The 72,089-nt window shown below is 47.6% G+C and overlaps 1 long non-coding RNA gene across 1 annotated transcript; it reads right to left on the bottom strand.

Annotated features, from left to right (window-relative positions):
• Positions 1 to 38,621: 38,621 nt before the first annotated feature.
• On the bottom strand, positions 38,622 to 47,641 carry LOC132579444 (uncharacterized). Its single transcript, XR_009555969.1, has 2 exons — positions 47,468 to 47,641; positions 38,622 to 39,472 (listed from the first exon to the last, which is right to left on the bottom strand). It is a non-coding gene; the product is annotated as an uncharacterized LOC132579444 (long non-coding RNA).
• Between the last annotated feature and the right edge of the window lie 24,448 nt (positions 47,642 to 72,089).

Below are 72,089 nucleotides of genomic sequence, written 5' to 3'. Positions count from 1 at the left end.
ACTTGGCAACCCTACTCAAAGTGGATCACATCATGGATTCTCAAGCCATCAGTGAATACAATCAGGGTGTTTTTTTTAAAGCAGGAACGCCGTTCCGGCTGGCTTGGTTTCAGGGCGTGTGAGCTAATATGCAAATGACCTAATATGCAAATAGGATTTGTCTACAAAAAGCCCTGTGTGAAACAATGGTGACATCACGGGGTGTGGCCTAATGTGCAAATGAGTTCCTGCTGGGCTTCTTCCGCAATGCTCAGGCAGCCATGGCCTTGTCGTTTTTACATTTGCTCATAATGATCTACAGCACTCTGTGCAGGATTCGGGGCAACCGCTGGGTCTTTTGATGCCACAAGCACCTGTCCGGGAGATGCTCGACAGCACAGTTGCAGTCTCATCACCAACAGGTTCTTCAGTTCTTCGCACATGAAGATAAGTGCCAGACTATAAGTGCCAGACTGAGCCATCGTGTACGCTTGATATACAATAGAGAATACTTTGAGTAGTAGTCCCCGGGGCACTTCAGTTGTCACCATGCGATGAAGCACAATGAGACATGTGAAAAGCCTTGGCAGTTGTTTTATGTCTGATTGGTGCTTTCATGAATACCAGTTGTCAGTAATTCTTCCTTTATGTTGATGGCTGAGAAAACTCCAGCCGACCCTTTAATACTTTCAAGAGGTTAACCCTTAATCTGCACAGACATCTGGTAGTCCGTTCTGAGCATCCAGAGAAATTAGGAGGATCCTGATGCCCTGGTCCTTCTCAGCTTTTGTTAATGTCTACTCCATTTAAAAATATTTTTAAAGTTATATCTAGTTAAGGACCAGAAGCTGTGCCTCTGTTTTGCGCGTATGCTAAATCTCAGCTCGGAAACTCCAGGATGGTACAGAACATTGTGACTTGGTTACTATCCAGAGCTGGGTGGAGCATGCTGGGTGGAGCCTTCTCTGTTGTGGCCCCCTCCTTCTGGAAAGGCCTGCCTGAGGAGGTCAAGAAAGCTCCCATTCTCCTGGTTTTCCATAAACTATGCAAACCTGAATTATTCAAGAGATGCTAGCAATAGCATTGCACCTTATTAAATGATTCACAAAGTTACTTAGGTAAGTTATTAGGGAATGTGTTCTATGCTGCTGTGTTTAGCTTTCTGAAACTAGGATCCTATTATATATTTTCATATAATTTAATTTGTCCTGTTGAGACATGCTTATGCTTTGCTTCTGTTTTTTTAGATTTCTGCTTGGTTCTACAACACTAATCCTATTGTATTGTTTATTGAATACCCCATCCTGTTGACTGTATTCACTCACTCTGCATAATCTGCCCTGAGTCTGAGTGAAAAAGGCAGACTATAAATTGCTGGAGTGAGTGACTAGCATGTCTGGACATTGGGAGCGGGGAGGGTCACTACATCACTCTATGGGTGTTAGCGCTGCCAAGCTCCGAGCTGGGTGAGGTTTCCTCCGCCTTAGAGGTTCCCAACCTGGTGGCCCACATTGGGCTGGAGGGGGGGATCCTCCCCCGACATCCTCCCCCGACATCACACAGTGATGCTGTGTGCTTCTAAGACACTCTAAGAGTTTCCGGGAAAACTCTATGGTTTTTCTGGATGCTTTAGCAATTTGGGAGGGGAAACTCTATGGTAAGCTCCTAGAGCGGCCAATGCGCAACATCGCCAGTGTGATGACGTCACTTGCAAGTGGCGTAATTGTGCTGTGTGCGTACGAAACCAGTCCCCCGCTAGAGGCCACAGGGGACTTGGCAACTCTAATGGGTGTATAGGTGTTATCAGGGGTGAAATTCTAGCAGGAGCTCCTTTGCATATTAGGCCAGACCCCCTGATGTAGCCAATCCTCCAAGAGCATACAAGGCTCTTTTTTGTAAACTCTTGGAGAATTGGCTAGATCAGGGGTGTGTGGTGGCCTAATAATAGGGTTGCCAAGTCCAACCCTAGAAATATCTGGGGGCTTTGGGGGTGGAGCCAGGAGACTTTGGGGGTGGAGCCAGGAGACACTGGGGTGGAGCTAGGGGGAGGGGGGAAACGGCGCCAGGGAGCGTGGTGAGCCGTCCCGTCTCGGAGCGGGCGATGCCACTGCGCCGCTTCTCTGCTCGCCGTGGCTGCTCGTCTGAGATGGGCTCAGCCTGAGCCCATCTCGGAGGAGCAGCCACGGCGAGCGGAAAAGAGGTGGCAGTGGCGCAGCGGCCTTGCCCGCTCCGCTCCACCATGGAATTGGAGGGGGGGGGTAGAGGCGGGCCGGGGGTGTGGCGAGCCGCAAGTCCGGGTTCTAGAAGGGCCCGGATTTGCGGCTCGCCATGCTCCTGGCCTGCCTCGCCCTCCCCTGCGCTGCTGCTGCCTCTTGGCTGCTCCTCTGAGATGGGCTCAGCCTGGGCCCATCTCGGAGGAGCAGCTGCGGTGGGCGGGAAGGGGGCAGCAGCAGCACGGCGGCCTCACCCGCTCTGGGATGGGGTGGCTTGCCATGCTCCCCAGCGCCGTTTCCACCCCCTCCCCCCGCTTCCGTTTTTTTGGGGAGCGGGGGAAGAGGGTGGAAATCCTGGGGTCCCCCGTCAGGGCGGGAGGGTTGGGAAGCCTACCTAATAAGCAAAGGAGCTCCTGCTAGAATTCCACCTCGGGTGTTATCTCCTTGACTAGGATGCCTCTCTTTGTCTTAACCTGGGAGCTGCTCTCTCTTCTCTCTCGCTTTGTCCTCTCACTTTCTACACATGGCCTTCTATGGAGACACATGACTTTGCAGGTCTCTCCTATAGATACAGTGGCCTCATACTCTCATACACATGACGCTGTACAATTGTGTTAGGGCCATTTGTGATAGGGAAAGTACTTTTCAGATTAGGGTTCTCTCTCTTTTTGACTGCAACCTGAATTTGAACTTGATCTACCTGAATAAATGTAAGCTTACCTTTTTTGCAATATACTTCCTGGGAAAGTTATTTATTGCCCTCAGTTTCACACTTCTATGACTGGGTAGAACTCTGCTATATTAACCAAATAATATGAAATTAGGTAAATATGTAACTTAGAACAAATATCACACCCATTCTGCTGTCACTCCATTGACCAGTTACAGGCTCAGTTCAACATATTAGTTGTCACCTACAAATCCCTTAATGCTTCTCCCACTACAGTCTGACATGGCAACTTTGTTCATCCGAGAGAAGCAATACAAAAGATTGGCAGCTGCCACACTTGTGCTCCCCAGCAGTGGCTCTCACCTTGCTGTACAACTTGCCTGAGGAGGTCAGAAAGGCACCCACACTTCTATCATTCCATTGAAAGTGCAATGCAGAAATGTTCACAAAGGGCATTTTTATAAAGGGATCAAAACTACAGTATAACGGAACAGTACAGGAGTGCATTTTTTGAAGAAGGGTTGCCAGTTGCACATTGCTGTGGAGTCTTGTGAGCAAAAATTCTACTTTGTGAGCTACTAGCATTGAAGTCGTGAGCTGCTGCATCAATTAGTGTGCTCTGGGGCCATTTTTCCTGAGCTAAGTCAAAAACGTGTGAACTAGAGGCTAAAAAATTGTGAGCTAACTTACACTAACTCAGCTTAGAGGTAATCCTGATTGGGAAATACCTATAGATTTGGGAGGTAGAGCCTGAGGAAGGCGAGTTTGGGGAGGGAATTCATTGGTGTATAATGCCATGGAGCCCCCCTTCCAAAGTGGCCATTTCCTCCAGGCAGGGGTTGTTTTGTAGCAGGAATTCCTTTGCATATTAGGCCACACCTACCTGATGTAGCCAATCCCCAAAAAACTTACAGGGCTCTTAGTACAGGGCCTACTGTAAGCTCCAGGAGGATTGCCTAAATCAGGAGGGTGTGGCCTAATATGCAAAGGAGTTCCTGCTACAAAAAAAGCCCTGCCTCCAAGGGAACTGACAGGGTTCACCTAGAGATAGGGTTGCCAGGACAGATCGACCCGGTGGCGGGGGAGTGGGAGGGACTTTCCGGGAGGTAGGGGATGCGCAACATGCATGCGACATAATGATATCATGTAGAAATGATGTCATCCCAGTGATGCTCTGGTGTTTGGGACAAAACTCTGCCAGACTGTTGCCACCGATGTGATGACATCACTTCTGTATGATGGTATTAGATTGTGTTTGGGGGCTGGACTTCCCCTGCTGGCCAGGTAGCTAGTGGCAAAGAGGCCCAAATATCGGGGGATCCCCCACCCACAATGGAGGAATGGCATCCCTACCTGGAGATCAGTTGCAATTGCGGGAGAACTAAAGCCACCAACTGGTAGTTGGCAACCCTATTTTAGAACAGAATAGTATTGCAGCCCATTGCAATGTTTATTGTACATATCTTCTTGCTTTCACTACACTGTCTTGTACCTTTTCCTCCCCATTGTTTATTAGATGTTTATTGTACCTTTTCCTTCCTATTGTTTATTAGACAATTTTCTGTTGGCAGTGATGCCTACTTTCTATATTCCTAGTCAGGGCTTTTTTTGTAACAGGAACTCCTTTGCATATTAGGCCACACCCTCATGGTGTAGCCAATCCTCCAAGACAGGGGTGGCCAGCGGTAGCTCTCCAGATGTTTTTGCCTACAACTCCCATCAGACCCAGCCATTGGCCATGCTGGGAGTTGTAGGCAAAAACATCTGGAGAGCTACTGTTGGCCACCCCTGCTCCAAGAGCTTACAGGGCTCTTCTTACAGGGCCTACTGTAAGCTCCAAGAGGATTTGTTTATTTTTTATTTATTTATTTACTTGAGATTTATATGATTCCCACTCCGCAAGCGGACTCTGGGCAGCTAACAGTCATGATAAAAACCACTTAAATTACAATATAAAAGAATAAAAACATATATAAACAATTTAAAACTATATATTAGGTGCTATAGAAAAGATTTTATAACATAGGCAGTTTATCAATATCTCATTTCTCTGTTACTCTATTAGCGGTCTTACAGATATATAGTTCAGTGACATTGAGGTGTGTGGCCTAATATGCAAAGGAGTTCTTGCTACAAAAAAAGCCCTGTTCCTAGTCCTATTACATTTTTACTGGATGTCTTGTGCTATCTGATTGAATTGTTTTCTATATTCTGTAATCCACCTTCAGTCGCAGTGAGAAATGAAGTATAAATGAAGTAAATTGATAAATACATTTTCTGCCACTTTACACAAACCTAATTCCCAGGCATTAAGGGAACATGGCTGTGTAGAGAGAGGGAAAATAAAGGAATATGGCTAAAGCATCTTTATTCTGCTAATGTCTATCAGTTTCCAATATAACTGCTATGGCTTCCACTGAACTCTGAGAACCATAGTTCTCTAAAGGGATCCTAAATGGAATTCTGAGCATTATCCCCAAACTAGAATGGAATAGGGATTAGCATTCACTAATGAAGATTGTACAGATCCAGGTTCAAATCCTCCATTTCCCCATGAATGTCACTGCAAGAGCCTAATCTATTCAGTCTGTCTCAATCAGGGCATGTTTTTGAGCAGGAACGCGCAGGAACGCAGTTCTGGGTGGCTTGGCATCAAGGGGTGTGACCTAATAGGCAAATGAGTTCCTGCTGGACTTTTTCTACAAAAAAGCCCTGTGTGAAACAATGGTGATGTCAGAGGGTGTGGCCTAATATGGAAATGAGTTCCTGTTGGGCTTTTTCTGCAAAATAGCCCTGGTCTCAATCTAACTGAAGAGGCTTGTAGTGCTCATAAAATGGTCAATTCCAGGGCTTTTTGGTAGAAAAAGCCTAGCAGGAACTCATTTGCATATTGGGCCACACTTCTGACATCACTGTTGTTACACACAGGGCTTTTTTTAAAAGAAAAGGTCCAGCAGGAACTCATTTGCTTATTAGGCCACACACCTTGATGCCAAGCCAGCTGGAACTGTGTTCTTGTGCATTCCTGCTAAAAAAAGGCATGGGTTGCGGATAGACTTCCAGGGGAAGATGCCTGAGGAGGCCCAGCAGCTTCAAATAATTCCTCGCAGCCATCAGCAGTGCCCATTTAAATTCATCTGGAGTTTACATTTCAATATTATGGGATCTGGAAGATTCATTAAAGGACAGACACAAGGGTAAAGATGAAGTGATACGTAACTCGGTATTTCCTTTGTTTGATCCAGACGTCACTGTCTTTGGCTGAGGGACAGCAAGGCAGCTGCCAGGCTCGAGTCCTGGATGGGTCCCAAAAGAGCTCATCAGAAATCAAGATGAGTTCTCCTCGCTGGATCTATGAGGTGTGAGCTCATTCCAGATTCTGCCTCTCGTGGAGGACCTCATTGAGAACAAATCAGAAAGCAAATGATGAAACTGCCACAGTTGGCTGTTCAAAATCTGCAAGTCTGGACTTTCGAGCAGGTTTGTAATATGCCATTACATCAGTTCTAAAGAGATATTCCAGAACGGGAGAAACGGGAGCAGAAAAGTCTCCCTGATCATACTTAAAAATTGAGACCAGTTTCCCACCAGCCTTATGCTGCTTTCACACTCCTCTTCTCAGCAGGGTTTTCCTTGGATCTCACACTATCTGCCCCGGGGCTGCAACTCGCTTTGCCTTTTTCGCACAGCAAACAGAAACTGGGTTTTAGAGGATCTTGTTTGCTGCGCGAAAGAGGAGGAGCGAGTTGCAGCTAGGGTGGCCAGACCGTCCTGGTCTCCCGGGACATTCCCGGTTCTGGCCACCCAATCCTGGCTCCCGGGCTGCCTATACCGGGACCATTAAAGGTCCCGGTTTAGGCAGCCCCGGAGCCGGTGGGCCGTGGGCGCCGGCGGGGAAGGCGGCGAGGGAGGGAGGGAACGTCCCTGCGCCTGCGCAGGGCCCCTGCGCAGGCGCAGGGACGCTCCCTCCCTCCCTCGCCGCCTTCCCCGCCTGCGCGCGGGGCCCGGCGGCAGTGGTGGAGGCCTCTCCGTGGCCTCCGCTGGTCGCTGGAAGCCCTCCAGAGACCAGCGGAGGCCGCGGGGAGGCCGCGGGGCACCCGGCGCTGGTCCCGGAAGGCCTTCCAGAGCCTCTGGAAGGCCTTCCGGGACCAGCGCCGGCCAGCGAAGGCTTCCCCGCGGCCTCCGCTGGTCCCTGGAGGCCCTCCAGAGTCTCTGGAGGGCCTCCAGGGACCAGCGGAGGCCGCGGGGAGGCCGCGGGGCACCCGGCGCTGGTCCCGGAAGGCCTTCCAGAGCCTCTGGAAGGCCTTCCGGGACCAGCGCCGGCCAGCGAAGGCTTCCCCGCGGCCTCCGCTGGTCCCTGGAGGCCCTCCAGAGTCTCTGGAGGGCCTCCAGGGACCAGCGGAGGCCGCGGGGAGGCCGCGGGGCACCCGGCGCTGGTCCCGGAAGGCCTTCCAGAGCCTCTGGAAGGCCTTCCGGGACCAGCGCCGGCCAGCGAAGGCTTCCCCGCGGCCTCCGCTGGTCCCTGGAGGCCCTCCAGAGTCTCTGGAGGGCCTCCAGGGACCAGCGGAGGCCGCGGGGAGGCTGCGGGGCACCCGGCGCTGGTCCCGGAAGGCCTTCCAGAGCCTCTGGAAGGCCTTTCGGGACCAGCGCCGGCCAGCGAAGGCTTCCCCGCGGCCTCCGCTGGTCCCTGGAGGCCCTCCAGAGACTCTGGAGGGCCTCCAGGGACCAGCGGAGGCCACGGGGAGGCCGCGGGGCACCCGGCGCTGGTCCCGGAAGGCCTTCCAGAGCCTCTGGAAGGCCTTCCGGGACCAGCGCCGGCCAGCGAAGGCTTCCCCGCGGCCTCCGCTGGTCCCTGGAGGCCCTCCAGAGACTCTGGAGGGCCTCCAGGGACCAGCGGAGGCCGCGGGGAGGCCGCGGGGCACCCGGCGCTGGTCCCGGAAGGCCTTCCAGAGCCTCTGGAAGGCCTTCCGGGACCAGCGCCGGCCAGCAAAGGCCTCCCCGCGGCCTCCGCTGGTCCCTGGAGGGCCTCCAGGGACCAGTGGAGGCCACGGGGAAGCCGCAGAGCAGCCGGCGCTGGTCCCTGGAGGCCTCCAGAGGCCAGCGCCGGCAGCTCCCTCCCTCCCTCGCCGCGAGGCCGCCGCCGCAGGACTCCCCGCCGCCGCCGCTGGATGCCGCCCTGGAATCAGGTAAGGGGGCCGAAAGCGGGGGGGGGCGGCCTTCCTTTCTTCCCTCCCTCCTCCCTCCCTCCCTTCCTTCCTTCCTTCCCTCCCTTCCTTCCTTCCTTCCCTCCCTCCCTCCTCCCTTCCTTCTTTTCTTCCTTCCCTCCCTTCCTTCCCTCACTCCCTTCCCTTCCTTCCTTCCCTCCCTCCTCCCTTCCTTCCTTTCTTCCTTCCTTCCTTCCCTCCCTCCCTCCCCCCTTCCTTCCTTCCCTCCCTCCCTCTTCCTTCCTTCCTTCCTTCCTTCCTTCCTTCCTTCCTTCCTTCCTTCCTTCCTTCCTTCCTTCCTTCCTTCCTTCCTCCCTCCCTCCCCTTCCCTTCCCTTCCCTTCCCTTCCCTTCCCTTCCCTTCCCTCCTTATGTTCTTATGTGACACAGAGTGTTGGACTGGAGGGGCCACTGGCCTGATCCAACAGGGCTTCTCTTATGTTCTTATGTGACACAGAGTGTTGGACTGGAGGGGCCACTGGCCTGATCTAACAGGGCTTCTCTTATGTTCTTATGTGACCAGAGTGGTGGAGTGGATGAGCCATTGGTCTGATGCAACAGGGCTTCTCTTATATTTTTATGTGGCACAGAGTGTTGGACTGGAGGGGCCACTGGCCTGATCCAACAGGGCTTCTCTTATGTTCTTATGTGACACAGAGTGTTGGACTGGAGGGGCCACTGGCCTGATCTAACAGGGCTTCTCTTATGTTCTTATGTGACCAGAGTGGTGGAGTGGATGAGCCATTGGTCTGATGCAACAGGGCTTCTCTTATATTTTTATGTGGCACAGAGTGTTGGACTGGAGGGGCCATTGGTCTGATGCAACAGGGCTTCTCTTATATTTTTATGTGGCACAGAGTGTTGGACTGGAGGGGCCACTGGCCTGATGCAACAGGGCTTCTCTTATATTCTTATGTTACACAGAGTGTTGGACTGGAGGGGCCACTGGCCTGATGCAACAGGGCGTCTCTTATGTTCTTATGTGACGCAGAGTGTTGGACTGGATGGGCCACTGGCCTGATCCAACAGGGCTTCTCTTATGTTCTTATGTGACAATACTGACTTTGGTGGACCCAAGCACTGATTCAGTGTAAGGGAGCTTTGTGTTTGTGACTGGAGTAGATAATACTGACTTTGGTGGACCCAAGCACTGATTCAGTGTAAGGGAACTTTGTGTTTGTGTCTTCTGGTGCAATTTTGTTCTCAGATCCTGTATTTACTTCATCAGTATATGGGATAAGGCACTTTCTCAACTGTGCTGCATAATGCAGCCTATTTATTTTGTCCTGTTGGCTCTGTTGGCTCTGTCTGCGCCACCTTCATCACTTTCGGGGTGTGGATCCCCCAGTGGGGTGGTCTCGTGACTCCCTCCGCCGGCTGTTTCTGATAGCCCTGCGCCCCCTCTTTCATTTGATATGTGTCCCATGCGGATGCCACCCTCCCCCCGGGAGATGCCGCAAAATGAGCCCCCTTGAGGCTTATGGCGGCAGGGCTCGGGGGAAGCGAGCTAGACTGCTGTTCTTTTGAGGGGTTATAGAGTGTTTCGAGCCCGTCCCTGTGGCATCGGTCCCATCGTTGTGGGGCCCAGGGGGCCGGCGCAGCGGCACGCTGAAGCAGCCTGTCGGTCACTTCCGGGTTCCTGTCCTGCATCTCGACCTGTGTTATTAGTGACAGGCTGCTTCGGCGTGCCGCTGCGCCGGCCCCCTGGGCCCCACAACGATGGGACCGATGCCACAGGGACGGGCTCGAAACACTCTATAGCCCCTCAAAAGAACAGCAGTCTAGCTCGCTTCCCTACCTCCCCCCCCCCAATGTGTCCCTGGCTGGCCTTCAGACATTATGGTCACCCTAGTTGCAGCCCCACGGCAGATAGTGTGAAATCTGACAGAAGCCCCACTGAGATGAGCATGAGAGCGGCATAAGGCTAGTGGGAAATCTGTCTGAGTCATTCTCTAAGTGACAGGGAAGTTTTACTGCAAATTTGTGATTCAGCCATGCTACCAGGCTGCAACTGCTCCAGGTCCTGGCAGATGACAGTAAAGATCTGTAGCTGAGGGCCGACTTTTAAACTGATTCCTCTAGCTGCCCCTTTAATAGTAGTATGAATGGCAACAAATGCCAGGTGGTGTTATTTACCTCCACACCATGAAAAGTTACAGCTGTTGCCCTGACTGGGCTAGTCCAGGCAAGCCGTCAGATCCTGGAAGCAGGGTTGACTCTGGTTTGAGAGGGATTAACCAATCAGTCTGCATACCCATTATATCAAGTTGGCAATGTATTTTATATTATTATATGCTCCCTTTGTGTAACTCTGCAGTATGGTAAATAGTCCCCCAAGATCACACAGAGAAATCCAAAACAGACTCAAGGAAGATCACAGAACTCTGTCGATCTACAAAAAGTAAAGAGTGTGTGGTGTGTGTGTGTGTGTGTGTGTATGCACAGCACCATGATTTGGATTGTGGCCTTGTGGGGAAAGGCAGGCTGATACTACACTAACCTTGCTCCACGCCAGGCTTCCGTTTCTCTCTGGAGCAAGCTAGCGATTTCACACCATCTGCTTTGTGCCGCCATTTTGTGCGGGGAAAACCCACAATTTGCCACACCACAGCATAAGGTTAACACTGCAGCATGGCAAATCGTGGGTTTTCCCCACGCAAAATGGCGGCATGGAGCAGCTGGTGCGAAATCACTAGCTTGCTCCAGAGAGAAACGGAAGCCTGGCACAGAGCAAGGTTACTGCAGAATCAGCCACAATTTAACCGTTCAAGCCCTGTTCAGTTCTGCTATTCAAAACCAGGCTTCCTATGAAAAGAAAGGGATAGGTTTTAAAGGACACGTCTTTTTGTCCCTTTAAAACTAACACATATTTGAAGGCTAGTTCATCCATCAGACAAGATGGTAGATGCTTCAGGTGGTAGATTCTGCAGGGGCATCATTGCAAAGGCAACCAAAATGACAGCTCAGCTCTCACAAAAGGAAGAAGTTTTGCAAGAGTTCAGGAAGTCCTATAAGGAATGCAATGAACAGCTTACTAGAATGGTTCTACAGAGACTTGGGTGAGCATTGAGGATAGGGTTGCCAGACCCCCCTAGTGGAGGCAGGGGTTCCCCACTGCCCATCAGCTATCCAGTGGGGAGGAACTTAACCTGAAAAACAGGGAGAATCATCTGACATGCAGCAACATGTCTACGACACTGCCCACATGACCTGGAAGTAACATCATCACATCTGGGATGATTGGGCAATTCTCTAGTATTGGGCAAAAACTCTATGGCAGAAGCCAAATTTACCACAGAGTTATTGCCCAACTACCAGAATGTCACCCTGACATCCAGACGTGATGATGTCACTTCCAGATCATGTGGGCAATGATTGCTATACATTGGCTTGGTCTCCCTGCTGCTCATAGTAAGACCTCCCCCTTCCCCTTGCCAGAGGGACATGGCAACTCTCATTGAGGAGCATCAGCTTTTCTGGCTCTCTAAATGAAGGCTGGATTGTGACAGCGATATAGGAGAAAAAGCAAGACAGAGAGTAGTTCCAATGTCCTGGTATGACCTGGAGACTGCACAGAATTACAACTGATCTCCAGACTAGAGAGATCAGCTCCCTTAAGGAGACAGCTGCTTTGGGGGTGGAGTATGGCATTATACTCCACGGAGTTCCCTCCTTTCCCCAAGCCGCACCCTCCCCAAGCTCCAACACCAAATCTGCAGGAATTTCCTATTCCAGAGTTGGCAATAGGGTTGCTAATCCCCAGATGTGGGCAGGGGGTTCCCCAGTTTGAAGGCCCTCCCTCCCTGCTCCAGGGTCATCAGAAAGTGTGGGGAGGGAGGGAAATGTCTGCTGGGCACTCCACTATTCCTGATGGAGATTGATTCCCATAGGGCACAATGGAGAATTGATCTGTGGTTATCTGAGGCTCCTGGAGGGCCTGTTTTTTGAGGTAGAGCAACCAAATTTGCTGCATGGCATCCAGTGCCTCTCCTCAAAACACTGTCCAAGTTTCAAAAAGATTGAACCAGGAGTCCAATTCTATGAGCCCCCAAAGAAGAGGCCCCTATCCATAATTTCCAGCAGAGGGAAGGCATTTAAAAAGTGTGTGGTCCAGGCCTCAGATTCAGTGGGAGCTCACAGGAGCACAGTTCTGGAACCTTTCTGAGAGTTCCATCTCCTCCTTCTGAGAGTTCCACTTCCTTGTCCATTGAATAGTAGGTGCAGCTGCATAACAATCCCTGGATGAGCTCTATCACCTATTTTTCTACAAAACAACCCCTGGTGTGGTCCCTTTAAATGTGATGGCCAGAACTCCCTTTGGAGTTCAATTATGCTTGTCACGACCTTGCTCCAGGCTCCACCCCCAAACTCTTCTGGCTCCATCCCCACACTCTCCTGGCTCCGCCCCCAAAGTCCCCAGATACTTCTTGAATTGGACCTGGCACCCCCGAACTCTCCTGGCTTCACCCCCAAACTCTCCTGGCTCCACCCCCAAACTCTCCTGGCTCCGCCCCCAAACTCTCCTGGCTCCACCCCCAAACTCTCCTGGCTCCGCCCCCAAAGTCCCCAGATACTTCTTGAATTGGACCTGGCACCTATTTTTCTACAAAACAACCCCTGGTGTGGTCCCTTTAAATGTGATGGCCAGAACTCCCTTTGGAGTTCAATTATGCTTGTCACAACCTTGCTCCAGGCTTCACCCCCAAACTCTTCTGGCTCCATCCCCACACTCTCCTGGCTCCGCCCCCGAACTCTCCTGGCTTCACCCCCAAACTCTCCTGGCTCCACCCCCAAACTCTCCTGGCTCCGCCCCCCAAACTCTCCTGGCTCCACCCCCAAACTCTCCTGGCTCCACCCCCCCAAACTCTCCTGCTCCACCCCCAAACTCTCCTGGCTCCGCCCCCAAAGTCCCCAGATACTTCTTGAATTGGACCTGGCAACTCTAGGGCAGATGGGCAAGGGGACCGTCTCAGGTGGCAGAACACCTTGAACTGCCCCTGAAGATCTGTGACCTTTGTCATGGCTTTGGGGCCCTGAGACCACAGTAGAGGCAGGGCTTGAGCTTGCTTTCCCCCAGGCCCAGTCCTTTGACAGCTGGAACAAACTGCCACTTATGCTTTCATCCTTGAACATCCACATGCAATCATCACTTTTTGCAAGGCCTGGCTCTCCTGGACCTATCATAACAAACTCAATTGCAGATATTTTATTTTGTGTGTGTGTGCGGTGGTGGTTGGTTTTTTTTCCAATCTTGCCCAGAACATTTGGAAATTATTACAGTCCACTTGCTCTGTAATTATAAAAACCTGAAATTACTTCGAAGCTTTGGCTACGCAAGAGGAATGCTGCAATTACTTCAACCAAGCCATTTGCAACCTAATTATCTGCGGGTGTCATATGCTTCTATTTCTGCATAAATGGGATCCGTTTAAGGGCGAGACATGACCAAATGTATACCTCCGGGCTTCGCTATTAATATGCTGGCCTCTAAAACAATCTTCAATAAACTAAGAAAACAATAATCATACGTTACACGCTGCTTTAAGAGTTACTTTCTAGAAAACCTCTGTTGAGCCTGCTCAAAGGGGAAGCTGCGGGTGGCTGCAGATGGGGGGTGCACTTTGTCCACAGCCAATCTAAACCCTGCCTTCAAAATGGCAGAGATAAGCTCTGCATCCTCTTTCCCTTTAGCCCTTTACTGGGCTCCCCCCTCCCCCTCTTTCTTCAGAGCCAGTTTGCTGTAGTAATAGGGTTGCCAAATCCAATTCAAGAAATATCTAGGGACTTTGGGGGTGAAGACAGGAGACTTTGGGGGTGGAGCCAGGAGACATTGGGGGCGGGGCCAGGAGCAAGGGTGTGACAAGCATAATTTTTTTTTCCAATTTTAAATAAATTTATTAATATTAATATAACAATAACAATCCAACACATACAACTATTACAATATCTATAACTTTAGCCATCCCGTTATGATTACAATATTATGTAGAGAGACTTAATAGAATACAAAGTCTATATATTTTTCTGGCAATTGACATGAAACATTTTGTTGTTCTTGTACAAACTTAAAGAAATGATACCATTTTTCCACAAACGTGTTATTGTCTTTTCCGCTTTCTAAAACTTCTGATTGCCGAATTGTGTTTGCTATCTTATCCATTGCTATTATGTCCCAGACCTTCAGGAACCATTGTCTTTTTGTAGGCATTACCTTTGACTTCCAGTGATGCGCTATTAAAATAATTGAACTCCAAAGGGAGTTCTGGCCATCACTTTTAAAGGGACTGCACACTTTTTAAAATGCCTTTCTTCCATAGAAAATAATGAAGGATAGGGGCACCTTCTTTTGGGGCTCATAGAATTGGACCCCCTGGTCCAATCCTTTTGAAACTTGGGAGGTATTTTGGGGAGAGGCACTAGATGCTATACAGAAAATTTGGCACCTCTACCTCAAAAAACAGCCTTCCCAGAGCCCCTGACACCCGCGGATCAATTCCCCATCATTCCCTATGGGAATCGTTCCTGGAGGTGCATAATGGCTGTGGGGGTGGAGCTTCCCCTGCTGGCCAGCCGGCTGGGGGAGGGGGGAAGCCTGTAAAACCAGGGGATCCCCCGCTGGGACCTGGGGATTGGGAAGCCTATGTGGTAATTAAGTGTGCGGACTCTTATCTGGGAGAACCGGGTTTGATTCCCCACTCCTGCACTTGCGGCTGCTGGAATGGCCTTGGGTCAGCCATAGCTCTGGCAGAGGTTGTCGTTGAAAGGGCAGCTGCTGTAAGAGCTCTCTCAGCCCCACCCACCTCACAGGGTGTCTGTTGTGGGGGAGGAAGATAAAGGAGATTGTGAGCCACTCTGAGACTCTGTGATTCGGAGTGGAAGGCGGGATATAAATCCAATATCTTCATTCTTTCTCTCTCTCACTCACTCACTCACTCACACATACATGCTTGGGTGCCTGGAAGCCATGGTGGCTTCTGGCAACCCCTAGTGGACCTAGGATGTTTCAGAGAGGTGGCTTGGATATTACCTATTTCTCCATCTCAGGCTTGGTATTCCTTGGAGGTCTCTTCCAAGCAAGGCTTTTTTTGTAGCAGGAACTACTTTGCATATTAGGCCACACACCCCTGATGTAGCCAATCCTTCTGGAGCTTATAGGCCCTGTACTAAGAACCCTGTAAGCTCTTGGAAGATTGGCTACATCAGGGGTGTGTGGCCTAATATGCAAAGGAGTTCCTGCTACAAAAAAAGCCCTGCTTCCAAATACTTGCCAGGGTCAGCCCTGCTGAGTTTCCAGGATCTGATGAGATCAAGCTTGCCAGCAGAGCCAAAGTCGAGCACTGCACCATACCCTGACTGTGAAGGTGAAAGGGAAACTTGCTGGGCTTTGTAGGGGGAGGGAATTATTGTAGTTACATTGGCACTTCTGTCCAGATGAGGCAGAGAGAAAGGAGGAGAAGTGGGGACAGCAGCAAGAAGCACAGTGAGGTGGGGTGGGGGGAACATGCAGGTGCGATCCCTACCTCCTTCTTGCTACTACTTGCTGCCTCCACTTGCTACCTCCACTGTTCGTACTTTCCTGTGGAAGCAGCCTGAGAACCAAACTACAAGTTACGGCAGCCACAGGTCCATCCTACGGCTGCTGGTGCTGTTTTAGAACCATTTGTAGTTCTTTAAAAATTGCTTCAAGGACTCAATCTGAATTGGGCAAACAGTGCAGCAGCCCCAGGAACTCTCATGCTCCCCCCCATGCCTTTTCAGGTGTTCAAACCACCACGGGGAGGGGGAACAACAGATAAGCAGTGGTCTTGTGCAAAGCAGAGAACAGAATAAGGCCTTTGGCTGCTTCAAGCAATTGCCATGCTATAAACTGGCTTGGACTGGTCTGAGAGGGTTCCTATGAAATTACTGGAGAAAAGTGATGATACTATTGTTGTTGCTGTTGTTAACAATAATTCCAGGGTGTAGTTGGTTCCTTGCAACTATCACTAAGTAATGCCTGCTCATACTGCATGTTTGTGAGATTATTACAACACCATAAATAGGAATGATACCGAATTTTGCAGACATGCTGCTTTGAGGTCACCCATTCCTGAGCATTCAGTGGGTGACCTCAAGGTAGCTGTTTTACTGCAAAGGAACTTCAAGGACAGAATGGAGAGAGAAATTGCTGAATTACAAATTATCATGAAACTTGGAACAAACACCTCCCCAGGACTGAACAGGGATATTGGTTTTTTATCTCATTACAGATGCTAAACCAACTCTCACTGAGTATAGCTGTGCATCCACAGTGTTACAATGTATTTTTCTTTTAGAACAGTGTATCAGAATAATGTTTTTTGTGTGTGTTGACAAGCTCAAATGAGGGATGTGGGCTGTTTGTCTCATTACATATACTAACCCACCTTCCACTATACTTTAATGCACCCTGTTTTTCTAATGGCTAACTTATATTATTTCTCTTTTAGAACAGTGTATCAGAATATTTGGTTTTTTTGTTTTTGTTTTTTTGTATTGACATACTCAAATGGGAGATATTGGCTGTTTGACTTACTGTATATACCAACCCATCCTCCACTGTATTTTAATGTCTTCCTTTTTTTCTAATGGCAAACTATAATGGTTGTTATAATCTCTTGAGAAACCATGCCCTCTATTTACACTAACAAAGCCAGAATGTTACCTAGATTTATGGCACTTTGCACCTAGATTTATGGCACTTTGCAGTCTGCTTTTTTATCACCCTCCAGTGTTTTTTCAGCCCTGTTTTGTCCTAACACTAACAAACGCAGATCCCTATTTGTGATTCTTTTAATCTGCTAAAAACATTCCCATGATTCTACACTGCCCACTTAAGAATTGCTGCTTCCATTCCCATTTGTCTGATGAAGTCTGCTTAAGAGCAAGTGAAAGCTTACATTCTGAATAAACCTTAGTTGGTCTTAAAGGTGCACTTGCCTACTGCTTTGTTCTATGGCTGGACAGCATTACTGATGTAACTAACATGAATTTGAGCGGACTTCGGAAGATGGTGAAAGACAGGAGGGCATGCTGTGACTTGGTCCTTGGGGTCACAAAGAGTTGGACTCGACTGTGTGACTGAACAACAACAACATTGCCGTAACCAACTCTGTTCCTTTTGAACCAAAGGCCCACTGCGAACAACCTTTCAGCAAAGCTGCTTCCCTGTTACATTTGAATTCTTTGTGTTTCCCAAGAGAGAGACTTAGAAAACGGGTGTGCTGCATTTCTTTGACAATATACACCACTTGAGAAAGAATAAAAGTTAGTAATTGCTCCCTGGATGATACTGTTCTTTTTTAACTTAATTAAAACCCTTTCGTTAAGTCCCCCCACCACCACCTCTTCCTCCCCCACCACTTCCTTCTCCTCTCCCATCTTTTCTCTGCTCCCTGTAAAAGAACATGTTCCTTTCAGAGTGAGAAGATTAAACACACTTTCATGTTATCCAGAACAAATTAAAAATTAAACAAAGCCATTTAGTTGCTTTTGAAATATGCCTTTTGTGTTTCCACACTTTCTGTTGCTTGTCATTTGAATTGGAAAGCAAACAGATGTCCCAGTGTGCTTGAAGGCACATTGTGGAAAGACTGTTAAAAATAGCTTCAAAATAATCCTCGAATCTAAACAATATTGTCGCAGGTAGCGAAGGAATGGAACAGAAGAACAATCTGTCCGCCAGCTTCCGATTGTTCCCCCCCCACACACTCCCCTCCCTGCAAGCACAATGTTGTTATGCAAAGTCAGAGATTACAACTAGTTTGCACAACTGTTTATCTTGGGTGGCTCATTTCAGAACGCCTGTTAGCGCTGACTTTGAACCAGAAATGGATAAGAGCATCACAGCAAATACAAACTAAGCTGCTAAGGATTAGGAACGGCGTACAGATAACACCGCAATGGAACAGGATGCAGACTTGATGTTACCTGGCAGGTATTTTACCACTCTACTTGGTTTTGGCAAGTAATCTGTGTCTGAATAACCCTATTCAGCCCAACCAGAGTTAGCAGAAAGGGCAACATGCAAAGGCCAAGGGCCAGCAAAGGGCCCTGTGACCTCAAGGAACAAGAACACCACAGAGACTGCAGAGGACTTAGGACATTTCATGCAGAAGAAGAAGAAGAAGAAGAAGAAGAAGAAGAAGAAGAAGAAGAAGAAGAAGAAGAAGAAGAAGAAGAAGAAGAAGAAGAAGAAGAAGAAGAAGAAGAAGAAGAAGAAGAAGAAGAAGCAGCAGCAGCAGCAGCAGCAGCAGCAGCAGCAGCTATTGGATTTATATCTCACCCTCCACTCCGAAACTCAGAGTGGCTCACAGTCTCCTTTATCTTCCTCCCTCACAACAGACACCCTGTGAGGTGGGTGGGGCTGAGAGGGCTCTCACAGCAGCTGCTCTTTCAAGGACAACCTCTGCCAGAGCTATGGCTGACCCAAGGCCATTCCAGCAGGTGCAAGCAGAGGGGTGGAGAATCAAACCTGGTTCTCCCAGATAAGAGTCTGCACACTTAACCACTACACCAAACTGGCTCTCAAGACATGCAAAGAGGAGGGTAGAGGTCTTTATTAGTTCCAACTGAGAGCCAGTGTGGAGTAGTGGTTAGAGCAGGGCTTTTTTGTAGCAGGAACTCCTTTGCATATTAGGCTACACACCCCTGATGTGGCCAATCCTCCAAGAGCTTACAGTAGGCCTTGTACTAAGAGCCCAGTAAGCTCTTGGAAGATTGGCTACATCAGGGGTGTGTGGCCTAATATGCAAATGAGTTCCCACTACAAAAAAAGCCCTGGGTTAGAGTGTTGGACTAAGTGTCCAGACCCCAGCCAGGGCCCAGTCTCAGCCTCCTCCTCGAGAGCAACCAGAGACCTCCTACAGGAGGATGCCAAGGTGAGGCACACAAAGGAGGAGGCCAACGACAACCCAGCAGGGTGGACAGCTCCTCCACCGGAGCACTTGAGGCGCCCTCAACATGATCCCAATCCAACCAACAGCTGGATTCTTGGGTCCATTTGTGTGGAGAGTCACGGGGGGGGGGGGGGAGTGGGGAGGAGCTGGAGTGTAGAAATTTTGGGAGGAGAGAAGCCGGGGACGAGGAGGTACGAGACAGGGAAGTCTGAAAGCGGCCTGACATGAAGGCAGAAACGGCAACTCAGAGAAAGAGGGGAGGTACCCTCCACCACCCTCAAAGGTTCAAACCCCTCTAGCTGGAGCAAGGGAAGAAGGGTCGAGAGCAACCCCCTTCCTCCCCACAGTCTGAGTCCTTAACAAGCCTCGTCTAAAAGACTTCCTCCAGCCCTGTAACTGGCCCCCTCTTCTGGTGATCCGGTCCAGTCCTCCAGTTCAGACAACTAGGCTGGACAAGGATCTGGAATACCCAGGTTCAAATTCCTGTGTTCTGGCATGGAAAGTGTGTAGGGTGCTACTACGATACCAGCTCTAATCTAATGCTAGTAAAAGGTAAAGGTAGTCCCCTGTGCAAGCACCAGTCGTTTTTGTCTCTGGGGTGACGTTGTTTTCACAACGTTTTCACGGCAGACTTTTTACGGGGTGGTTTGCCATTGCCTTCCCTAGTAATCTACACCTTTTCCCCCAGCAAGCTGGGTACTCATTTTACCGACCTCAGAAGGATGGAAGGCTGAGTCAACCTGGAGCTGGCTACCTGAACCAGCTTCCGCTGGGATTGAACTCAGGTCGTGAGCAGAGGGCTCCAACTGCAGTACTGCAGCTTTACCAATCTGCGCCAGAGGGCTCTAATGCTATTATAGTGTAAGACTCTTCCTGATTGGAGCAGCCCCACTTGGTAATGTGCTTGCTTCAATGCCTGAAGTTATGCTTTCCTGCCACAGGGAGTGCTGTGGATTCCACCTCTCCATCTGCTTGAGACAGCAGAACTGAGGCTAGACTTGTTTCCACACAGACACGCAGACTTCCGAAACTTCTCTGGTGTTCTTGCATGGATTCCCAAGCCTGCTTTCATATGACCATTCCAGGAAGATCATACCCAAAGCTGGTTTGGGATCTCTGGAACAAGTGGATTTCCACATCTCACTGCTAGAGTTACCAGTCCCCAACTGGGCAGAGGAATCCAAAGCACAAGGCTTCTGTGAAAACCAGCCTCAATAAGAACAAACAATCCAGAAAATTATATCAACAGTAAATACAATATATTATAAATTTCAAAACAATGAATTCAATCAGTCTCTTATACAAATAGAAGGAACATATTCACCAGGCAACCAGTTCCATTTCTTCCAGCGACTCAATGCCAACTCATATCAGAAAAGTCCAAATGAAGTAGCAATTTATGAATGATGTCGACTGAGTCCAATATCTCTTGACAGGTGCACCCAGCAATCTAGAATAGCGACAAGGTCGTACTGGTGCCCTTGTTTCACATTAGCTCCTTCAAGCTTCTCACAAATAATTTCAAGTACAGGATAAGAACGCCAACACTGAATAACACTTCAACGTGATGAAGTTGAAGTGTTATTCAGTGTTAGAAAGCTGTGAAGGTCCCAAGCCAATCAAGTGTTATGACTGGAAATCCCACAGGAACCCAACACATAAGATCTTATCTTTCTTAGAATCATAGAGTTGGAAGTGACCTCCAGGGTCATCTAGGTCAACCCCCTGCACAATGCAGGAAACTCACAAATATCTCCCCCCACACCTCCCAGTTACCCCTACTCAGAAGATGGCAAAAAAAAAACCAAAACAAACAAACTCCAGAATCCCTGGCCAAACTGACCTGGAGAAAACGGCATCCATTCCTGACCCCAACATGGTGATCAGAATTTCCCTAGGCATTTAAGAAAGGGCCATGAGAACTAAGCACTGATGCAGCCCTTCCTGCCCTCCTTCTCATGATCTGCCTAAATTCACAGAATCAGCATTGCTGTCAGATAGCTATATAACATAGCCCCTGTTTGAAACCACCAAAGAAGGAAAACCCACCACCTCCCAGGGAAGCCTGTTGGAAGAAAAGCGGGATGCAAACAATGCAGTCAGATTTTGAGTTCCCTAAAATTAGAAATGCCATTTTTAAAAAAAAATTCCCCACCCACTATTTTTTTTGCAGTCCAGCCTCATCAGGATTTCCAAGGAACTTAAAAGCTAGCTCAGTATTTTTTGACAGCCCTAAAAAAATAAAATACAGTTATTGCAGTGCTGTTCCTCCTGGGGAGGGGGGGTGACTTCCTTATTATGGTTTCTTCTCTTTCCACTCTCCCTTTCAACAGTTTTTCTCTCTCGCTATGTCAACTCCCTTCCTCACCCCACCCCACACACTGGGAGCTGAAAGTCCCAGTAGGCAAGAGTGAGCAATCAGGCAATAGTTAGCAGCTATAAATTCATCATGGATGGATGGTAAATAGATTTGATTAATATTTATCATTTGTGGGCTATAAATAAATGATGCCATAATGTGAGATGCAGTTCAGTCCCTTAAGGCTCTGATACTTGAAATCAGTAAGATTTGTAGAAGAGAGGGGGTGAGAGAGCCAAATCCACAACCCTTATTAGATGGGTCGTCTGTATTTCCAGTGGGAGCTTCAAATAGGGTTGCCAATCCCCAGGTGGGGGCAGGGGATCCCCTGGTTTGGAGGCCCTCCCCCCACTTCAGGGTCATCAGAAAATGGGGGGAGGGGAGGGAAATGTCTTCTGGGAACTCTATTAATCCCTATGGAGACTTATTCCCATAGGAATACCCCCCCAAATGTCAAAAGGATTGTACCAGAGGGTCCAATTCTATGAGCCCCAAAAGAAGGTGCCCCTATCCTTCATTATTTCCTATGGAAGGATGGCATTTTAAAAAGTGTGCAGTCCCTTTAAAAGTAATGGCCAGAACTCCCTTTGGAGTTCAGTTATGCTTGTCACACCCTTCTCCAGGCTCCACCCCCAATATCCCCTGGCTCCACCCCCAAAGTCAACTGGCTGCACCCCCAAAGTCCCCAGATATTTCTTGAATTGGACTTGGCAACCCTAGCTTCAAATAAATTAGTGGAGGGGGAAAATCAGTGATTTCCTCACTGCCAACAAAAATGTCTATAACCCTCCTGTAAAATCCAGGTATGTGTATTTCATTGAGTATGATTTTTTACTACCAGCGAAATGTAACTTGAACCAAAATAGCTTTGTACACACTTATAACCAGGGCTTCTTTTTTGGAACAGGAACTCCTTTGCATATTAGGCTACAACCCACTGATGCAGCCAATCCTCCAAGAGCTTAAAGTGCTCTTCTTACAGGGGTGTAGCCTAATAGGCAAAGAAGTTCCTGCTACAAAAAAGGGCCTGCTTATAACGATCATGTCTTTGATAAGCCTTCCTTAGTTTACTTCTTAATCCCCATAAGCTTCCCATCATGTTCACAGCTGCAGAGGCTAAAGGGGAACTTTTCAAGGATAACTATTTTGAAAAATCCACCAGGAGGAATCTAAGGTGAGCAGAACGGAATAAGTTAAATGGGCAACATTTGTACCAAGGACACTGGGGAGGGGCATGATTTGCCACCCTAGTTGCAGGGGTTTTTAATTAAGAAATTTCCCCATTTTTTAAAAAAAAGTTGTTTGAATGAAAATAGCACACACTTTAAAAAACTGTTCTTAGTCAAACTCTTAGATGGGAACCAATCTGACCTGGAGATCTCTTGAAATTACTCCTCATCACCAGACTACAGAGACCAGTTCCCCTGGAGAAAAACGGTAGCTTTGCAGGGTGGACTTTATCACATTACATCTCAAAAGAGGTCCTTCCTCTTCCCAAACTAGGCTCCACCACCAAATCTCTAGAAGGAAGGAAGGAAGGAAGGAAGGAAGGAAGGAAGGAAGGAAGGAAGGAAGGAAGGAAGGAAGGAAGGAAGGAAGGAAGGAAGGAAGGAAGGGAGGGAGGGAGGGAGAGAGGGAGGGAGGAAGGGAGGGAGGGAGGAAGGGAGGAAAGAAAGAAAGAAAGAAAGAAAGAAAAGAAAGAAAGAAAGAAAGAAAGAAAGAAAGAAAGAAAGAAAGAAAGAAAGAAAGAAAGAAAGAAAGAAAGAAAGAAAGAAAGAAAGAAAGAAAGATTTTGCAACCCATTTATTATTTGTTTGTCATTCAGTGCTTAGCGTTGTTGATTATGCTCTTGGGTATTTCCCTCCCACACACCCACTTTTGCCTTCTCAGGAAAATAATAAGTAACCACTTTACTCCTTTGACTGAATTCCCAGAACAAAGCATCAGGATATAAAGATCTCAGCAGTGTTCTTTTTCCCAGTTGCTTGCTCTGAGAAAGAAAGAAAAAAATCCTATCAGCAGTCTCCAAGATGGAAGCGCTGATCGAAATCGCCAAAGCTCAGCAAGTTCCTGCAAGCAATACCCACAACAGTTGTTCCTCACCACATATTTATTTTGGACACAACATTTCTCATCAAAAGACTTTTGCCTCTCTCCTTGACAGGAACAAAGTGTTAATGAAACAGTGCCAAACTGCGCTACCCTAGGCAATGCACATCAGAGGAAAGCCAAAACTTTTCCTTAGCTCATGGAATCACAAGAGCCCTCCTATCTGGGGTGGGGGTCCCTGAACCTTCAGCTATCCTTACAAGCATAAAGTGCAACAGGCTTCACTGCAGTGCCAGATTAAACCCTGTGGAGGCCCCTAGGCAGTCAAAATCTTGGGGGGGGGGGGGCCTTGCAAATTATCTCAGAGATGGAGCACCCGCCCTGCCCCCCATGGCCTCCGCTGCAGCCTGCAGGCACCTTCTCAAAAGCCCCTTTGACAACACTGCAGGGGAGAGGCAGAAGAGGCAAACTTGGTGACAGCAGCAGCTGCACTCGGCAAGCTGGGCAAAGAGCGGCTCAGTTGCTGGCTGTGCGTGCAGGCTCCGAGGGCTGCAAGCAGGGGAGAAACCATAGGGGAAAGCTGGCCTGGGGCCCTTAAAGGCGTGGGGGCCCCTAGGCCAGTGCCTCCTTTGCCTAATTATTAATCCGGCCCTGCTTCACTGCAGGGATTTCATTACAGCTGCATGTATCCAGCCACACAGTTTTGCATTTTTGGTTGTGGAAGGGGGGATGGTGATTATTGTGTTCTAAATGCAGGGCATCCAAATGAAAGGGCAGCATGGTTTCAAAGAGGAGCACAGTGTATTAAGTCCAGTTTTCCCCCTGTCAGGCTCTACAGTGAATACGACTTCTTTTCTCCCTGTTCCTTTACTGCACAAAGTCCTGGAATGGACTAAAGAAGTCTGAAACACTGGTCCGTCCAGATCAAAGGAACAGAGCTGACAAAACACTGCAATGATTTCCACTGATTCCCCTGTCCCATGACAGACCCCCACTTTTCTCCCTGTGCTGTTACTGAGGGTCTGTGGACCACCCAGCAACACAATTTGAGGGCACACTGTGAGCTGGAATAGGAGGGGAAAGTCCCAGCCCACGTTCTCCACAGAAAGTTGGACACACACCAATGTATTTTACATCATCCCTTTCCCCTTAAAGACGGCTGCAGGCTAAAGCTTGCGTTTGTTCTTCAGAACAGCATTGTGGTAGGCACACGTGCCAGTTTTCTTTTTGCTATCTCAGTGATCAGTGTGAGATAACACTGAACAATGCGATCCCTCCAGGGCTTTTTTTGTAGCAGAAGCTCCCTTGCATTTTAGGCTGCACACCCCTGATGTAGCCAATCCTCCAAGAGCTTACAGGGCTCTTAGTGTAGGGCCTACTGTAAGTTCCAGGAGGATTGGTTACATCAGGGAGGTGTGGCCTAATATGCAAAGGAGGTCCTGCTACCAAAAAAGCCCTGGATCCTTCATTGGAAATAGGTGTTCAAACATGAAATGAGGTCTGTGTTCAGAATATGCACATGAACCTTCGCTGGTTGTGGAAAGTGCCGTCAAGCCATGATCGACTTACGACAACCTATAGGGTTTTCAAGGCAAGAGTCGTTCAGAGGCAGTTTGCCATTGTCTTTGGCTAGGTCCAGACCGGCAGCTTGGGGTGCACGGGAGGCTCCCAAATCAGGCTGGCTCAAAATGAACGACCCCCGCAAAGTGCCCAAAGTGTCCCACCCAGGATGCGCTTTGGCATGATCAGACGGCTGTCGCGCATCATCCCCATGGCTTGGTCTGGGTTTCTTCCCCCCCCCATCCATTTATTGGTCATGCGCATGTGCGCCCTCTGTGCCTGCTTTTGTATGGCCAAAAGCAGTGTTGCCATCTTCCAGGTAGGACTCGGAGAACTCCTGAAATTACAACTGATTGCAATTTCCCCTGGGAAAAAATGGCTGTTTTGAAGGGTGGACTCGATGGCCTTGTACCCTGCTGAGGCCCCTCCCCTCCCCTCCCCTCCCCTCCCCAAACCCCTTCCCTTCCTAGGCTCCACCCCTGAAATTTCCTGGAATTTCCCAACCCAGTGCTAACAACCCTAGTTTGAGAATGTGTCATCTCAGCAGAAGGGTTGCCGGCCTTCAGGTGGAGCTTGGGGATCTCCCAGAATTGGAGTTGACATCCACGCTAGACTGCAGAGATCAGTTTCCCTGGAGGAAATGGTTGCTTTGAAGAAGAAGAGAAGAGTTTTGGTTTTATATCCCACTCTTCAGAAACTGAAGGGCTGTGATCTACATGCTAAATAATGCAGTTTCAATCTACTTTCAATGCACTTTCCAACTGGATTTTACTGTGTGAACTGGCAAGATCCAGTTGGGAAGTGCATTGAAAGTGGGTTGGAACCGCATTATTTAGCATGTGTGATCCCAGACAAGGAGTCTCAGAGCGGCTTGCAATATCCGTTTCCCTTCCCCTCCCCATAACAGACACCCTAAGAGAGCTTTGGGAGAACTGCTCTTCAGAGAACAGCTCTGACAGAACGTGTGACTGACCCAAGATCACCCAGCTGGCTGCATGTGAATAAGTGCGGAATCAAACCCCGTTCTCCAGATTAGAGTCTGTTGCTCTTAACCACAGCACCAAGCTGGCTCTCTTGGAGGGTGGACTTTATGGCATTATACTCCACTGCATTCCTTTCCTCCCCAAACTGCACCCCTTTCATGCTTCTACCCCACCGTAAAAAAAAAAACCCTCCAGGAATTTCCCTACCTGGAGTTAGCAATTCTCCAAAAACAGCTTCAACATTACGGATAGTTTGGTCCTTAATATGAAAAAGCCTTAGATGAGCCATTTAACAGATGGAGACATAAGGTGTGTGTGTATTGTTGTGTATTTCAGAAAGGGGAGAGAACACACCTGCCTGTGACTTCACTGCCCTGCAGGCAAACATAACCCTAAGCTTCGGGATCAGCTTGCTTGAAAGGAAGGAGTGTTACCTGTTACGCCTGGAGCACCAACTCTAAAGGCTTAAATGAAGGGAAAGTAAAAACCCCTTGGGGGGGGGAGCGGTTTTCCTCCCTCCCTTCCATACACTCATCCCTGTAAGCAGAATCCACCAAGCCTTGTTCTTATTATGGATTTATACTAATCCACCTATTGAATTATTTATATAGGAAATCCTTGAAGCACCTGTATAGCTGCTATCTGATGAACCAAGCCTTTCAAAGGCTGATATCCATGTCAGTTTAATCAGTGGGAATACATTATTATCTCGGCTTCATAAGGAGCAGAGGGCAACAGTGGAGAAAGGCAAATATATTACACTACCGTGCAGTTACAAATAGAACAAAAGCAAATTTAGCCAACAGAAAGCCTGAAGTCAAAGACTGGGCTTATTTCAAATCAAGGTGTGCAGTGTTCAGGAACCAAATCTTTATGCCAAGAGTCATGTTGCTGCCCTGTCTCCCAATTTAAATTTTATCCTGCCATGAAGAGCACAGTATTGCATTTATGGTTACTCCTGTCCAGGGCTTTTTTTGTAACAGGAACTCCTTTGCCTATTAGGCCACACACCCCATGTAGCCAATCCTCCTGGAGCTTACAGTAGGCCCTCTACTAAGAGCCCTGTAAGCTCTTGAAGGATTGGCTACATCAGGGGGTTGTGGCCTAATATGCAATGGCATTTCAGCTACAAGATGAACCCTGCGAGTCCTGCCACAAATCTCTTTGGGTTTTTCATCCCCATTCTGATTCTGTCATTCCTCTGTAACAGCTAGAAGCCAAGAGGGTGTGCCCCCCATAGGATCCCACCCTGCCATGGTGGAATTACTCCATTCTCCTCCATGACTCATGCTAAGACCCTGGAACTCTCCAATAGGCAATTATCACCGCTGGGATTATCTAGGACTGCCAAGCCTCCGGTCCAGGCAGGGAATCCCCCGCCTGGGAGGTTCCCAACCCACCAGTTCACACTGGGCCGGCGGAGGGAACCTCCCCCAACGTCACCAGTGCCATGACGTCACCTGGAAGTGGCGTCATCATGCAGCGGCCACTCTAGGCATTTCTGGGAAAACTCTATGGTTTCCTTGGACGCTCTAGCCATTGGGGAGGGGAAACTCTGTACCATAGGTACCACAGAGTTTTTCCATCCCAAATGGCTAGAGTGTCTGGGAAAGCCATAGAGTTTTCCCAGAAACGCCTAGAGTGGCTGCCATGCGACGTTGCCAGCACGATGACGTCACTCACAAGATTGATGGGATTTCATATCCTTCGTTTAAAGCACTAAACTCATCAAGGGCTGCCTAACAGAGTTTTGGTGGGCTGCAGAAAGACCCCCTCCCCCCCCCCGCCAATGGATAGGCTATTCAAGCTTCCATTAGCCCTTCTCTTCCTAAGACCCTATGAGATCTTTTTAGCAGAACATTTTCTTCATTGCAGCTGCCATGTCCATTAACATTATGCAGCTGACCCTTCTCCCTCTCCCCGTAGTTGGACTGCTTATGAATGTTCCATGACACGTCAACCAATGGCCCAGAAAGAATGGATCCAACAGACCAAAGCAAACACAAAAATTTCAAAAGCTTATTGTTGTAATGGGAGGCAATCATTCAATAACAACAAAATAATAACTGAACAAAGATACAGGTCTTTTCTTACCATGGTTCAGAGCAGTCGATATTTTCTTTTTCTCCTCCAGTTAATAAAAAACACTTCTTGCCATATGTCTCCTGTTCAAGTCAGATGTTCCTTCCCCTGTTATAAAAGAGTGTCCTGTCACTCACTCATCCAACATTACATTTGTTATTGATTGACCTTTACCCTGCCTTTTCACTGTATACGCCTCTCAAGTTGACTTAGAAAATTAATCAAAATGCAACAAGTGAGCAACACACCATGAAATGCTGCATCAGTGTCCCCCCCCCCCCCCCCCCAGTCCTAAAGGTCTCCCTGCCATTGTGGCTTTAGAGTTTGTTCCTCCTTCAGGGTACCTTGGCTGCACATGGAATGTACATATTCCCTTTCCTGGAAAAGGTTGCCAAATTTATACCAAGCAGCAGGGGTGGAATTCAGGCAGGAGCTCCTTTGTGTATTAGGCCACACCCCCTTGATGTAGCCAATCCTCCGAGAGCTTACAAGGCTCTTTTTTGTAAGCTCTTGGAGAATTGGCTACATCAGGGGATGTGGCCTAATATGCAAAAGAGCTCCTGCTAGAATTCCATTCTTGCCCAGCAGACAGGTATTCTTTTTCACTATAGGATTCGAGCATCTCCCTTTGCATAGGCACAAAGGTGGGATGCTTGGCAAGAAGGAATTGGGCACTACCACACAATAACAATTCAATTCCAATCCACTTCAATGATAATTTTCAAGTGTACTTTGCTATTTCACACAGTAAAAACCAGTCACAAAGTGCATTGAGAGATTGCATTATTCAGCATATGTGAAAGCACTCAAACATAAGCACTCACCACGGCTGTTCTTAGTAAGAGGTAGGAGACAGAGTAGATAGGGACCTACATCACTGATGTCAACCACAGCACGATGACGCCACTTCTGATGCAACCAGGTAGAGAAAGAAGTACTTTTCTTCATTTCTCACAATACTTATCATTACGGAGCTATAGAGCCACACGTCTGCCTTCCTCCAATGCTCAATACCGGAACTCGTGGGCACTCAATGAAATTGCTGAGCAGTCAAGTTAGAATGGATAAAAAGAAGTACTTCTTCACCTAAAGAGTGATTAACACATGGAATTCACTGCCACAGGAGGTGGCGGCGGCTACAAGCATGGACAGATTCAAGAGGGGATTGGATAAACTTATGGAGCAGAGGTCCATCAGTGGCTATTAACCACAAGGTATAGATGGAACTCTCAATCTGGGGCAAATGATGCTCTGTATTCTTGGTGCTTGTGTGGGGGCAACAGTGGGAGGGCTTCTAGTGTCAAGTCTCTGTAAGACCTTGGTCAAGCCTGTACTTAACTTTGGTTCAAGCAAAGAGCCTTCTGGGTAAAGCCTATCTGTATTCCAATGCTGCTAGCTAAACCTCTCCCTACCCCCCTCCCTTTTCTTTGTTATGTAGTCTTGCTTTGAAATGGGAATATGTGAAGACATTATCTGTGTCTTCTCAGGCTGGGCATCGGGGGAGGTTGGAGCCAGAGTTGCTCAAGGCCAGAGCCAGCCTGAGAACGAAATTGTAACATCAATGTGTGAATGTGCCCTGCATAGTGCCCCTCCCTTAAGAATCCCTTTGAAGTGTACCTTATATGTTGGCATTGTACTGTATGATCTTTAGTCTTTCAATTTGAACTTAGCAAGTACATCCTTATCAATAAACTAGCTACTTTGTTTCAACAACGACTCGTTATTGAATTTGGAGACTTGACATTAGTGCCCTGATCCCACTGATGGACCTCCTGATGGCACCTGGTTTTTTGGCCACTGTGTGACAGAGTGTTGGACTGGATGGGCCATTGGCCCGATCCAACATAGCATCTCTTATGTTCTTATGTTTACCCAATGTGTGATATTTCCACACTGGGATCAACACTCTAGGATTTGCCCATGGTTTGCCCACTCTAGTATTTGCCTATGGTTTAACCATAAAGGTTTGACTAAATGCCAAAGCATTTCCCTCAGCACAATGATGTCAGTTCTGGGCTGCACTAGAAGTGACGTCATCACCCTGGGTGATGTCAATCCCTACCAGTTTTGCTCTGCATTTTTCTTCTCTTCCCCCCCCCCACCCCAACTGAGAAGTGGTAGGAAAGAGGTATCCCACCCAAGCGGGAGAACTGGTAACTTTGATTCCTACCCAGATTGATCAATTGGCTCATCAAGCCATCTTCGCTTCTTGGTCCCCTCCATAAGGCCTCAACCTAAGTCCGTCCTTCCTTCTTTCCAGTTTCTCCAGTGCTCTGAAATGGGGTAGTGATGGGAGCATTTGAACCGATTGTCTTTTAAAGGGTTTTTCAAGGTGAGTGGGCTGAGAAGAAGCTTTCACCAAGGCCTCTGTTGAGATCCCGAGTTAAAGTTTTGTGTGGCTGGCTTTAGACTAATGATTTATTTGAGCCGTCAAGTTGTTATTTATTGGTATACAGGTGTTATGTGTGCTTTGTTTTTATGATCTGGTTTTATGGCTTGTACTGTGTGTGTATTGTAAATTATCTTAAGCCCATGTTTTATAGAAGAAGATGGTTTATAAGCATTTTTTAAAAAATAAAATAAACAAAGCTATGGACTGGATCCAGCAGGAAAATTCTGCTGATGGAACTGTGGGACTTTGAGTGGCTCCCTCCCCTCCTGCTACTAACTTTCACTGTCCTCATTATCCTGTGTCTCCCAAGAGCAGGTATGGGGGCATTTTGGGATGCAGCAGAGGGGAGACATGAGTAATTCTCACTCTACTGAGATAAATTACTTTTGTCCATAGAGATTTTCCACAGGTTCCAAGCCCATTTGAAACCAATTGTACACCCAACAGGAAGCTACGGCTAGGATTATCAAGTGCTGTCTTTGTTCCAGTAGAGGCAATAATGGGAAGCAGGAAGTGATATCATAGAGTCACAATGTCACTTCTGGTTGTATAATGTTCTGGGAATTCCCCAGTCTCTATGGTAAGAAAGAACCATAGTGATGTCAGTTCCAGGTACTACCAGGAGGGGAAGTTGGAGCTGGGAGATTGCCCATCATGGTGAGCAATTTGGTATGTCTAGCTACAGTTTATCCTGCAGTGGGTAAAGAGCCCTTGTTTGCGCTACAAGATGGAGTGCTAGCAAGAGAACCCACAAAACCTGTCTTTAAGAAGTTAAGAACAGGCGTTGATAAGAGTGTGACAGAATGATGCATTAAGGTTTATCATTTCGAAAAAACTATCTATACTGGAACGTGGTTTCAAGCTAGCAATCATGTGAGGTGACTTTTACCTTAGAAGCTGAAGTCGTTGGTTGGACTCCTTGTGTGTTGTAAGGAAGAAGGAGGCTTTTTGACCCATTTGGAATTGCAAATTTCTTCAGGAGTTGACATATCAGAATGGATTTCTGTGGACTATACATGTGTGGGATCTCCTTTGTAATGGATTTTTATCGCATGAATTGAGAACTTCTGATATAAATTTGTACAATTTCCTAAAGACTTGGTTTTTGTTCTTTTTGGCACAGTTGATTTTTGTTTGAAGAAAACGTCATGGGCTGGTGACTCAGTGCTTGCACAGGGGACTATTTTTACCTTTTTACATGGCTTAAAGGATACATTCTCCATTGTATCCTTACAACAACAACTGTGAGGTAGATTAAAATTAGTAGTAGTGGTGGTGGTAGGGGTGGTAAAATTTATTGCATAGCCATTGGCCATTACAAGTTAAAACAGCTTACAAAATTAAAATGAGATAGAGTGAATGGTTCAAAGTCACCCAGTGAACTAGCCACACACCTTAACCACAAATCATTACATCACATTGTCTTGACTGTCCTTGTTTTGACCTCTTTTCTTGCCTCTTGAGAATTCCTTTTTAAAATTTCCAAGTGGGTTGCCTCCCTTATTTAACTCTGTTTCCCACTGTTTCTAGAACTCTGTGATGGGAGGCAAAGCCAGGAATCCATCATGGATCACATTTTGAACTACTGATAACCTATTTTTAGGACAACAGTGTTGTTCTAGTATATTTTTAACCAAATGAGCCAACACTCTCCTGGCTTTTAAATCAATGGAATCCATGCTATTGAAGTATACATTAATGTATCCTACAGATGGTGAAATTGGGCTTCCAGCTATGAGTAATAATGTGGAAGGCACAAGCGCTGAGTCTTAGTACATAAACTGGCATGTCAAAGCATGTCCCTATTTTTGTTTATGAAATGTAAAAAGATACAGGTTGCCCTGTAAAGCTATAAAATTAGGGTTACCAGATGTCCTCTTTTTTGATGTCTGTCCTCTTTGGTGCGCTTAAAAAAAACCCTGATGAATATGTCCTGGTTTTGGTTTAGAAGGAATATTCCTAGTAGCAGCAATTATCACAGCTTAAATAGCAGGGTTATTTAAAATGAGATTTGTTATAGTAACAACTTGTTTGAAGTAGTCAGTTGGGAAATACATCTTTCTTTCTTTTTTGCTTTTCAAAATATGGTAACCCTATGCAAAATAAAATTGGCCTGAGCAGGAACTGGTGACCCATTGTCAAACGATCACATTCCCATCTGATCATCATGAGGTGACCGCCAAAATGTTACCTCAGAGTGAAACTGCCCAGTGAACAGGCCACAAATCTCTGTTTTCCTACCTATGGAATATGAACAGCGGTATTAATGTTACAGATATAGAATAGCTACTGAAAGAAAAGGGGCAGACCAATTAAATCCTTATTATCTTCTTCCCAGGATAATAATCTTCAATTCTGGGTTGATTGTGGCAAACCACAAAAGGGGAAGGGAGAAAATGGCTACCAATAAATGCTTTCCCTCCAACAGAACAGTTGCATATTGCCATAAACCTGAGCATAATTTATTTTTATTTGGCCTGTGAAATACTTTGGAGAATGCTCTCCTCATAAATGCCTCATAAAGTCTGACAGGAACTAAGCCTCCCACTGCTTTTGTGACCAATATATAAACATAAGACCAGCTCATTCAGCCCCCTTTAATGTGTGTTTTATGAGAGGAGGAAGCCGGAGACGCAGAAGAAGACAGCCAGTTCCTGGTCTGGCTGGCTGGGCCTAGGCCTATGTAAATCTTTTTGTGTTCCTTTATGAGGTAAACTTTCTCAATAAACCTCTTCTTTCATTACAAACTAACATTGCTAACTGCCTGGGGCAGTGGAGGGTAGGGTTCCCAAATCCCCCGCTAGGCCTGGAGACTTCCGATTTGGAGCCTCCTCCCCCCGCTGGCCATAAAAGGGAAAGCGGGGGGGAGGGGAGGGGGGAGAACGGCAGCCCTTCCCACCCAGCCCCGATCGCAGCAGCCAGAGCTCTTCCGTTTTCTCAGGCTGCTTCCCACCCCCAGTCAGCTGGCCGGTGAAGGGAGGGGAGCCCAGCCATGTGCCTTTGCACCTCCGGAGGTGAGTTCTGTTCTCCTGCATCAGATTTCCCAGAAACGGGGGGGGGGGGGGGTGTGGAGAGGGAAATGTCTTCTCATAGGGTATAATGGGGAATTGATCTGGAGGTTTCGGTGGCTCTGGGGGAGCTGTTTTTTGAGGTAGAGGCACCAAATTTTCAATATAGTATCTAGAGCCTCTTCCCAAAGTATACCCCAAATTTCAAAACGATTGGACCAGGGGGTCCAATTCTATGAGCCCCAAAAGAAGGTGCCCTTATCCTTCATTATTTCCTATGGAAGGAAGACATTTAAAAAGGTGTGCTGTCCCTTTAAATGTGATGGCCAGTACTCTCTTGGAGTTCAGTTATGCTTGTCATACTCTTGTTCCTGGCTCCGCCCCAATGTCTCCTGGCTCCACCCCCAAAGTCTCCTGGCTCCACCCCCAAAGTCCCCAGATATTTCTTGAATTGGACTTGGCAACCCTAGTGGAGGGGGGGGGACCCTGTCCTGTCTCTTTAATAGAGGCTTAATAGGATGTTATTCACCAGGTGATATTATGTGCCATGAAAAGCTGCACTTGCCCATTTCCATACATTAAGCCTCTATTCAAGGTGGAGGACATTTTCTTCTCCAGGCTGTTGGCAACCTTATTACACACACGTCACATTGTTCTGCAACTCACCAAGGGTGCAGTGAACGTACTGGCTACATAAGCTCCTTTCAGAATTAAAACAAAGTACTTATTTTACTCTGCCCATTTTTCAAAGCTCTAACACTGGGAACGGAGAAATCCAGGTGCAAATTCCCACTATAGTGCTCACTGGGTGACACTGGGCCAGTCATGCTCTCTCCTTGAGTTGCCAATTCTGATTTGGAAAATTCTGGGGGATTTGGCAGCAGTACCAGGGGAGGAAGGGACTTCCATTTCTCCATGGTATACCATACAGTCTGCCATTCAGAGGTGCCATTTTCCCCAAGGGCACTGCTTTCTAGGGCCTGAATGTCAGTCATAATTCCAGAAAAACTTCCAGTTCCCATCTGGAAGTTGACATCCTCACAATGTTGTGTGGCTAAAATGGAAGAGCGATAGAACCATGCATGCTGCTGTAAGCTTTGCAGACAAAGGGTAGCATAAAAATGTAATTAATAACTTTTTTTGGTAGGAAAAGCCCAGCAGGAACTCATTTGCAAATTAGGCTACACCCCCTGACACCAAGCCGGCCAGATCTGCATTCCTGTGCATTCCTGCTAAAAAAACAAAACTGTTTGATAATACTTGTCTGGAAATTAAGGGTCTTTGTATGACACCCATCAGAATCCTTCAACCAAATACAGAAGCATTCAAGACTGTAAGAGCACTTACTTGGATAAGAGGGTAACATCTCCTAGAGCAGAGATCAGATCTCAAGCATGAAATAACATGATGTAATGTGTGGATCTAACCCTCTGCTTTAGCGCTGTTATTAAGTTGCCAATATCCAGGTGGGGCCTGGAGATCTCCAGGAATTACAATTGATTTCCAGACAACACAGATCAATTTCCCTGGAGAAAAATGGCCACTTTGGAGGCTGGAGTATATGGCATTATACCCTACTGAGGTCCTGCCCCTTCCCAAGCCTGTCCCTCTGCCAAACCCACCCCCAAATCTTCAGGAATTTCACAACCCAGATTGCCAAACCTAGCTGCTATTGGTTCAATGAAAGGCAAAAAAGAGTTCAGGTCACACATTGCCCCAACCTGGGATTGTAGGCAAAGCCGCTAAAGGCAGCCTCTGTGCAGCCACTAGGGTTGCCAACCTCCTGTGCAGCCCAGAGATCTCCCAGAATTACAACTGATCTCCAAGCTACATAGATCAGTTCCTTCTAATGGCAGTTGAGATCCGATCCCTCCCCTCCCCAGGCTCCAATCCCATACCCCCAGGAATTTCCCAACCTGGAGTTGGCAACTCTAAATAGCACGGAGCAGCAGGAATGTGGGGAACGATGGCCAGATCTATCCCTCTTCTTCCCCTTTCCCCATCATTCTTTGCTGCTTACCCCGCAGACATTAGAAATGTCCTATTTTCTGATACTGCACACAGAACTCCAGCTCCTCCATACACAGCACGGGGAATGAAAGCCTAGACCTCCTGACCACCCCTGGCCCTAAGGATGTCCATCTTGCCTCAACCAGGGCCAGGGCCTTTTCGGCCCTGGCGCCTGCCTGGTGGAATCAGCTCCCTGTGGAGATCCAGCCCCTACCCAAATTACTGCCATTTTGTAGGGCTTGCAAGACGGAGCTGTTCCGCCGGGCCTATGGTTGAGGCAGCGGGCATCCCATTATTCCATCATTTGGCCTCCCTTGGGTGCCCTTGTGGTGACATTGTGCTATCCTATTGCTAATACCATCGTTTGATGTGTGCCTAAAACTGGTTACTTGATATGCTGTGCCCTGTCTGCTGGTGGTGCGTTTTATTTATTGCTTTTACTGTTTAATTTTAATGTAGTGTTTTAACTTTGATCTGTAGGCTTTTTATTGTTATTGCGTTATTGATGTTGCGTTCCGCCTTGAGCCCGCCTACGGGATAGGGCAGAATATAAGCCCACAAAATAAAGAAATAAATAAATAGACTATTTTATTTTTGTTATTTTGCCTATAGAACCAAAAGCAAAAGTGATGTAATAAACTGACTGCCGGATCAGGAAGAGACGGATCTGCCCCTGTTAATTTGGCCGCATCCTGTTTTTTGTCTGCAGGACCGTGACCTACTTTACCTTTGGAGACTTTTTCAGTTTGGATCCCTATTCATTTCTTTATCTATTCAGGCAATTTCTATTCCGCCCTTTCCCAATATGGGCCCAGGGTGGATCACAACATTCTAAAAACAATATAAAACAACAGTTCAAATCAATATAACAGGACAATTTGATAGATCACATATGTTATAAATAGCAGCTCAGTTGGGCACGTGTTCTATAAACTGGGATTCTAAAGCAGTAAATAGAGTAAAATTCATATTGTAGCGGAGATGGTACCATAGCATAGGGCCAGCTGATGGAGTAGGATGCCCACTGCCTCAATCAAAGGCCTGGCGGAATAGCTCCATCATGCAGGCCCTACAGAAAGGTAACAATTCAGTGAGGGTCTGGATCTCTAAAGGGAGCTGATTCCACCAGGCTGGGGCCAAGGCTAAAAAAGCCCTGGCCTTGGTTGAAGCAAGTCGGATGTCCTTTGGGGCAGGGATGGCCAGCAGACGTTGTATACCGGATCGTTATGATCTCTGGGGCACATATGGGGAGAGAGAGCATCAGTTAATGGCTAGGGGGAAAGGTGTGACAGAGAGAACTTCCAGAAGAGGAGAGAAATTAAGCAAGATCCAAAAATGCAGTCATGGAAACATTCAACAACAAAATAGACAAGGGAAGGGCAAGAGGAAGAAAAGTTGCACCAGCAGAAGACAGCAAGAACACAATGGGTGAATTTCTTTATTAGTTTCTCCATTAGAAAATCTATAATACTGATTTGTTGATGCACAGATATAGTTGAAAATGCATATATGTTACAGACAGGCAGGGAGGGACAGTGGCTCAGTGGTAGAGCATCTGCTTGGGAAGCAGAAGGTCCCAGGTTCAATTCCCAGTATCTCCAAAAAAGGGTCCAGGCATATAGGTGTGAAAAACCTCAGCTTGAGACCCTGGAAAGCCGCTGCCAGTCTGAGAAGACAATATTGACTTTGATGGACCAAGGGTCTGATTCAGTATAAGGCAGCTTCATATGTTCATATGACAGTATTCAGTGCAAGGAAACGAAGATAGGATTCGAAACTGTCCCAAGGCTTTGAAATTTCCCATATCAGAATTTCTCCACAGATTCTGGGGTTCTAAATTGGATATGTTTTATGTGCCATCAAGTTGCTTCCACTAATGGTGACCCTTTATGGTTGCCAGTCTCCAGGTGATTTCCCATTATTACAACTGATCCGGGACAGTTCACCCCCAGTTCACCCCCAATCGCCAACCTTTGTCCCCGACCATCTAGGAAAGAGGAAAGCCATTGCAAGGTCAACCCCTGAATCCCTGCGTCAGCGAGACAGTGGGTCAGCAACTGATGGCCGACCATATCGAATGCCGCCAACAGTATCAGTACTGCCGAGCCACTTCAATCCGGATGCCGCTGGAGGTCATCCACCAGGGAGACCAGCACTGTCTCCGTCCCATGACCTGGGCAGAAGCCGGACTGGTGAGGGTCTAGGACAGAAGCATCATCCAGAAAGCTCTGTAACTGTAGCGCTACTGCCCTCTAAATAATTTTACCCAAAAAGGGTAAATTCAAGACTGGCCGGTAATGTGCCAATTTGTCCGGGTCTAATGTCGGTTTTTTCAAGAGAGGGTGGACCACAGTCTCTTTAAGAGGTGTTGGAAAACACCCTTCCACGAGGGATCTATTTACAATATCCCATATAGGATATCTAAGCTTTCTCTGGCAAGCTTTAATTAGCCAGGAGGGACAATGGTCCAGATCACAAGTTGCTGGGCGTACAGTGGAGAGGATTCTGTCAACTTCCTCCAGGCGGAGTGTATTGAAGCGATCCAGAGCTGAACCAGAAGACAGGCACGGGGCCTCGAGTTCACACACTGTCTCCAATGTGGCGGGGAGGTCATGGCGGAGCGATGAGATCATATCTGCAAAAAAGTTCGCAAAAGCCTCACAGCCAATCTCCAATTCCCTAGAATTTGGCCTGCCTTGTGGCAATGTTGTAAGGGTCTGAATTGTGTTAAACAATTGTGCCGGGCGCAAAATTGCAGGCGCAATCTTGGCCACAAAGTAAGTTTTCTTTGTGGCTTTGACTGCCATCTCATAGGATCTCTATAAGATGTTCTAGTCGCTTCATCTCGAGTGCGTCGCCATTGTCTCTCTAGCCGTCTGAGTGCTCGTTTCATCTGCCGCAACTCCAGGTTGTACCATGGTGCTAGCTTAGAGTGAGGGCACAGAGGATGCTGAGGTGTGATCTCATCGATGGCTCTGGAGAGTCTGCCATGCCAGGACTCAACCAGGTCATCCAGGGAATCACTAGGGGACCAGGAATCCCATAGAGCCATTTGGAACTTGTACCACCTTGAAGTGGCGTTGTACCACCTTGAAGTCCCTCCTCAGGCTCCACCCCCAAATCTCCAGGTATTTCTAACCCAAAGCTGGCAACCATACTTCTGGCGACCCTACGAATTAATGGCCTGCAAAATATCCTATCGTTAACAGCCTTGCTCAGGTCATGCAAACTGAGGGGTTCTTTTATTGAGTCAATCCATCTAAATTACCTGATCTTATTTGCAAAATGGCACTAATGACCATCTTTAAAAAAAAAAATTCTGTGAGAAACAAAACTGAGGTGATAAAACTCTGTAAAGCAGGTCCCTCTGTTTTTGTTTTAGGCAAAGGAATTTGTGCCTTTAGCATTCTTCATAAACCCAGTGAATATTACAATAGTAAACCCAGTAAGTATTGCAATAGTCATTCAGTAAAGCCAGGAGTAGGTATCTTCCAGGTCTGAGAAATGATGAGTGAACTATGAGTGAATCAACCCATTTCTTGATGTGAAGCAGGATTTATGGCCCTCTGAAGTCTCACTTCCGATATTAGAGTGGAAAATAGGAAAGAAGAAATGGCTGCGCAGTTCTAATAAGAAAGCCTATCAGGGAGCCTCGTCATTCCTAACTGTGTAGCTATATGCTGCAGCTGCTTGACAGTGAAGGGAAAATGCTCTGTCCATGGTCAGAAGTGTTCTTCTTTATTACCGCTTCAAACTTTCCATCTCTCAGTGCTGGAACAGAAATCAGATTCCACAGCTGAGCCCTGACATTATTTAAGAAGCCAAAGATAACGAGGCAATTTCAATGGGCAACAACTTCCGGCAGACACGAGCGGCATTGTTGTTGTTTTTTTAAGTTCCCAATGTCACTGGATTTCGACAATGTGAGAATATGGGAACGAAACAGATTTCTCCATCTGTCCTTTTCTAATAAAAAAAAAAAAGTCTGGTCGAAAACTTCCATCTGAATTTGTTTTGCATTGTAGTGACACTTCTCTCTGCAATTCGCCTGGAAAATATCCAAGAAAAGTTGATGGATTTATTTTTAGCTTCCCTTTAATCTTCCCTGAGCATGATAGCAGATTGCAACCCATCTTGGTTTTTCCTAAACCTGGCGGGTGAGTTATACTACTAAGGAATATATATATATTCCTCAGTAGCATAACTCACCCTCCTGGTTTAGGAAAAACCAAGATGGGTAGCAATCTGCCATCATATATATATGTATAAGTAGATGCCTTTGGATTGATTGCCAGACTAGAATAATATGGAGATGTTCGTAAGAGCTAAACCCACTCCAGCTATAGGAAATTTGATCATATGCATTTCATTCACAATGTCATATGTAAACCAGAGATACATTTGTCACCGGGTAATACATTCAGAATTAACAAGAAGAACTTGTCAAGTTTTGGCTGCAACCACTAAAGCAAAAGCCCGCAGCGAAATAAACTGTCAGATCTGACTCTGTTAAAAAGGATTAAACCTATTCTTGAAGGTGGAACAGTACAAAAAGCTTTTAAGCTTTCTCCTTAACACCTGAAAGATTTTAAACTAAGATTCAGATAATGGCTGCTATCACAGAAGATTCCCCCCCCCCCCGCAATCAACTGTTCAGTCTCTGCAACTGGGATTAGCTGCACATCTGACTGTGCCAATTGAAACAGCACAACAATACATACAACACGAATGCACAACATGACAGTAATCACAGGTCAGAATTTTGACAGCTAGTCAAGTTAACGTATTATTTTCATCTAAAACAGGGGTGGCCAAACTTGCTTAATGTAAGAGCCACATAGAATGAATGTCAGATGTTTGAGAGCCACAAGACATGAACAAATATTATACATGCATTTTTATTAAAACTCCTAATACCTTCTTTGCACAGAAAGATAAAATACATATATATTCACTTCACAACCTGATGACCATGCTAGAATGGGTCTAAAAAAAAAAAGCTGGGAATAACAGTCCCCACAAGACCAGCATAGGGAAAGGTTAAGTAATTATTTTTTGGCACTAGTTAGAGAAGGAAACACACATGTATCATATAAATCACTTACCACTGCATCATTATGCATCTCTCTTTGCCTTGACTCGAAGGTTCATAAATACAGCCCCTACAAGAGCTATGAAACTAAGGGGGAACCCAGTACCACCATGGCTTTTGCACTCTCTTTCCCTGCTCTAAGTCTCCGGGTGACCTCTGTGGTGGAGGAGAAAACCTTGCAAGCCTGCCTATTTTCCCCCTTCTTCCTCGCTTCACACATGGTGGAAATATGGATAGATTGGAGAATATCCACTTTTTAGATCAGGGGTGGCCAAACTCCGGCTGGGGAGCCACAGGTGGCTCTTTCACAGATATTGTGTGACTCTCAGTGGTCAAGGAGGAACTTAATGCAGGCTTACTCGGAAGCAACTGTGGCCACATTGTGCTCACAACTTTTCCAATGCTGTGCTTAACAACATGTTTTGGGTGAACTACTAAAAGCTGGTGAGGGATGGAGATTCATCGTGTATTCAACAACAACAAAAAAGAAACCAGACGGAAGAGAAGAAAGGAGTCCTGTTCTCAGCTTTCATGAGGAGCCGTGTTATATGAACAATGGCACAAGAACAAAAGGAGCCATTTTCTACAAGTTCCTGCTCCAATTAGGCATTTGAAGAAGTGGGGATTGTGCGGCTTTATCTTGCCCTTCTAACATAATAATTGTATTTTACATCTCATGAGAAAAAGAGGGGGAGGGGAGGAAAACCCTGCCAGAGGACATTATCTGGCTCTGGGTCATACATCAGAGGTGATAACATCGTTATTCATGTCAAGAGGGATGATCAAGGTCTTCCCGTTTTATCAGCAATTAGCCAGGGAAGAAAAGATGCAGCCACTGCTGGCTTTGGCAGGTAGCCAGCCCTTCTGTGGGTATTACGATCACAGTCATGGGAGCAAAAACAGCAAGGATGACTCACCGAGGGGAAATGGGATTGAGCTCTGCATTTGCATCCAAGAGGCTCTTGGCTTGGGTTTTTCCAGAGGCTCTAAGCCTTCGACCAAGCAATGTGGCTTGCTGATTTCTGCACTCTCTCCTGCAACATATGCAAGTAACCCAAGAGGTATCTGTAGTATGATGGGCTCTCCCACAGCCCAGCCAGAAATAAAGCACCCAGAACCAGAAGCGATGAGATGTTGATCCCATACTTCCTATAACAATCTTGGAGTAGAACACATGGTTCTCCCATTGATGTGGTACATCCCTCTTCTTCTGCCTTGGGGAAAGGAGAGTCTTGGTGTCCAAAGATCAGAATTAGGTTGTGGCAGGGGTTTTTTGGTAGAAAAAGCCCAGCAGGAACTCATTTGCATATTAGGCCATGCCCCCTGATGTCACCATTGTTTCGCATGAGGCTTTTTTGTAGAAAAAGCACAGACAACCTCATTTGTATATTAGGCCACACCCCCTGACACCAAGCCAGCCGGAACTGTGTTCCTGCACATTCCTGCTCAAAAAAAAAGCCCTGGATTATGGTCTCTAAAGCAACTTTTGCTCAAAAAGGTCCATAAATTTGCTTGCTGTGTTTACTGTGGCATGTATTCTTCCCCCACCAAGCAAAGATAACAGGCTCCCATTCTTCTCTCCAACTAGACATCAGGAAGAGAGCAGATGAATTCTATATACTCTTAGAAGTGCTCTGATTCCTCAGAAACTTAGAGTGATCTTAGATACCCTTTCCTTCACATCCAAGCCAAGGAGGATCAAGCCTGCAGTGAACATGGAATTGTTACAATTACAAATGGCTACCAAGACTTGGTATTCCCAAGAGCTTGATTCCATGTGTTGTGTCCTAGGCTCAAATGGGAGAACTGTTACTTTTGGAGGGAACTGTTACTTTTGGAGGGAAGCCGAACAAGCCAGAGCTTGAACTCCACACCAGGGTTCCAGAGAAGGCCTAAGCGTGCCCAATCAGGGGAAGGATTGTAACATAAGTAGCCAATCAACATCCAGGCTCATACTGTACCCTGATAGGCCGTTAGGGCCCTGTAAATAGCCAATCCATGTAGATAGTTAAGGACCAATCAGAAGGGGGGAAGAATTGTATAAAGGAGCGGGAAGTTTGAACAGAGCTCAGTCTGTGTGTGTGTGTTCCTGAAGTAAAGCTTGCTGAAATCACTCTCCGACTCTGGTCTCTTACTGCGCCGATCCCAGTACATTACACCATGGCTGGTTGAGACAAATCCTTCAAAAGTATCAAGGCCTATCTAACCAGGAATCTAAAATCCATGCAATGAGAAGTCAAAGATATAACAGGAAATATTCTGGGACCAGGTCTTCCCCAGGAAGGAAATATTTCATTGACCAGTCAAGGGCAGGTCAATGTCCAGGTCCAGCAGATCTTGTAGCGCTGGGATGGAATGTGCGATGGAATGAGGCGGGGAGGCCAGTACATATGAACATATGAAGCTGCCTTATACTGAATCAGACCCTTGGTCCGTCAAAGTCAGTATTGTCTTCTCAGACTGGCAGCGGCTCTCCAGGGTCTCAAGCTGAGGTTTTTCACACCTATTTGCCTGGACCCTTTTTTGGAGATGCCGGGGATTGAACCTGGGACCTTCTGTTTACCAAGCAGATGCTCTACCACTGAGCCACCATCCCTCCCCCAGTAACAAGTGACATCCATTGCCTCAGCTGAAAGCCTGGCGAAAGAGCTACTGTTTTAACAGGCCCGGATCTCCAGGGGGAGCTCATTCCACCAGGCAGGGGCCTGGCAACCCTATTCCCAATTCCACTCTGTCCCAGTACCCAGGCAGGTATCTTGACTTGGATAGCCCCGGCTGGCCCAATTTCATCAGAGCTCAGAAATTAAGCAGGGTCAGCCCTGAATGGGAGACCACCAAGAAAGCCCAGGATCTCAATACAGAGGCAGGCAAGGGCAAATCACCTCTGTTCCACCTCACCCTCCAGGGTCTCCATCAATCACCTGTGACTTGAGGGCACATTCTACCACAAGGACCCACCAAATCAAGTTCATCCTGCTATTTTATTTTTCAGGGGGGGGGAATACTGCAAGCAAGGGGGACTTGGCTGGATTATCTCCGGTGGATTTTTGTCTCTCCCTTTTCCTCACAGAGGACGTTGCTTTAGCTGCTGTGCAACGAATTTCTAATCATGACACATCACCCAAGGCAGCAGCTCAGGGTCACAAAGGAAAATCACAGCTCCTGGGGGTGGGGGTGAGGACATTTTACTTGATTCAGCAGGTACGACTCAGAGAATTTAATGATTAAACTGATCGTTGTGATTGTGGTGACAGCCCACACCAAGAAACAGCCAAATCGTTATAACATCATTGGCATATCAGAGCCAAGGAGTTTATGAATCACCTGAAGGAGGTGGTGTGAGAGAAAGAGGCTTCGGGGTGTTCTCCATCTGCCACAGATTTCTTATTCGTGCGGATCCTTCCAAAAAAAATTGCATTTCTAACATTTCGCCTAGGGCAGAGGTGAGTCACCAAGTCAAGGACGTACCTTCCTACATCAAATGAGCCAAGTGTTGAACATTATTTTTAGCAAAAGCAGATTCCGTTGGGAAAATAATTCACTGGGGTAAAAATAAATACTCTATGTGCTCCGGAACCCTGAATCTGACAAATGCAGCACCGTGTAAAGGTGTCAGACTCAGCTCTTTTACAGGAAACAGACGGTGTAGCTGAATCCTCAGCGCTGCCTTATTTCACTGCATTCATACAGGGATGAGAACGGCAAGCCCCGAGAAGCAGAAGCAAACCATTTTATAGAGAAACAGCAGGCTATAAAAAGCACATTCCAGTCTGAGTTCGCAATGCTCAATTGTCTTATTTCCTAAAGCAGATCCAGATGTTCTTCCACTTGCACTCCAGACTCCCCAAGGTCACGACGAAAACACAGTGCTGGTATCCTGACCGCTGTGGTGATCCCAGAGAGATACTTGCAGCACGGGGGTACAGTGCCAAAAAAATGTGACATCCAAAATCTACTGCTCGGGGGGGATCTTTCATACCAAATAATAGACAGCTAAGTACAAAAAAGATGGACGTGGTTGCAGCATAGGAAACTACAGACTGGCCCCTTCTCTTCAAGATACTTAGAGGCAGGTACTAGGTTTGTCAGGTCTGTGTTGAGAAATATCTGGGGGGGCGGGGTGGATCCAGGAGAGGTAGGGTTTGGAGAGGAGAGGTAGGGTTTGGAGAGGAGAGGAGTCAGCACGGCCAATGGCTGGGGCTGATGGGAGTTGTAGGCAAAAAACATCTGGAGAGCTACCGCCGGCCACCCCTGAGCTATGACAAGGCACTGTTGAGCAGCAGAGTTCTAATGACGGCAACAAAAATTGAATGAGATCTTTCGTTTAATGGCTGTCAAATTTTTAGCATCTGAGCATCTTTGTTTTTACCATAGAATCAGAGAGTTGGAAGGGGCATCCAGGGTCATTTAGTCCAATCCCCTGCACAATGCAGGAATATCACAAATACTTCCGCTGCACACACACATCCAGTGACCCCTGCTCCATGCCCAGAAAATGGCAAAAAGTAAGTAAGTCCCTGAGTAAGCTGGTCTGGAGAAAAAACGCTTCCTAACCCCAAAGTGGTTATCAGCATTTCTCTGGGTGTGTAATTAAACATTCATTAATTATTGGTGATGGTGGAAAGTACTGTCAAAGAAGACGACGATTGCAGATTTATACCCTGTCCTTCTCTCTGAATCAGAGACTCAGAGCAGCTTACAATCTCTTAAATCTTCTTCCCTCACAAGAGACACCCTGTGAGGTGGGTGGGGCTGAGAGAGCTCTCACAGCAGCTGCCCTTTCAAGGAGAACCTCTGCCATGGCTAACCCAAGGCCATTCCAGCAGCTGCAAGTGGAGGAGTGGGGAATCAAACCCAGTTCTCCCAGATAAAAGTCCGCACATTTAACCACTACACCAAACTGGTAACAGACTCATGGCAACCTCTCATGGGACTTTCAAGGCAAGAGACAGAGCTGGTTTGCCATTGCCTGCTCTGTGTAACAACCCTGGCTTTTCTTGATGGTCTCCCATCCAGGACTGGAATTCTAACAGGAACTCCTTTGCATATTAGGTCACACACCCCTGCTGCAACCAATCCTCCAAGAGCTTACAGGGCTCTTAGTACAGGGTGTACTGTAAGCTCTTGGAGGATTGGGTACATCAGTGGGGTGTGGCCTAATATGCAAAGGAGCTCCTGCTAGAATACCACCCCTGCTCCCATCCAAGTACGAACCAAGGCTGACCCTACTTAGCTTCTGAGATCTGACAAAATCAGACTAATCTAAGGCATCCAGGAAAGGGCACTTTTATTATTACACTTTTTAAAAGTCCCTTTTTTTCCCCTTGAAAGACCTTCCTGTTGGGGCTACTTTTTGACTGCCAATGAGGAGGAGAAGGAGATTACTGCAGATTTATACACCGCCCTTCTCTCTGAATCAGAGACTCAGAGCAGCTCTCCTTTATCTTCTCCCCCCACAACAGACACCCTGTGAGGTGGGTGGGGCTGAGAGAGCTCTTATAGTAGCTGCCCTTTCAAGGACAACCCCTGCAATAGCTATGGCTGACCCAAGGCCATTCCAGCAGCTGCAAGTGGAGGAGTGGGGAATCAAACCCGGTTCTCCCAGATAAGAGTCCGCACACTTAACCACTACACCAAACTGGCAGATGTGGACTACCTTGTGCAGCCTGATGTGCCTACCTATTCAGATCTTAATCTCGCTGATTGTGTGTGTGTGCATGTGGTTGTTCCCCAATGTGTTTTTACCTGCCTTTGCAAGGGCCCTAAGGCCGAGGGAGGGATAGACGTTGCAAAAATTTAATGGTGGGTTGCTAATTTACACAAGAGCAGGGCAGAATTGTACCCTGTAAATAGGACTTGGAAGCGTTCCTGGTAATATTGGAAAAGACAAAATGCATCATAGATAAAAATTACTCTTAGACAAGTCTGACAGTTTGCCTGAAGCTCAGATCTTGATTCTGAGGGGGTGTGTCCTAGAAGATCAAGGGCGGCATCTGTGAGATCAAGGGACTGGCAACACTCGGCGATTTGTATATGTATTCAAACCTGACTACATGGGAGCTGTGTAGAGCCCTGTAGGCTGTCTAGCCCACCTCCCAGATCTTGAGAACCTACTAACAGGGCCCTTTAGAGCAGGGGTGTCGAACTCATTTGTTATGAGGGCCAGATCTGACATTAACAAGACCTTGTTGGGCCAAGCCACGTTGAGCCGGGCCACGTGTGTGCCTATTTAAGATTAGGTAGCAGAGATGTAAACTTTATAAAGGACAAGACAAACACAACTAAATGGTTAAAAAAAAAAAACCTTAAAATAAAGCTGTGCAATTGAGAAAGTCTGGCAAAGCTGGGTATGCAATTAAACGGTTATTAATTATTGTGATGGTGGAAAGTACCATCAAGTCGCAATGGACTCCTCCCCAAAGGAGGAGCCTCAGCCAATAGAGAAAATTGAGGCTTTGTTCTGTAACTGCTGTGCTTTGGAGCAAACCTGGCAAGGCAAGCTGTGATGGAGAAAGAAGCAAGAGAGAGGGAGAAGGAAGCAGATGACAGTGAGTTGCTCAGGGGCCTGATAGGAGCCTCTGGGGGCCTGATTCAGCCCCCAGGCTGCATGTTTGCCTCCCTTGCTTTAGAGTTTATTCCAAAGAGGGAGGCAGAGCTCTGCTACCTTCCCCCCACATAAGCTGCCACCAGACTGGGGATTCAGGTTCCAGGGCCCAGTCCACCCTGTTCCCTTAGTAAGGTCAAAAATCCTCCAATGAGCAAGGAGATACTTAAGGCCTTCAGACACTCCCTCAGGAGGACTCTTGGATCAGGCCAAAAGGCTTGTATCTGCAAGCCACTGATACAAACACCAGAAAAAAGTTCAAACAAAATCTATTCTGGGTACACAGGCATTCCACCACACATAGTGCAAAGAAAAATTTAAAAAGCTTTTAAAGCTAACTACATTACCTTGACAACGAGCCAATCATAGATAGTTAAAAGTCCAGAGCTTCACAGAGCAACTCCCCTCTGGTACTGTCCGGCGGAGTCTTTTGGGGTTCCAAAAGATTCACTTCACGGACCCTAAGGTCACAGCAGACCCTTGCCTAAGCAAGCAAGCTTGACAGGGCAGAAAAATCTCCTTTTACCATGCAGAAGAACCACTAATTATCAGCCAAGGTCTAATGCTGATCAGCTGGCTGTTATCACTCCTTGATTGTAAGCAGAGCTCCTGCATTGACTTAGGCAAACAACTAAAACCTAAGCTGATTCTGCAGGATGCTGTCCAATGCAGCTGTGGCACGTGTCTAAAGACCACAACTGTATGAGTAAGGCCAGTTGTGGCCTGTCTTGTCTCCTTGGTCTGAATCCCCGGACAGCAGAGTTGTAGCCCAAAGAGCTCAAAGCTGAAGACCCCGAGCCACAGTTTGCCCACCCCTGTACTAAAAGTCTCTGAATTATGCTTGTTTGAACCTTCTCTTGAAGTCCCTGAACAGAGGAGATTCCACAACCTTCCTTTCTAACCCCTTCTCAGCTGGCTACCTGTTCTTTATTTAAATTTATTTACTCAATCGATAGATAAATCTTAATTGACATATACGTAATCAAGAAAAGGAGAGGTGCTCCATAATTGCAATAAACAATTAAATACATTGCAACACTCCAATAAAAACCTGTTAATGAGCTGCTGCGTGTAATGCCTAATTTTCTTATGGTCACAGACAGGGTATTTTGTAGCAGGAACTCCTTTGAATATTAGGCCACACACCCCTGATGTAGCCAATCCTCCAAGAGCTTACAGGACTCTTCATACAGGCTCTACTGGAAGCTCTAAGACAGGGGTGTTGAACTCATTTGTTATGAGGGCCGCATATGACATAAATGAGACCTTGTTGGGGCGGACCATGTCAGGTTGGGCTGGGCAATGTGTGTACCTATTTAAGATTAGGTAGCAGAGATAAAATTTATATATATACATACACACACACACACACAAAAAAAAATGCTTAAAATGTTAGCGCTCATTGGTCTTAAAGATGCTTTCTTTATATTTCTCCCATGGGATCCAGGGAACTGGGCAAAGGAAGCTCTGGCTCTTTCCTTCCTTCCCCAGGGGAATGGGGGTGGAGGAGCCTCAGCCAATATAAGGAAGAGAGGCTTGATTCAGTAGCTCTGCTGCGCAATTGAGAGCCTGGCAAAGCAAGCTATTCCTCCCCAAGGCAGGAGCTTCAGTCAATGGAGAAAATAGAGGTTTTGCTCTGTAGCTCCTGTGCAATTGAGCAAGCCTTGCAAAGAAGGAAGCAAGAGAGCGGGAGAAAGAAGCAGAGGACAGCCAGTTGCTTGGGGGCCTGATAGGAGCCCTCTGGTGGCCTGATTCGACTCCTGAATTGCATGTTCGACACCCCTGCTCTAGGAGGACTGGCTACAGCAGTGAGGTGTGGTCTAATATGCAAAGGAGTTCCTGCTACAAAAAAAGCCTTGGTCACAGAATGTGTTTCTTATTCCGAATCCTCTCCAGAAGGCAATTTAGGGCTGCCAAGTCCCTGGTACGGCTGGAGGTTCCCCCGCCCAGGAGGTTCCCAACTCGCCAGCCCACACTGGGTCAGTGGGGGGGGGGAACCTCCCCCACCATCGTCGGAGTGATGACGTCGCCCAGAAATGATGTCATTGCGGCGGCGACGACACTTGTGGCCTCTCTAGACATTTCCAGGAAAACTCTATGGTTTTCCTGGACTCTTGAGCCATTTGGGAAGGAAAACTCTGTGGCACAATGGGTACAATTGCGTCATGCGCACAAGTCCCCTGCCAGAGAGCGGAGGGGACTTGGCAGCCCTAAACCATATCCCTCTCTAAATTGCCAGCTTTCCCAGTTTCCCTTCACAAGTCATCCTGCTGCAGCTATAGAAGCAGGTATAGTCTGTGCTGGGAACGAGCATGGCATTAGCAAGCATCACGCACCACAGTCCAGAAAATAAACCCCAGGCAGCGATTAAGCTTAAAAAAAAAATTAAATAAATCCTACCCCAGCCTAATAACTCTATCACCTTTTATTTAAAAACTACACCTAGCTGCCTAGATTAATAAAGACATTCTCCCCTCTCCTCCGTTAATGTTATTGATTACATCTCTGTAATGAGAATGGATAGGATTTCAATTTTGGCATGTTAACCTGATTGCTGGAATAATTCAATGTGGATGAAAACATCAGCCAGTGTCAATTATGTTATGGCTTGTTAAGAAATGTTGACTTTGAAAATGCTTCCAGGGAGTATGAAGCTCTAACAGAGACGGCTTCAAAGGTACACTTGACTTTCTATCAATAGGGGTTTTTAAAAAATTATTTAAGATAACATGTTGCTGTTAAAATGTTTATATACAAATATTTTGACATTATTAAAATCTGCATCATGACAACAGTTTCATTGCTCTCCTGTTCCTCCATGTGGAATTTATCCTGTGCAAACAAGAACTGCAGCCAGTGGGCATCCCACCTGATGGAAGCACTAGGTAAAGGTAAAAGTAGTCCCTTGTGCAAGCACCAGTCGTTTCCGACTCTGGGGTGACCGTCGCATCACAATGTTTTCACAGCGGACTTTTTTACGGGGTGGTTTGTCATTGCCTTCCCCTCAGCAAGCTGGGTACTCATTTTACCGACCTCAGAAGGATGGAAGGCTGAGTCAACCTTGAGCTGGCTACCTGAGCCCAACTTCCGCCGGGATCTAACTCAGGTTGTGAGCAGAGAGCTCGGACTGCAGTACTGCAGCTTTACCACCCTGTGCCACAGGGCTCCTGGTCAAGCGCTAGGTAGGCCCTCTAAAAATATATTTTTGAAAAACAGGCAATTCCATTTGAACAATGAGAGCTTTTGTGAAGGATAATAAAATGTCTGGCTTTTGGAAAATCCATGGCAGCTAGTGCTCACTCCCTATACTGGTAGAGCTCCGAACTGCACAAAGCCTACCCAACCAAGATCCTTTTAGGTTCAGGGTGAATTCTTCAAGACTCCTATCACCATTACAATGCTTAAATCAGGGGTTCCAAGTGTGGGTCGGGCTTCATGGTGACTCACCAACACCTTGCTTGATGCCTGCCAAGTGTTGTAGAAAAGTGGCCAGAGCTAGGTGTAAGGTTGACAGGTGTCCAGCATTGACTTAGATAGTTCAGTATTTTAGAGAACCAGTTTGGCGTAGTGGTTAAGTCTATGGACTCTAATCTGGGAGAACCGGGTTTGATTCCCCATTCCTTCACGTGCAGCTGCTGGTGTGACCTTGGAGCCATAAGTCCTCAGCAGAGCTTTTCTCTCAAGAGCTGTCCTCTGAGAGCTCTCTCAGCGCCATACCTCACAGGGTGTCTGTTGTGGGGAAAGGAAAGTAGATTGTAAGCCATTCTGAGACTCCAAGTGAAGGGCCGGGTATAAATCCAATCTCCTCTTTTTCTTTTTCTTCCTCCTCCTCCTCTTTTTCTTCTCTGACTGTCTGCGTCCTGTATCCTGCATGCAAGAGCAGTCAGGGCTTGGATAGCAAGGCTTGAACACCAACAGAAGCTGGAGGGAAGGATTTGGAACAGGGGCACAAGCTTATCCCTAGTGGGACAGATGACTAAGCAAGCTTCCCTTCCCAGCCCAAGGCTTAAATAGACTGAGAGACCAGCAGCTCCACCTGCTTTGGAAGCAGCATCTGGGAGTCATCCAGCCGCCATAGGGTTGCAGACTCCCAGGTGGTGGGTGAAGATCTCCTGGGACTACTCCTAGGGTTGCCAAGTTGCCAAGTACCATAGAGTTTTCCTTCCCAAATGGCTAGAGCATCCAGGAAAAATATAGAGTTTTCCCAGAAACGCCTAGAGTGGCTACCGTGTGAAATCACCGGTGTGATGACATCACTTCTGGGTGACCTCATCATGCTGGCGATGTTGGGGGAGGTTCCCCTCATCGGCCCAATGTGGGCCGGCAAGTTGGGAACCTCCTGGGCAGGGGATTACCCGCCCGGACTGGGGGCTTGGCAGTCCTAACTACTCCAGGTGACAAGGATCAATGCACCTGAAGAAAATGGCCACCTCGGAAGGTGGACTGTATGGCATTACATCCCATTGTAATCCCTTCCCTTTCCAAACCCTGTCTTCCTCAGACTTAAAGAAGTTGCTTCAGCACCAGCTGTTTCCAGAGCACAAGGATCTTCAGGGCAGAGCTGTGTGTGTGTGTACACACAAAAAATGTTTTAAAACAATATGTTCATTTTGAAAGGCAACCTGTTAAACCTTCGGCCTAAAATGTTAGTGTTAGTATTAGAATTAGGCATTACCTCACTTCCTGACATCTTGTGATTGGTTTTGCTTGCTGTGGCTGCCATTTTGTAGTTGAACCCAGAAGTAGTCTTTTATACCCTGCTTTTTTCTGCCCTAAGGAGTCTCAAAGTGGTTTTGGAGGGGTTTTTTGGGTTAATTGGAATTAGGGTTTAGTTAGACGGAGTGAGGAGGGTGTGTAATTAGACGCCAGCCTGATAGTAGTTTCATTGCAGCTGCTGCCAGCGAGGAATGGCTGGCTCAGGGATTCCGGTGCTCCTGGGGAGGGGGAGGTATGGCGGTGGGAGCAGATATTATAAGGGAGGCGGACAGAGACAAGTCGGTGCTCGGCCCCCCTCCAGTCTGCGGCCCATCCCAAGGGTGACAGGTAGCAGGACCAGGAGCAACCCGCCTCCGTCATTGGTGTTATGCAACGCCAGGTCCATCAATAATAAGACCTCAACTCTCCGAGAGTTCATGCTTGAGCAGAATATGGACCTGGCTTGCGTGACCGAGACCTGGATCCGGGAGGGTGATACAGTGGCCCTCTCGCAAACAGCTCCCCCAGGTTACTCGGTCTTCCACCAATCGCGGACGAGCGGGCGGGGGGGAGGAGTGGCATTATTTGCACGGGAGGCTTACTCCTTTAGGGCGCTCCCGGCCCCAAAGATTGAGGGCATTGAATGTGCCGGGCTGGCGTGGGGGGATGAAGAGGGGTTGGCGATTTGGCTGGTGTACCGTACGCCTAACGCACCGGCCAACGCCTTACCGTCCCTGCTTGAGGCGGCGACAGGCTGGGCGCTGGAGCACCCAAGGCTGATAATCCTGGGTGACTTCAACGTCCATGCCGATGACCCGTCCTCCAGTCAGGCGACGGACCTAGTGTCTTCCATGGCGACACTGGGACTCTCTCAATTCGTTGTGACCCCCACCCACCAGGCCGGGCACATGTTAGACCTGATCTTTGCGGCCGGGATTGTAGTGAGCGATATAACCACAGAGGTTGTGCCATGGTCGGATCACTTCGCCCTCAAGGCCCGTGTGAATATGCCCCCCCGAACCTGTTTAGGCGAGGAGCCGATTATGGCTCGCCCGCGGAGTCAAATGGACCCGGAACGGTTCCAGATGGCTCTGCGGGACTCCTGGCCCTCTGGCGGCTCCCTTGATGGCCTGATTGAGACCTGGAATAGCCGGCTCTCTAGGGCCATCGAGGAGATCGCACCTCGGCGCCCTCTGCGACCTCGGATTAAGCTGGCTCCGTGGTATACCCCGGAATTACGCCAGCTGAAACAAGGCCTTAGACGGCTAGAGAGGCAATGGCGACGCACTCGTGACGAGGCGACTAGAACATCTTATAGGAAGTTTATGAAGTCCTATGAGATGGCAATCAAGGCCGCAAAGAAAACATACTTTGCGGCTAGGATTGCATCCGCAAATTCGCGCCCAGCCCAATTATTTAGAATAATTCGGAATCTGACTACATTGCCTCAGGGCAATTCTAAAGCTATGGAATTGGAAATCGGCTGCGAGGCCTTCGCGAAATTCTTTGCGGATAAGGTCCAATCGCTCCGCCAGGACTGCCCCGCCAACTTGGAGGCAGTAAGTGGACTCGAAGCCCAATGCGTGTCTTCTGATTCAACTCTGGATTGCTTCGACCCGCTCAGCTTGGAGGAAGTCGACAGAATTCTTGCCACTGCACGTTCCACGACTTGCGATCTGGACCCCTGCCCCTCCTGGCTAATTAAGGCCTGCCAGGAGGAATTAAGATATCCTATACGGGATATTATAAATCGATCCCTTTCAGAAGGTGTTTTTCCAACACCTCTGAAAGAGGCACTGGTCCGCCCTCTCCTGAAAAAACCGTCATCAGATCCGGCCGAATTGGCACATTACCGGCCGGTCTCAAACTTGCCCTTTTTAGGCAAAATAATCGAGAGGGCCGTGGCGGTGCAGTTACAGGAATTCCTGGAGGACGCTTCCGTCCTAGACCCATGCCAGTCCGGCTTTCGCCCGGGCCATGGGACAGAAACAGTCCTGGTCGCCCTCATGGATGACCTCCGACGGCAACTGGATCGAGGCGGCTCGGCAGTATTGCTGTTGTTAGACCTATCGGCAGCGTTCGATATGGTTGATCATCGGCTGCTGACCCGCCGCCTCGCCGACGCAGGAATTCGGGGGCTAGCCTTACAGTGGCTCTCCTCCTTTCTTGAGGGTCGGGGACAAAGGGTGGCGATCGGGGGGGAACTGTCTCAGAGGTATCCACTCCATTGCGGAGTGCCTCAGGGGGCAGTCCTCTCCCCGATGCTGTTTAACATCTTTATGCGCCCCCTTGCCCAGATTGCACGGAGGTATGGGCTGGGTTGCCATCAATATGCAGATGACACCCAGCTCTATCTATTGATGGACGGCCGGGCTGGTGATGTCCCAGCAAATTTGGACCGGGCACTACAAGCCGTGGCTGACTGGCTCAGGCTGAGCGGGCTGAAGTTGAATCCGGCGAAGACTGAGGTCCTTTGCGTGGGCCGCGGCGGACCGGGAGGGGAGACTACTTTACCGGCCTTTGACGGTGTGCCACTGGTACCGGTGCGCAAAGTCAAGAGCCTGGGGGTGCTACTGGAGTCCTCCCTATCAATGGAGGCCCAAGTAGCTGCCACTGCTAGATCCGCCTTCTTCTATCTCAAGAGGGCGAGGCAGTTGGCCCCCTTCCTGGAACGCACCGACCTGGCAACTGTGATCCACGCAACGGTCACTTCGAGGTTAGACTACTGCAATGCCCTCTACATGGGGCTGCCCTTGTACCGAACACGGAGACTCCAGGTAGTCCAGAACGCGGCGGCCAGGCTGCTGGAGGGACTACCACGGTGGGAGCCTGCACGGCCTGGGCTGCGCAATCTGCACTGGCTGCCGGTTGTCTACCGTGTTCGCTATAAGGTGCTGGTCATTACCTTTAAAGCCCTATATGGCCGAGGACCTGCCTACCTAAAGGACCGCCTCTCCCCATATGTACCCCGGAGAGCACTGAGGTCTGGTTCTCAGAACTTATTAACAATCCCTGGGCCAAGAGAAGTTAGGTTGAAGGCCACTAGGGAGCAGGCCTTCTCGGTGATAGCCCCTCGCTGGTGGAACGATCTCCCAGAGATGGTGCGAGCCCTGCGGGACCTGAACCAATTCCGCAGGGCTTGCAAAACATTTCTTTTTCAGTTAGCATTTGAGTCACCATGTGGCAACTAAGACGGAACCTGATTAATGAATGAATAGACACTCAGCCATCTTAAATACATCATTTTAGCACCTATTTTTATATCTTATATGTTTATATGTTTTTATGTATTTTAAATAATTTATTGTAATTAATGTTTAAGTTGTTATGTTTTATGAATCACGGGACTCCCATGTCTATTATTGTTTAATGTGAATCATGAGACTCCCGTGTCTGTTAGCCGCCCTGAGCCCGCCTAGCGGGGAGGGCGGGATATAAAAATAAAATATTATTATTATTATTATTATTATTATTTACAGTCACCTTCCCAAATTAGTTCCTGCTGGGCTTTTTCGGAAAAAAAAAAAAAAAACAACCCCTGGTTCTCACTATCCATTTTCTCTGTATAAACTAACTCTTCCGTCTGACCTTCAGCTCCACCTTGAGCCCCTGAATGCACCTGTTCTAGAAACCCTATTCCAAGTTTTAGTTGGCCACATAAAGTTTATCCATAACGTTACTAGTGCCTTCGTTCTTGTTTCAGCCAAAAGGGCAATTTGAAAGTCAATATTCCACTGGTGTCTTCCATTCTTTTGAGAGAATTTGGCAAAAGATATAGTCATAATTCCTTTTTAATAACTATAGCAAACTTTAGCCAAAAAAAAAAGGAACAGAGTATGATAAGCCCTATTATGTCAAGAGTGAAGAATGAGTTCCCTTTCTAGCCTGTTATTAAATTATAACTGTAGTTGAATCCTCTAAAATGTCATAAAACCATTTATTCTTAGACCAAAAATCGCTGTATTATTGGGACTTTTGTGATGTAGCCAATTCAATTATAAATCTAAAATGGGGGAGTGGATAGACTCGCCTTTTAGAACTACATAGATTAAAAGGTCTGTGGAATCTGCAAAAGAAAAACGCAAACAGCCCAAAACCCCACGTGCAGCTAATGTTTTCTAGGCATGCCTATAGGGAGATGGAATTAGCCAGAATTTTTTAAAAAATGAATAATTAATGTTTACTATTTCCCCTACCCCTTTGTTCATTTTCCTTCTCTTATGAGCATTTTCCGAAATGAAGAGGCCATGCCTAATATGAGTTCTAATTTTTTTTTCCCCTTTCATGTATCTTGCTTATGACCGTAGATCTGCCACCTCGGGTCAGCGTGATTGGGTAACAGTTCAAAGAGGGCCCACCACTGACCTCTAGTGGCGAGGGCACAGAGCTCTAGCGCCAGCCTCTGACAGAGGAGGACTTAGTAAAGCATTACGTAGGGAGTTCCAGAGGCAAAAGACAGAGGGAAACAGCAGAGGATGTCCACCTTCAAGCCCAACCACCTTGCACTAGTAGAGTTCTGCTGCTTTCTCTCTTGTTAGTCTTCAAGCTCACTGGGACTGAAGGAGCATGAAAGAGTCACCTGTGATGCGTTAGTCCCTTCTCCTATGCACCTATGTGTATGTGCAACTGCAGGGCTTTTTTGGTAGAAAAAGTCCAGCAGGAACTAATTTGCATATTAGGCCACACCCCCTGGTGGCAAGTCATCCGGGACTGTGTTCCTGTGCATTCCTGCTTTAAAAAAAGAAAGAAAGAAAGAACCCTGTGCAACCAGGCCTTGAATTCAGCAGCAGCTCACCGGAGCACAGCTCCTGAACCTTTCTGAGGATTCCCCCTCTAGCTCTCGTAGGAGTTGTCCTTGAAAGGGCAGCGTCTGTGAAAGCCCTCTCAGTCCCACCCACTTCACAGGGGGTTTGTTGTGGGGGAAGAAGATAAAGGAGATTGTGAGCCGCTCTGAGACTCTTAAGTGGAGGGCAGAATATAAATCCAGTGTCGTCTTCCTCCTCCTCCCCACTTACCTACCTTGTCCATTGACTAGTAGATGCTGCTGCATAACAATCCTTGGATGAGCTCCACCACCTGTTTTTCTACAAAATGACCCCTGTGTGCAACTGTGTGTGAGATTCCTGTTGCAAATCACGATGGGAACAGGAGCCCTTTTAGTGGCAAGGCATCAGAAGGGGCAGGGAAGATGGAGGTGAACTTGAAAACTGGGGGAGTTCTTATAGGGTTGTCAGTGTTCAGATAGCACTGGGAGGTCTCCCAAAATCACAACTGATCTCCATTTTCTGGAGAAAATGGATGCTTTGGAGGGTAGACTGTATGGCGTTATACCCCACTGATGTCCCTCCCCTCCCCAGGCTGTGATCCCAAATCTCCAGGAATTTCCCAACCTGGAGATGGCAACTGTAGTCAGTTCTGCCTGTCAGCAGTGAAGTCACTGGGGTGAGCGGGGGCCGGAGGTGTTTCAAATAACTGTCAGAGAGGTCTGCCCCGTCTCATGTGCTCAGGGCTTTTTTTTGTAGCAGGAACTCCTTTGCATATTAGGCCACACCCCCTGATGTAGCCAGTCCTCTTGGAGTTTACAGTAGGCCCTGTATAAAGAGCCCTGTAAGCTCTTGGAGGATTGGCTATATCAGGGGTGTATGGCCTAATATGCAAAGGAGTTCCTGCTACAATAAAAGCCCTGCGATTTGCTTAATTCTCCACCTGTACAACATGCAGTGGATTGATGCCGTCTACCTCCTCCTTAACATTCTCCTCACCGCCACCCAAAATATTCCATCTACTTTTCTTTTTTTGAAACCCTCCTAAACGTCGTCTTGTTTTTTGTTGCATGAGATTTTAAATGTATGACCTGTAAGGAGAAGGAAATTTATTTGGAAAACTGTGCGGCAGATCCGACAAGGTGTTTGTGATATACGGGACTTTGATAAATGAGGTGTGTGTTTTTTCACTATGAAAAAATATCTTTAGCAATTTATTGTGCAAGCCTGTCTCCAAATCTAGATGGCCCAGAAACTTCACATGTACTTTATTCAAGAGTCCTTCAGACGTGTGTAAAGGACAGGCTTTGAGATAAGGTCAGAGCGCTCCATATTACAGCGGTTGCCATTTTAGGGCATAATCTGCTCTCCTTTTGCGAAGGGTAGGGCATAGAGTCTTCTTAGGTGGGATTAAAAAGGTAAAGGCAGTCCCCTGTGCAAGGACCAGGTTGTTACCGACCCATGGGGTGACGTCACATCACGACGTTTTCTTGGCATTATCAGGGCTTTTTTTGTAGCAGGAACTCCTTTGCATATCAGGCCACACCTTCCTGATGTAGCCAATCCTCCAGGAGGATTGGGAACATTAAGGGGGCGTGCCCTAATATGCAAAGGAGTCCCTGCTTCAAAAAAAAAAAAAAAGCCCTGGGGATTACACTGGACCAGTCTTCTCCTCCCATTCTTCCCACCCCACTTGCTGAGTAATGAGGTGATGAGTAGCAAGAAGGGAAGAAGGCTGGCTCAGGATTCTCTGTCCTTTCCATCATACACACACAAGTGCAGTCAAGTTGCAACCAATTTATGGTGAGGAAGGCAAGGAAGAAGCAGAGGTGGTTTGCCATTGCCTTCCTCTGCAGAACCTTATTTGGTGGTCTCCCATCCAAGTATTGACTCTGCTTAGCTTCCTAGTTCTGGTGAGAGTGGGCTGTACCATGTTGCCTTCCCTCCCCATGCCCTTCATACCTTCCAACATTTCACAGATCAAAACAGAGACCTGACTAACACCCTTGTTCTTGGGGACCAACCACAAATGCCACATAACCAAGATTCTAAACTGGTTAAGAGTCCCCTTTGGGGAGGGGACTATGGAGCAGAGGTCCATCAGTGTCTATTAGCCACAAGGTATAGATGGAACTCTCTGTCTGGGGCAAGTGATGCTCTGTATTTTTGGTGCTTGGGGAGGTACAGCAGGAGGACTTCTAGTGTCCTGGCCCCACTGGTGGACCTCCTGATGTTTTTTTTGGCCACTGTGTGACACAAAGTGTTGGACTGGATGGGCCATTGCCCTGATCCAACATGGCTTCTCTTATGTTCTTTTGACCCATGTGCTTGTATTTGCATGTCACCAATAATCATGATATCTCCTGTAAAAACGTCCTCTCACCCTTGCATACATGATGCCAGATGGGGGGGCGGGGTTTGGGAGGGGGCGGGTTGTGTGTGTGTGTTTTGTGTATGTGTGCATGAGTGTCTGGAAGTCATGGCTGACTTCTGATGACCCCTAGTAGGGCTGGGAAGCAAGGACATTCAGAGAGGTGGTTTGCTGCCTGCCTCTGCATTCTGGCCCTGGTATTACTTGGAGGTCTCCCATGCCAGTACCTGCCAGCCAGGTCAACCCTGCTTAGCTTCTGAGATGTGACAAGATCAGGCTCGCCTGGGATATATAGGTCAGGGCCAGGGAGCTGGCCATCTGTGATAGGAATCACTGTTCTTTAGATTAGGCTCTTCTCTCTTCTTTCAATTGCAATATGGATGTGAACTGAATGTACCTGAATAAATGTAAGCTTTACTTTTGCAAGCTATTTCTTGGAAGTTTATTTACTGCATTCAATATCACACTTCTGTGACTGGGCAAACTCTGCTGTGTTAACTAACACATATCCCCAATAGCTATTAAACAATTAAGAGACTGCGTGACTTTCTGTTAAGTACTTGCAGCCTTGAGAATAGTTCCTGGTTCAGAGGTCAAAGGGAAGCCTGGACAAGAAGCATTTGTGAAGACAAGCGGGAAAGCCTAGAGGGCATAGTTAGTTAAGGCTGTCTGTCACATAAAATTGTTTTCTGCTTTCTGTTACAGGCAAGTGTTGGAATCTAACAGATCATGAGGAGAAGAAGGAAGAGGAGGATGTTGGATTTATACACTGCCCTCACTCAGAGTCTCAGAGCAGTTTGCAATCTCCTTCCTTTCCTCTCCCCACAACAGACACCCTGTGAGGCAGGTGGGGCTGAGAGAGAGCAGCTCTTTCAAGAACTGTAACTGACCCAAGATCACCCAGCTGGCTGCATGTGGAGGAGTGGGGAATCAAACCCGGTTCTCCCAGATGAGAGACCATGATTTAACCACTACACCAAACTAACAACACATGTGGGTCCCATGTTGCCACCCTGGGGTTAGAGAGAGTTGCCAGCCTCCCGGTGGGGCCTGGAGAGCTCATATGAATATATGAAGCTGCCTTATACTGAATCAGACCCTTGGTCCATCAAAGTCAGTATTGTCTTCTCAGACTGGCAGCAGCTCTCCAGGGTCTCAAGCTGAGGATTTTCACGCCTACTTGCCTGGACCCTTTTTGGAGATGCCAGGGATTGAACTTGGGACCTTCTGCTTACCAAGCAGATGCTCTACCACTGAGCCACCGTCCCTCCCCTAAAGCTCCTGAAATTACAACTGATCTCCAGGCCGCACCTGCATAAAATCTTACTTTCAAAATGATAGAGAAAGCATCTGACCCTAAATAGCTGAATGAGGGCTGAGTGTGCCATTTGCCCTTCATAGAGCATACAGTGTTGAAATCCAGTGAACACTGGTTAAAGCAGGAGAGGGCAGGAAAAAATGGGGTAGGAAAATTGGCTTGTTTGAGTGCCGAAGAGTTTATCATGTTTACAAAGGAGAGGTTTGGATGGAGAGGGGAATTGCCAGTTGTTTATCCCCTCCCACGATTCCTCGCACCCTCTAACCTGTAAATATTTAATTTGCTGTTCATAAAAGTTATCCTTCACAGTGCAAATCGAAGGTACGGCAGAAGAGAAGGCTTGTGGAGCGAAATCAAAAACGCCCCAACGTCGCAGCTAAATCATAAGTAATTTGGGCTCTTTTTTTTCCTTTCACAGTTCTTTACATGTAAGAGCTTTTTGGATCCGTTCCATAATCATGCAGAGGCACGCAACGAAATCAGTGGTAATCTTCAACGCGCCACATGGTCACCCAAATATCCTCCTTTGCCATGCAATAAGGTTGCGAATGAAGCATTTCAAACTGTCTAGACGTCAAATTGAAGAGGAGGAGAGGCTGAGTGAGCGTCTGTAGCTCTTTTGAGCACGAATGCCTAGTTGATTTTATGCTTATAGATGTCTGGCAGAGGGAAGGAATGGATGTTACAGGGAAGGTTTGTCAGATGATTCAACTGAGGCTGGGTTGTTCACTAGAAGGCTTTAGCTGGGAAAAAAAATGCTCATTTGATTGCACTTGGGAAAAACCACGATTATAAAAATTAACCTGTCAAGGGAAAAGGATATTAGCTAGATATCACCCTGAAATGCTGGTTTTCTATCAGTGCTTGGAGTTTTTGAGCCTTAAGAGAATATTCAGATATGCAGTTTAAGAACATAAGAAAAGTCATGTTGGATCAGGCCAATGGCCCATCCAGTCCAACACTCTGTCACATAGTGGTCAAAAACCCAGGTGCCATCAGGTGGTCCACTAGTGGGGACAGGACATTAAAAGCCCTCCCATTGTTGCCCCCCAAACACCAAGAATACAGAACATCACTTGCCCTAAACAGAGAGTTCCATCTATACCCTGTGGCTAACAGCCACTGATAGACCTCTGCTCCATATGTTTATCCAATCTCCAGTTTGTTACCTGAAGTTTGCAGGTACAGTTTGCAGGATCAATGAGAAGTGGCCAGTGGGCCACTCTGCTTGGTCTGCTGCCACCCCTAAGCCTCTCAGAAAGCTGATATCTGACTCTCAGTTTGGCTCAGTGGTTAGACCTGCAATATGCCTCCTGGCATTCCAGTGGCCAGTGGAAGAAAGAAATAAAATTAAATCCTGTCACTGAACATGGGACGCCATTTCCAGATTTCCTCCAAAGTGACATTATACCTCTCTAGGAATTGCCAAACACTCTTTGGCTTTACCTTATACTTTTCAGCAATTCCTAGAGGGGTGTGATGTCACTTCCAGGTTTTCCCTTAGAGTTTTCAGCAATTCCTAAAGAGGTGTGATGTCACTTCCAGGTTTTCCCTTAGAGTTTTCAGCAATTCCTAAAGAGGTGTGATGTCACTTCCAGGTTTTCCCGGAAGTGACATCACACCATTACTGATGGCCACCCCTCCATCTCCCCAAACCTTCCCCAGTCTCCTGCTGGTTGCCATGATGGGCCTGGCAACTCTACATGGTAGCAAGCTGCTCCACGCCATTTAGAAAGCACAGTTTCGCTCTGCTCCCCTAACTGTAGCAGCTGTGGAAGCAGTCCAAATGGACGCTCCTCCTACAGCCAACATGCAGTTCCCCCTTCAAACCAGATCAATGTAAGTTTATTTTTTAAAATAATCAGGTTTAAAGGGGAGAGCCCCAGAAACTCCATGAATTATGCTGAGAACAAACACAACATAACGGGCTTGCTGCTCTCCAGGTGGGGAAATAATCCCGCGTGGAACCAGTCTCTGCATCCACTACAGACTCATTCTTGGCTCCAGTGAGAGATCAGATATTCATTTCAATTTAAAGAGCTGGCAACTGTGATGCCCAGGAGCACTTAAATCCACTTGAATGCCATGCGTGCCAATTCCAGGGCTGGGACTTGGCTTCACCAAAGCCCTATCCTACATTTTGCATTTTGTTGGAAAGCTGTCAAGAAATTCTCTCAGGCCAGGGGCCTTCCCTTCCCCTACACAGCAAAATGTGGAATAGCAAAAAACCAGAATACAAAACTTTTTTCCACCAGAATACAGCTCCTTCTACTTCATTCCTCTTGGACCCCCCCAAACCCACCCAACAGTCTTACTTGGCTTTATTCAGAGCATCATCATCCCTCTGGACTCCTCACCACAATCTTATTTATTGGCTTTTTTAAAAAAATAAAAGAAATCACTCTGAGAAACACAACACCTTTCTGCCCTGTTTTTAATTGTCATTACTATGCAGGGCTATTTTGTAGCAGGAACTCCTTTGCATATTTTTGTAGCAGGAACTCCTTTGCATATTTTTGTAGCAGGAACTCCTTTGCATATTAGGCTAATACCCCTGATGTAGTCAATCCTCCAAGAGCTTACAGGGCTTTTTTTACAGGGATTATTGTAAACTCTTGGAGGATTGGCTACATCAAGGGGGTGTAGCCTAATATGCAAAGGAGTTCCTGCTACAAAAAAGCCCTGTTTATGTATGCGTATTTCATTGTATTATATTCTGTATTTTAACTTGATTTTCATTCTTTGACATACTGTTAGTGATTAAGTAATGCCAGCTGGTAAAGCGGTTAAGGGCAGTGGACTTGAATCTGGAGAACTGAGTTTGATTCCCCCCTCCTCCTCTGCATGCAGTCAGCTGGGTGACCTTGGGTCAGTCACAGTTGTCTCAGAGCTGTTCTCTCAAGAGCAATTCTCTCAGAGCTCTTTCAGCTGCACTAACTTCACAATGCTCCCTCTAAGCTGTGGCATCTTGTGAACAAAAATTCTACTTTGTGAGCTACTGGCATTAAAGTTATGAGCGAGTGATTTGGCTACTGCATAAGTTAGTTTGTTCTGGGGCTAAGACAAAAATGTGAGCTAGTAAGACAAAAATGTGTAACCCAGAGGCTATAAAACTGTGAGCTAGCTCACACTCACTCAGCTTAGAGGGAACATTGCTCACAGGGGGTCTGTCATGGGGAGAGGAAGGGAAGATGATTATAAGCCACTCTGAGACTCCTTCAGGTAGTGAAATGTGGGGTATAAAAACTAACTCTTCTTCCTCCTCCTCCTCCTCTTCTTCTAGTGATGAGTTTTTCTTTGGATTTTATGATTTTTAATTAATTAATTAATTAATTTTATTTATTTTACATTTATATCCCGCCCATTCCATAAAGACTCAAGGTGGCTAACAGCATAAAATAGACAGTAAACAAAAACAATATTAAAACAATCAAAGAACAATGGTGCCACTTCAGGCAGATCATGTAATATTTTCTTTCTCACCCGCACAGATCCTGGGCAGTTAGTAAATAAAAGCGCTATGAATCCAGATGTAGTGGCAGCCCTCTCCCATTAGATGTTATACGCCATCCGAAACAGTTCAGTCTTGCAGGCCCTGTGGAACTGCAATAAATCCTTCAGGGCCCTGATGGCTTCTGGAAGGATGTTCCAAAGTATTGGGGCCGCAACCGAGAAGGCTCTTGCTCTGGTGGAGTTGAGCCTAGCCTCCTTTAGCCCAGGGACAGCAAAAAGATTTTGAGAACTTGATCGCAGTGCTTTCCGGGGAACATGTGGGGCAAGGCGGTCCCGCAGATAGGTAGGTTCTAGGCCATATAGGGCTTTGAAGGTTAATACAAACGGTGCATTTAATCTTTTAGCCGTTAATCTGTTAACCTATGGGTTAATCTGTTAGGTAGGGTTTTTAACCTGTTAGCCTTCTGATAAGGGTTAAGGTTGCCAACAACCAGGTGGGGCCTGGAGATAGCCTGGAAGTATGACTGATTCTCCTGCTACAGAGATCACTTCCCCTGGAGAAAGGGGCTGCTTTGGAAGATGAGGACAGTTATTATACTCTCTTCCCTCCAGGGCCGGATTAACAATTAGGCCAAGTAGACACTGGTCTATGGGCCCCCATGCCTTTAGCAGCCCCAGGCCAGCTCCCCTCCCCTCAGTTTCCCCCCTGCTTGCAGCCCTGCCAGTCTGCACGCGCAGCCAGCAACTGAGCCGCTCTCTGCCCAACTTGCCTTGCGCAGCTGCTGCTGGCGTTGCCACCAAGTAGGCTTCCCAACCCTCCCGCCCTGGCGGGGGACCCCAGGATTTCCATCCTCTTCCCCCACTCCCCAAAAAAACGGAAGCGGGGGGAGGTGGGAAACGGCGTCGGGGAGCATGGCGAGCCGCCCGATCCTGGAGCGAGCGAGGCCGCTGCGCCACTGCCACCCCCTCCCCGCCCACCGCAGCTGCTCCTCTGAGATGGGCCCAGGCTGAGCCCATCTCGGAGGAGCAGCCAAGAGGCGGCAGCAGCGCAGGCAAAACCAGCGAGGCAAAACCAGAGAAGGAGAGGGCGGAGGCAGGCCAAGAGCATGGCGAGCGGTGAATTCGGGCCCTTCTAGGACCCGGATTCGCGGCTCACCATGCCCCCAGCCCGCCTCCACCCCCCCCTCCAATTTCACCCCAGAGGCGGAGCGGGCGAGGCCGCCGCGCCGCTGCCGCCCCCCCCCCCCGCCCCACCGCAGCTGCTCCTCCGAGATGGGCTCAGCCTGAGCCCATCTCGGAGGAGCAGCCACGGCGAGCGGAGAAGAGGCAGCAGCCGCGCAGCGGCGTCGCCCGCTCCGAGACGGGGTGGCTCGCCACGCTCCCCGGCACCGTTTCCCCCCTCCCCCTAGCTCCACCCCAGTGTCTCCTGGCTCCACCCCCAAAGTCCCCAGATATTTCTGGGATTGGACTTGGCAACCCTACCACCAAGTTTGCCTCTCTCTGCCTCTCCCCCGCAGCGCTGTCAAGGGGGCTTTTGAGAAGGTGCCTGCAGGTTGCAGTGGGGACCGTAGGCGGTGGGGTGGGCACTCCAACTGAGATAATTTGTGATGGGGCCCCCAAATTTTTGACTGCCTAGGGGCCTCCACAGGGTTTAATCCAGCACTGCTCCCCTTCCTGAAACCCACCTTGCCCTGGCTCAGAAATCTCAGAAATTCCCAAATCTCCAGGAATTTCCCCAGCCAGAACTGACAACCCCGATGAGGCCAAAAGGTGGGATATGCGTTTTGTAAATAGAATAATAAATAGATAAAACACAGAGCAGTAAAGTCCCCCAAACTCCTGGCGTGTGGGTTTCTCCTTCCCCATTTGAAATGTATCTCACACGCACCTCCTCAAGGACCGGGCTATCTCATTGCTAAATCTTGTTATACAACCTCCTCCTCCTCCTCCCCCCCTCCTCTTTTTTTTTCCTTGCTGTAATATTGTTGTTGCAGATCTATGCTCCAAGCAGCCGCTGCGCTCTCCCCAGTGGGCGTGAATGAATAATGTATTCATTACTATTCAATACAAACTCGAAGCAACGGAGGAAGCAAGAGGGAGACCCCAAGGGTCACGAGGAAATCATTTGCTTCTCTGCTACTAACCCTCCAGCCCTTTATTACATTTGCAGGCATGGGGAGGGTGTACTTCTTCCTCCCACCCCTCTAAGAGCTAAGTCCCTTTGCTCCCACACAGCTTGCTTTTTACTTTAGATTGCCTCTGCAATCGGCTGGAGAACCAGTATGAATGGAACAACTCCTGTAATAGTAGTGGGGGTGAGGGTAGAAGGTGAACGGAGAGGGGAAATGCTAAAATGTCATTTATTTCAGCTGAGGAAAGGAAAGGAAGGCAGCTACTGTTTAGAGCAGAGGCTCATCTACACACCAGTTCACGAAGGCCTCGCTTTGCCATTTCGCCACAGAAGCAAGACGCCGCAACATCTTTTCTGGCCGAAAACTGGAAGTGACATCACCAGGTCATCCCAGGTTTAGGGCTGGAATTAACATCGGGGTGCATCAGCCCCATAGCTGGGGGCCACGGGGGGAGGGGGCCACAGGGGGGCTACTGGGGAGGGGCCCATGGGGGTGAGTGCAGAAAGGTGGAGAGGCTGGAGGCCATCCCTCCGCATGATTTTAAAAGCCTGCTGATCAACTGATTGGCGGGCCCTTTAAATGGCATGGGAGGGGCAGTGCACAATTTAAATCACATAGAAGGGGGTAGCCATGGGGAGGGGGGAGGGGTTCCCAAAACCTGTTAGGGGGCCAGGCCCCATGGGCCCCTGGTTAGCTACAGGCCTGGGGTGCATACAGCTAGGGTTTCCGTTCCTCTGGTGGGGATGAGGGAACCCCCGCTGCCTACTTCCACTGCCTGCCATTACTCCAAGCGGCAGCAGGAGAAAAATTAAAAATACCCTGCAACTTTAAAGGTGCCATATCACTTCCAATAAAAAGGAAGTTACATGGGGCAGCTCTAGGAATTGCTGGAAACTTTATGGTTTTACCATAGAGTTTCTGGTGGTCCCTAGAGCTACTTATATGACTTATGTTGGGTTTTCTTACCTGAAGTGACATGGCACCACAGCTGGCATCACAGGCATGAGATCTACCTCCCTGGCTTGAATCTGGATTGCCAATTACAGGTAGCAGCATCAAAGATCTGCAGCAACAAAAAAGCTTTTTATTGAGAGTTCTAGATTAGTAACATGAAATAAGATTCTGCACATGCACTGAATGTACTCGTGGCAGGCCACACCACTGAAAGTGTGCTGTCATTATGCTTTTGTAACCTCACAGTTAGACTACAATAATGCATTGGCCTGCCTTTGAAGACGACACAGAAACAGCAACCTGTTCAGAATGTGTGTTCCCTGGTTATTGCTAGGGGCTAGCCAATAAGGGCTAGCCAACAGGAACACATCTTGCCTGTTTGAAAATAACTACACTGATTGCCAGTTTGTTTCCATGTTGAGTTTAAGATTCCGGTTTTGACCTTTAAAGCCTTCCACTGCCGTGGAGTCACATAGCTAAAGGACTCTTAATCCCATATGTCCCTGTGAACCAACTACAATCTTCAAGTTATCACCCACCAGCTGTTTCACCATTTAAGGAAATCAAGGTAGCCTGCCTAGCATTGATTGGAGCTCATGCTTTTTCTATAACAGCTCCCATCCCATATAATAGGCTCCTTTAGGAAATGTGGGAGGGCACTGTCTTTAGGAGGCCAAGCAAGGTGGTTTTAGTTGCTAGAACTTTTAATGGGGTGTGGGTTACAGGCAAAATTAAGGGAAGTTGGGTGTCATTTGAGGTTTTACTGTATGGTGCATTTTTTAGATTTGCATTTGTAAGTTTCCCTGAGCCAGGTCAGATGGAGTATAGTATTTCAATTAATAAAAAAATAATGAGGTGTTGCTGCATTCCAAGTTCTGGGCCAACTACACAGGAGGTTAGAGAACAGTCTTTTTGTGGTCTGTATCCACCTCGGCCACTCAAGGAGAAACAGGGAGCCCATACCGTGGCTCCAGTCAGTGGTCGGCTCTGCCAGAGCAGATACCCAACGATACCCTGATGCCTGCCATGGCACTGTGGGACCGATTCCCCACTAGCCTTATGCCGCTCTCACTCTCCTCTTCTCCGCGGGGCTTCTGTCTGATTTCACGCTATCTGCCCCGGGGCTGCAACTCGCTCCGCCTCTTTCGTGCAGCAAACAAGATCCTCTAAAAACCAGTTTCTGTTCGCCGCGCAAAAAAGGTGAAGCTAGTCGCAGCCCCGAGGTAGATAGTGTGAAATCCAATGGAAGCCCCGCAGAGAAGAGGAGCATGAGAGCAGCATAAGGCTAGTGGGAAATCAGTCCCGGATGGTAGCAACCAGGGCTTTTTTTGTAACAGGAGCTTCTTTGACTATTAGGCCACACCCCTGATGTGGCCAATCCTCCTGGAGCTTACAGTAGGCCCTGTACTAAGAGCCCTGTAAACTCTTGGAGGATTGGCTACATCAGGGGTGTGTGGCCTAATATGCAAAGGAGTTCCTGTTACAAAAAAAAAAAAGCCCTGGTAGCAACTAAGCAACTATTGATTGGACACGTAGGTGTGAAATCATCTGCTCCGGCAGCTGCTGCAGGAATGTCCAAATCGATCAGTTAGAACTAATAAGTCAAATGTCACGCAACCAGCAAGTCAGAAACAGATTGGGAAGGGGGGGTGGGAGAGAAAAAGAGCCAGAGGAAGGAGAGAGAATAAAAATCCAGGAATTGTTGCTAACAAATAACTCTTCCCGCACTATCTTTAAATCACGGCGGCAGGGACCACTTATGCTTTCTTCTTAATGAAATAGCTGCCATCTATTATGCCAAGGAGGAAATTTGTCAATGCAGCTTACCAAATTACAACCCCATAATTCTAGAAACATTAAGCACCTAACACAAGATGCGATGATTTAGCATGGAAACTCTGGCTCCAAAGAAACCCATCAGAGCCCTGCCAGGAATTTCAATGAATTCTTTCTTTTTAACCTCCTTGATTGCTCAAGGCTCCACTGCCAGCTGCGGGGCCTGCCAGCTCTTTAAATTTAGCACAATCCTCATTGTGTTCGAGGCTTTCCTTAAAGCCCCAGCTCCTGGAATCAAATCGACACAGTTCTCGCAGAAAAGAATGATTTTTGCTCCTTTCTCCCATCGGACTTCAGTACAGAGTGGACTCTATTTTGCACCCAGCACCGCCTGATCCCATTAACTCTGCAGCACATCCTGTGTTCCGTTTTAAGATTCAACCTGATGCAGATTTAGGGTCTCTTTTCTCTCTCTCTCTCTTCAACTTCCCTTCCCCTCCCCCAACATCTATACTGATGAAAAGCTCCAGAGAACTGGAAAGCTTGCATAACTTTTTATTGGGGGGGGGGTGCGCTGAGTGCTGTCAGGTCACTTCCGATTTATGGCACCCTGTGAATTGTGCGTAAACTGCAGTCAAGTGATATGGCAACCCCAGCAAGGAGCTTTTGAGGCAAGTGAAAAGCAGAGGTGGTTTGCCATGGCCTTCCTCTGCAGAGCCTTCCTTGGTGGTCTCCCATCCAAGAACTGACCCCGCTTACAGCAATCCCAGCAAGGGGCTTCCAAGGCAGGTGAGAAACAGAGATGGTTTGCCGGGGCCTTCCTCTGCAGAGTCTTCCTGGGTGGTCTTCCCATCCTACTACTGACCCTGCTTAGCTTCTGAGATCTGATAAGATCAAGGCTATACCATACCATCTTCCTTCCCTCAACCCTATGAATTAAGGACCTCCAAAACATCCGGTCATTAAAACAGCATTGCTCAGGCCTTGCGAACTGAGGGCCATGGGTTCTTACCAGAAGTGACATGGTACCGCAGCCAAACATCACATATGATATTTGGGTCATTCCCAATTTTTTTTTTTTTAAAAAAAAAATCATAACGCAACTTCTGTTTTTGAAACTTTTTGATGAATAAGTGCAACAAATATAAAATGTTTCCCTACTGATTGGAAATTCCTATTTGAGGATTGAGAACGGGTCTATAAAGCAAAAGAAATGCAATGTTCTCCACTCGACACTAATAGTTAGGAGACAGAGCTTGGATGACAGTTTGGAGTTTATGACTGTGGGATTCTCTGGTTTTGGTACAGCCAGGAATCACTGTCCATCTAGCCAAGTGTACCAGGCTACCACACAGCAAAGCTTAGATGCTGAGTGTGCTAGCAAGCTTACCAAGTTACACAGAGCCAGTAATCAGATTCATAAAACTAATAAGAGTCCTTTATTATCTGGAACTCCATTCTAGACAGGATAGATAGATAAAAGATAGAAACTGCACCTAAATTAAATAATTGGGATGAATGTAGATGCAGGGGAAGCTCTTTTGGTAGTGAGGTGTAGTGAGCTTACATTCTGAATAAATCTTTGTTGATCTTAAAGGTGCTACTTGACTACTGCTGTGTGTGTGTGTGTGTGTGTGTGTGTGTGTGTGTGTGTGTGTGAGAAAGGTGGGGGGAAGGAAGGAAGGAAACACATCCCTAAGTACGGCATGCTACTTCAAAGAGATAGTATCAGTTAACAGGAAGGAAAGGGTGCTCTGTATCCTACTTGTCTATCTGACTAAATCTATGGCGATCTCTTGAAGTCACAGTGATCTCTCTCAGTGCACAGACCTTCATTTTCCAACAGTGACAGATACAGAGAGAGAAATGGAAGACCTAGGAATTGGCTGAAGAACCTGGCAGGATAGAGTCTCAGACAGGGCTTCCAGGCAGGAGATCAGTTCCTCTGGAGAAAATGGTTGCTTTGGAGGGTGGACTCGATGGCGTTATAGCCTGCTGAGGTCCCTCCCTTCCTCAAACACTGCCCTTCCTAGGCTCCACCCCAAAATCTCCAGGTATTTCCCAATCCAGAGCCAGCACCCCTCGTCTCAAGGGAGTGTTTATTTGGAGAATGTCCTAAAACATAAGCCTTGTATTTATTAATTTATAGTAATGTATTGACCTCTTTTGCTGTCGAGTCACAGCAGCTTATGGTAACCCGGTAGGGTTTTCAAGGCAAAAGACGTCCAGAGGTGGGCCATGCTTAGCTTCTGAGATGTGACCGGATGGCCATCCTGATCAGGGTAGAGATGTTCAGAGGTGGTTTGCCATTGCCTGCCTCTGTGCAGTGACCCTGGCATTCTTTGAGGGTCTCTCATCCCATGTACTAACCAGGGCAGGCTCTGCTTAGCTTCCAAGATCTGACCTGATCATCCAGGGCAGGGCAGGGACAATCAGAGATGGCTTACCACTGCCTGCCTCTGCATAGCAACCCTGGGTCTGCATAGCAACCCTGGACTTCCCGGCTGATCTCTCATCAAAATACTGACCAGGGCCAACACTGCTTAGCTTCCAAGATTGGCCTATCCTGGGCTATACATATAGCCAGGGCTTTTGTTTGAGCAGGAACGCACAGGAAAGCAGTTCCGGCTGGCTTGGTGCCAGAGGGTGTGGCCTAATATGTAAATAAACTCCTGCTGGGCTTTTTCTACAAAAAAGCCTTATGTAAAACAATTGAGACATCAGGGGTGTGGCCTAATATGCAAATTAGTTCCTGCTGCATATAGCCCAGGGGTCCCCAACCCCCAGGCCATGGACCGGTACCGGTCTGTGGCCTGGTAGCAACCGGGCTGTGAGTTGTATAATTATTTCATTATATGTTACAATGCAGTGATAAGAAGACGACGACGACGCTGGATTTATATCCTGCCCTTCACTCCAAATCTCAGAATGGCTCACAATCTCCTTTATCTTCCTCCTCCACAACAGACACCCTGTGAGGTAGGTGGGGCTGAGAGAGCTCTCACAGCAGCTGCCCTTTCAAGGACAGCTCTGCAAGAGCTATGGCTGACCCAAGGCCATTCTAACAGCTGCAAGTGGAGGCATGGGAAATCAAACCTGGTTCTCCCAGATAAACACACTTAACCACCACACCAAAATAAAGTGCACAATTGTATCATCCCAAAATCATCCCCCCCCCCCCTCCGGTCCACGGAAAAATTGTTTTCCACAAAACCGGTCGCCAAAAAGGTTGGGGATTTCTGATATAGTCTTTACCACTTGGATACAGTTGCCCCCCCAAAGGAAATCTGAGGTTTCAGGCAAATGTATATACATTGTATATATCCCTAGGATCATCCGCAAGATCCATATGACTGATCTTGTACTCCTTTTATGCCTTCTAAGCTCTATAATGTTCACTGAGATGATAAATATTTATGGCTCTCCCAACCCAGTGGCACAGACATTTACTTTCCATATCACTGAGAAATGCAATTTTGCCCAGTAACTACCAGCCCCTGCTTATGG

The sequence above is a fragment of the Heteronotia binoei genome, chromosome 11, assembly GCF_032191835.1.
Source record: "Heteronotia binoei isolate CCM8104 ecotype False Entrance Well chromosome 11, APGP_CSIRO_Hbin_v1, whole genome shotgun sequence".
Lineage (NCBI taxonomy): Eukaryota > Metazoa > Chordata > Lepidosauria > Squamata > Gekkonidae > Heteronotia > Heteronotia binoei.
This window is presented reverse-complemented; position numbering and strand designations above follow the sequence as displayed.